Source organism: Lagenorhynchus albirostris, chromosome 9, assembly GCF_949774975.1.
Source record: "Lagenorhynchus albirostris chromosome 9, mLagAlb1.1, whole genome shotgun sequence".
NCBI lineage: Eukaryota > Metazoa > Chordata > Mammalia > Artiodactyla > Delphinidae > Lagenorhynchus > Lagenorhynchus albirostris.
Window position 1 is genome coordinate 9,901,136 of NC_083103.1, and position 69,828 is coordinate 9,970,963.

The window sequence follows — 69,828 nt, forward strand, 5'->3', positions numbered from 1 at the left end:
TTAAGAAAGATAGCAAGTGAATATTAGTATAGATGGTGCATGGATACGGCAGAGCTCACGATGGCAATGAGTGGACAGGTTAAGTCTGGGACAAGTGCGGTGCTGGCAAGTACACAAGTTCTGGGGCAACCCTGATTTACATCCTGTTTTGCTGCTTGCCAGCCGTGTGGCTGACGGCAAGCCTCTCTGAGTTTCAGTTTCCTCGTGTAGAAATGGGATAATGTGATCTCCTCTGAAAGGAGGCTTGTTGTGAGACGACCCAGGGAAAGCCTGGCTTGGGAGGCCACAGTAGAGGATGGACCCCAGCAGCCCTGGCTCCAGGGCCCTCTGGTGCATCTATTTCCTGAAGCATGCTTGGCTTTGAGAGTTCGCTTCTTTTAGCATCTCAGGTCCTCCAGACACCTGGGCAGAGAACCAAGAACTCTCTCCACTTTCCACAGTGAGAAAGACAGATCTTATTCTTTAAAACCCTTCTCCCCAGTCCGAGGGCATCCAGCCACCTGGAAAGAAGGGGACCAATCCTTCAAGCACACTGAACCACTGGAACTAGGGAAGGGGAAAAAAAATCTCAGGACAGCAGGAGACCCAAGAGGCCTCTGAGCCCTGCAGACCCACAGCTCTTGCTGTTGGGAAGGTTTGCTTTGAGCTCTGCAATCAGATTGACACATCAATTTTTTCTTTTTTTTTTTACTCATTTCTTAAATAATTGGGAATGCCTTCTACATGCCAAGTGATGTGCCAGGTACTACGGATCCCAGGTGAACAAAAATAGATCTAGTCCTGTCCTCATGGAACTTGAAGTCTGATGGGGAGACAGGCATTGATCAGAGAGTGATGGATTTAAAATTGAGATGTTAGGGAGGTCTTCTCTGAGGAAGTGGCACCTGAGCAGAGATCTGAAAGAGGATAGGAGTAAGAAGGAAAGGGAGGAAAGAGCACTCTGGGCAGAGGGAACCGTGCAAAGGTCCTGTGGTGGGAGATGTCGTGGAGAGGATCAGAGGCCGAAGGAGCCTAGGAGGAGCTGGAGCACAGAAACTGAGAGTGGGACCAAGATGACGTTTAAGATGTGGGCATCCCTTGAGCTTCCCTGGTGGCGCAGTGGTTGGGAGTCCGCCTGCCGATGCAGGGGACGCGGGTTCGTGCCCCGGTCCGGGAGGATCCCACATGCCGCGGAGCGGCTGGGTCCATAAGCCATGGCCGCTCAGCCTGAGCGTCCGGAGCCTGTGCTCCGCGATGGGAGGGGGGCACGGCAGTGGCAGGCCCGCGTAACGTAAGAAAAAAAGAAGGGAAGAGATAAAAAAAGAAGAAAAAAAATATGTGGGCATCCCAGGCAGGAACCTTAAAGGTAATGTTAAGGGTGTTCATTTTTTTTTTTTCACTGCCATGGGCCCGGGGTCAATCCCTGGTCGGGGAACTAAGATCCTGCAAGGTGTGTGGCACCCAAAAAAAAAAAAAAAAAAGTGTCCATACCCTGGTGTGGGTGAGATCAGTGGAGGGTGTACAGAGAGAAAAAAGGAGGGCTCCTAGGACAGCATCATGAGGAACTTCAAATTTAATGACGGGGGGTGGGGGTGAGGTGGGGGTGAGATGCCTCCAAAGAGGTAGAGGTGTGGCTGAAAAGGCAGAAGGAAACGGAAGGAAATGCTGAATCATGAAAACCAAGGGACGGGGAGGTTTCTATCGTTGGTCAGAGGGAAAAGTAAAGCTTTGAATAATGTCCGCTGGATTTAGTAATATGGAGGTCCTGGTGACCTTAGTGAGAGATGCTTTCATTCAAATAATGAGGTGGAAAGCTAGAGAGGTGAAGATGCGATAAGGAAAGGAGACAAGGAAGTGGTGATGAGTGTAGTCAACCCCTCGGAGAAGCTGACTTGTGAAGAGCAGGAAAGGAAAAGGCTTCATGTGCCAGTGGTCACGCTCACCCAGTCTTTCCCTAGACCTAATTCTTGAGCCTAACTTGTTTTGCTGGTTCCCCTCCTCGGTGTCTATCTTGAGGCACATGTAGAACGATAAATAGGAGGCAGGCCTTTAATCTGATCCTGTGCTGAGACACTTCGTCTAAGGCAAAAGTCTTACTGGGCCTTTGTTGCCCAAAGCATTGCTTATATCTCATCTTTTTCTGTTTAGCGTATAGATTTTTAACCCTGCAAGGCCCAAGACTTCTGGATTCTATTTCCTTTCATTCCTACTTGAACACCAGGTAATTCTTTGCTGAGCTCATCTCGTCCTTCTATATCCTCACCAAATGCAGCCAGTAGTAGCCAACAGGGATGACTGGTTTTCTGCTTTCCGGCCTCTTCCTTGTGGGCTGCCAGCTTGGAAAACACATAGGGTACCTCCCCCGTCAGAGCAGGCATTCGTTTACCCAGTGTTTTGCTAGTGCAGAACACAGAACTCCTGCTTTTCAAGGGTCCTACATCACTTTGATCACTTCTGCCCAAGTGCTAAGCCAATGTCACCACGGGCGAGTAACTCAATTCCTCTGGGCCTGTTTCTTCATTGGCAAAATGAAGATAACAGTACAACTTACTTCATAGGGCTGTCATAGGAACTGAGTGAGTCAATGCAGGTATTGTGTTAGCCCAATGTGTGGTCTAGAAAAAGCACTCGGTACATGTTGGCTGTTCAAATAGTCGAGGAGGAATTACATGTGTTTGTATGAGACTGATACTAAGTTCACAAGAGTCTGATATACTAAGCAGCCTCCTTTTAAAAAGTATTATAGTGAAAAGTTCACCTGCCCAGGGGACAGGATACTCACTCATGCTGGTCGGTTGGTGATTTTTTTTTTTTCTCTATAAGCAAATCTACACTGGAAGCCCAATTACCATCTGTTATCAGTTACCAACAGCTATAATACTGTTGGTGACTGTATGCAGCTATAATGCTGCATAACAAATCACCCCCAAACTTGGTGGCTTAAAATAAGCAGAATTTATTTAGCTTGAGGGTCTTCGGGTTTGCAGTTTGCACTGGGCTTGGCTGGGTAATTCTTCTGGTCTTGACTCGTCTCACTTACCTACCAGCTGACTTTGGCTAAGGGGCAAGGGATGACTTGGACACGAGACTCATCCTCCAGAAAGCTAAGCTGGGCAGGCTTTCAGGTGGTGGCAGAAGAGGCACAGGAGCTCCAGCGCCCAGCTGTGCCAGCGCTTCTCGAGGCCCCGCTGACTTCATGATAACCGACATCCCGTTGGCCGAGCAAGACCCTGGCTGACCCCAGGGTCAGAGGGGAGGGCCCTGCAAAATCACAGCAAAGGGAGCGGCTACAAGGGCTAAGGGTCCGCCAGACCCTCATAAAATTGATCGGTGAGAGTGAATTCAGAACAAGGGAAGCTATTTCTAGGATATTAAAAGTAGGTGTCTCAGCTCCACGGCCTGGTGTGGAGGTGTGCCTGTCACATGAGGCTGGATGTCCCACGGCCCGTGCCCGGTTGAGTCAGTGCCTGAGACACACGGACCGATCATCCCTTCTCTTCTGTTCGCTTACCCCTCCTTCAAAGGTCCTCCAGAGCACGGGCTGTATATCGTTCACCTCTGTCTCCTGGGCCTGGCACTAGGCCTAGCACATGGTGCTAGGGCTGACCACCTCTGCTTGTGAATCAGTGAAATAAAGAGTGAAATTATAGGGACTTCCCTGGCAGTCCGGTGGTTAAAAGTCCGTGCTTCCACTGCAGGGGACATGGGTTCGATCCCTGGTCAGGGAACTAAGATCCCGCACGCTTTATAGCGTGGCCAAAAAAAAACAAAACCTTCTCTGACCCCAGCATCTAGTGAAGACCGTTATAGCGTCACTTTCTAATCAGATTTCTGAGCGTCACTCTTCCTGTTTGGACCAAGCCCACTGCTGTTTCTATTTGCGCAGGAGACACGGCATCTAGTATAACTCTACTAAAACCTTCTCACTGTGCATGACTCTGCTTAGGGGTGGGAGCAAAGAGAGACAGGGGAGCAGGGGAGAGCCTGTGCTCTTAGGAGCAACCAGCAGTGGCTTGTCAGCAAAAGTGCTGGAGCCAGTGGGCGCAATAGAGGTTGGACAACTCAGCTGGGGGCCCTGGAATGGGGTCCGCATAGTCTTCCCGACCAGCCACATGCAGGTCTGAGACAGCCTGTGGCTTGGAAGGAAAAGACGGATAGTGACAGCAAGACCCAGAAAGCTTCCATCCTCATCTCTGCTGCTCAAGGTAAGGATGAAAGCCTTGAAGCAGGGCAGAGATCGAGCTCTGCCCCTGGCCCCCCGAAAATCCAAAGGCAGTCTCTCTGAACTCCAGACCATCACTTGGAGTTGCACCTGTCCTGCTTGGAGGGCTCAGGTGTTCAGGCTGGAACTGCTGAGGCTGTGATATCATCTCTACAAGGGTCAGGACCCGAGGGGGAGGGGGGAGCCTATAAGGAACCGAGAGGGGGTCTCCATGAAGGACTCTGCACAGCAGTCCTCCATGGACCAAGGCAAGATGCAGGTGACGAGTCAGGAGCAGAGGAGTAATGACGACAGTTCCGTGTTTCGAGGTAGCAGACGGGGCCTCGGTGCACAGGCCCTGGAGGCCCACTGCCTGGCTTCCAATTCCAGCTCCCACGCTTCCCGCCTGCGGCTTCCGGCAAGCAGCTTCATCTCACCGGGCCTCACTTTCCTCACCTGGCCGAGGGAATGATAGTTGTGCCTGTCTCATATCCCTGTTGTGAGGCCTGAGTGACGTCATTCGAGGAATGCTCTTAGCGGTGCTGGGCGTGCCTTCGGCCAACACCACCACTAGCCGTGATTACGAGTGTCGCTCAGGTGCCAGATGCCGTGCTGAGCACTTCACACAGGTGACTTATTTAGTCCTTACACCCACACGTGAGGTGGTTCTTTGACTTTCCTTTCTACAGATGAGAGACACAGAAGCGTGGAGGGGTTAAACAAGGTGACCAACCCAACTGACCAATGGGAGAGCCAGGACTCTACCTTAGGCCTGACCCCCAAGCAGCTGCCCTGAACTGCTCTACTCTATTTCTCCAACACGTGTCCCAGGGCATCACCAAATGTGAACATTTCACCAGATACTAACTGAAATCCACTGCGAAACAAAATGTACATCTTAACATCATAATTTGCTTTTTAACTCTACATGCTGTGATGTGTAGTTACGTAAAATGTGTTCAAATTGTCCTTTTAAAGAGAACGTTCTCCTCCTTGGCGGGAATATCTGGATTCAGGCGAGACCTGGGACCTAGCAAAAGACTACCTCTCAGGTTACGAGGAGGTAGATTTCTCCTCTGCACGTCTTCTCCTTGGACGCCTGGTGGTATCTTGGATAGCTTCAACTTTTCCACCATCTGCCCTGAAATGTCTGACTGCTGACAGACGTTTGTTCCTTAAAGGCAAAGGAGCGCTCCACTCCTTGCCTCAGGTCACCTGACTAGGGAAGAGCCTAACGCCGGTCCTCAGTGCCAGAGGGTTCACTGGGAACCCGAACAAGGTGGCTTAACTGGGAGCTGGTCAGCACCCTCAGCTTGTCAGCTGCAGGATGGCAAGTCCTCCATCCTCAGATACGACGGGCTGTACCAATGAGATGCTGTCAGCGCAGGTCTCCCAGCCCTGCTTGCCATTTAAGGCTGCGTGAACTTCCCCATCATGGAAACTTCCTGTCTAGCCACGATAGCAGATGGATGGAAAGATAAAAGTAAGACTCTCTACTCCCCCAGTGGAACCTTTCCCTGGGGATGTTTAAAAATATGAACAAGGTTTGGGTCAGTGCCACCCTCACCGAGCTGAAGAGACCTCCAGACGACGGCCAACACCAGTCAGAGGTGCCTCTGCGATGACCCCGACAGATATGCCCCATCTAAGGCTCAGGGTCGGGCAAAAGGGATTTGGCTTATGGATTCTGAAGACTTAAAATGATTAAGAGAGGAAATGATGGGGAGAGGACAGCTTTTACTGCCCCAGTTTGACGTCTGATGTGGGAGCTTGTGCGACAGGTCTCGTGAGACCACTTCAGATGGGACAGGGCAGGGCCAGACGCCTGGGTGCCCCACAGAGGCTCTGAATGAGGTCAGTGAGCAGTGATGTGTCACAGGGAGAGGAATAAGTCCAGCTTTGTTCATCACAGATCTTGCGGGGCTGCTGGCCCTTGCAATATGTTTATTAATTTTTAAAAAATGTCCTGTGGCTGGCCTAGTTTTACTTAATGCCTAATAAAGGGAAAAACTGTTTACATAGCACCCCTGGTCTGACACTGAGCAGCTGAAGTTAAGCAAGATCCTTCACTTTCAGAGATGACACAAGACAGCAGCCTGGGAAGAAAACATCTCCTTTAGAAGCATGCCATTCCCAGGTCAAAGTGGCAGCAGCTGAACGTTATGTTAAAAAAGACAAAATCAGGGTGAGGAGAGATCAAACCCCAGGGGGATAAAGCCCAGGCTGCATACTTGGCTGCTGGGATCTGTTGCACAAGAGTCCAGGATAGATGCGTAAGTCGCTGCCCAACGCATGTGCACTTCTGACAGTCCAGACATCTCTCTGCATAAACTCTGTTTAACATTCTCCACACAGTACATCAAGTGAGGCCCGAGAGATTGGCCAGAGCCTGTGCTGAGCTCCCAGGGCGATCGATGTCTGCTTCTGCCCGCCATTTCTCACTCCCATTCCTTGCTTAGGTGACAGTGCTACAGATTTTTCCATCGAAGTTCTTGACACCAGAGGGTCTGTTTTCTCTCCAGTCTTTACTGGCTGGTAAGACATCCCATGGTTCCTAACAGGTCTGGTTTTCTACCTGCAGGACTCTGCCTTGCATGAAGATCTGGAGACCTCGCTGACACGGCAGGCCATTTGTGTTAGGACACGGCTCCTAGATCTCAGGCTGAGGCCATGACCTAACGCTGCCACCTAATATCTACCGAGCGCTTACCGCGTGCTGGGGACCACGGAAGAGCTCCGTGTGCTTTATCTCTTCACATCTGATCTTCACAGAAAGTTAGACAGGGAGCATCATCATCCCCACTTTATAGATGAGGAAATCGAGGCTCAAGCCAATTCATTTATCCAGACAGTAAGCAGCAGAGTCAGGATCTGCCTTGTAACCAGTTCCTACCCTCACTTTACGAGAGCTATCGTGGGTGGCTAAGTGCTTACTTTGGGAGGCACCTGGCAGCTTCCTGTTCCCCGTGTCAGCGGTCCCCAACCTTCATGGCACCAGGGACCAGTTTCAGGGAAGACAATTTTTCCACAGACGGTGGGGGGGTGGGGGTGGGGCATGGTTCAGGCGGTAGTGCAAGCGATGCACAGCGGCAGGTGAAGCTTTGCTCACTCGCCCGCCACTCACCTGCTGCTGTGCGGTCCGGTCCCTAACAGGCCGTGGACCCATACCAGTCCATGGCCGGGGGGTTGGGGACCCCTGCCCTATGTGACACAGGTCATGGCTCAGAACCGTCAAGTTTCTCTGCTATAACTTCCCAAAGCGTAGATTTCTACAGTTTCCACCAGTAAGGTAGCACGTTCTGGCAGAAAGTTCATGAGCTTTGGAGACAGACTGAACTGAGCAAGATTCTGGCTTTCTGACTGAGTAGTGACTTAATCTTGGACAAATCACTCTCTCTGAGCCCACTTTCTCATCTACAAAATAGGTGTGACACCACTTGTCTGCAGGAGAGCTGTGAAGCTCTACTGAGATCGTGTAAGTAAATAAAGGCTGGTTCTCTCCTCAGCCAGGGACACTGAGGGGCAGGCAGGACCACGAGGACGCTCCGTGGGGACCGCGAAGCTCAAGAGTGCTGGAAACGTGTGCTTCCTGCCTGCGCGCAGCCCTGTGCTCACCAACCGCCTGCCTAGCGATTCAGGCCTGCCTTCCTCCGATCGCACCTTTGATGGTCCTGGCCCAGTCTGGGTGATGGCCGTTCTGATTGGATTACAGCTCCTAGGGGAAAATTCCTCCAGTGAGACTACCCTCCTGGCAATGTCGAAATCTTCTAGTCCTAGAGCTAAACACTTTCAGCTAATTCATCCTAACATATTATTTCTTATGCGTTATTAGTTTGTCAACTAAAACGATCGTGGAGACTGTAGAAATATAGAAAATGTTTGCTATAGTGCTGCATGAAGCTAAAACCTACGACTGTGACCTTGTAAAGCTCTATAAACGTATGCCTGTGGATTACGTGAGAAGAGACAAAATTAAAATAATTGTGTGAGGGCTGGGGAGTTGTGATTTTCCTTTTTAAAATACTCTTTAATATTCAATTATCGCTCAATTTACAAAGTGAGCATTTTAGAGAAAATCGGGTGAGGATGCGTGCCCACACCATTCCTGCCCACTGCCCTCATCTGCCTGCTGGGCCTTTGAAGGATTCCGCTCAGGGGGCTTGGATCAGTGTCCCTTGGCAGAAAGAACCATCCCAGGTTGGAAGGGGGAATTTCACTGGAACAAAGCCCAGAGAGCTGGCCGCCCCTCTGCACTGAGTTCACTTCTGGCTGAAGCAACGAGCTGGCCCAATCGCTTCCCTACAGTGCCCTCCTGTGGAGCCAGAGAAAAGTTGGGCCCGAACACCGGTAACTTAGACAAACCGCTCTGAGGCTTAGAATGGAACCACAAGGTCTTAGAATGAGATACACTGAACATTTACATGTCCTCAGGAGAGAGGCGGGTCCATCATTGGAGGCAGGACCAATGGTCTGGGTGGGCTGAGTGTCTAAGGAGAAGCAGGACATCAAGGCCAATACCCGTCATAAGCAGTAAGCATCCGCAGACCGAGGCCAGGCAGGCAGTGGCCCTCAGCTCAATGTGGCTTTTCGAAGAGGTATTCGAGATCTGGGGCCCGCAGTCGCTGCTCTCTGTTTTTGTTCTTAGCAAAGTCTCTCAGCAGGGCCATGACTTCGTTTTCAAATATTTCTGGGGCTGGCTTTGCCTCTGCAAGAGAAGGATGGGCAAAAAGAATTACGTTGGTCAGTCAGTTGCCAGGTATAAGGATCTTGAAACTTGAAACTCTGGCCTTGGCCAAAAAGCACAGTGGATACACAGAGCAGCTCCATTCTTCCTCTGAATATACATGGCAGCCTGTACCGTGGGGTGGCAACCTACAGCAGCCAGTATTTGTAAAGAGCTTTACTGGGACAGCTGCTCTCACTTGTTTACGTACTGTCCATGGCTGCTTCTGTGCTACGATGGCAGAGCTGAGTAGTTGCCACAGAGACCATATGACTGCAAGATGATGACATTTACTATCTGGTCTTCCATGAGCAATTCTGCTGACCCCTGGCCTGTCCAACCTTGGCCGTACTGTTTTGCTCTGCATTTGGTACTTCAGTTGTTTTCTGAGTACTGTGTTTTCCCTTCTAGCCTATATATTTCCTGAGGCAAAAATCATTGGATGTAAGTGACAACGACTGATAACTCTAGTAAACTTAAGTATGAAAGAATTTACTGGAAAGCTAATAGAGGCTCCCCAAATTAACATGAACCTGGAGAACCAGATTTGCATGGAGAGGCAACAAAGGCACAGAGAGCAGACAGATGAGGACGCCAGCCTCAGGCCAGCGGAAGAGAGTCTGGCAGGATGCTGCTCACCTCTGGATCTTTCTTTCCAACCGTGAGATGCTCACTTAAGGTTCAAATTACAAGCAAAGCCTCCCACTGGGAAACCTTAGGTAATATGCTTTGGAATTACCCTCCTAGCAAGACTAAGTACAATGCTAGGAGAGGGAATTCCCCCAAACAAAGCTTGATTTCCCCTCACTTGGCACAGAGCCTGGCATCTGTTTTTTTGTGTGTGACGACCAGAATAAGATCAAGGAGGTTTAGGCGCTCCCCAGGATGCTGAAAGTTGGAAAGTACATTATACTCATCCCAACAAGAAAAAGTCAGATCAAGTAGAACTATCACAACTTTCTGAAGTCATCAGAGAGCTGAGGTCACAGGGCACCCAAGAGAATAAAATCTAAGCAAAGAGAGACCCCTCAAAGGAGAAAATGGATATGAACACATGCTCACTTGAGAGAGGGCACAGGAAGACGAGGCACTGGGCACATACAAACAGGTAAGAAGAATTTAGCTAAAATTGTTCATCAGCTGCTGAAAGCCAGGTAGGCTAGCATGAGAGGTACAAAAATCTCTGGGAGCCACAGACACAAGGAGAATTTGCCCCAATGTGCAGGTTCTTCTCAACAATCCCCCACTAAGTATGCGCATGACAAAGACTGTGTCCAGAGCAGGAAGCTGGAGAAAGCCTCCCTCAGTGATACAGGCCAGGAGGAGGGGAGCGGCCAATACTGCCCGCCCACCCACAAAAGCACAATGCCCAGCCTGGCCCTTCCTTTTCCGAAGAACAAAAGCCTCAAGAGGCTGGGAGTGGATCAGCGAATCCTGTCTCCTACAGGGCACATGTGAGGACACATTTGGGCTGGTGGAAGGGTAAAAGAAAAAAAATCCTCTACCCTGATGGGACCAGCAGGATCACTGAGAAAGCTCACCCCCAAGACCCATGGCCACAGGGACCAATGGACCAGGATAACAGAGAATACCCTCCCTTCCCCAAAGCAACAAGCACCAAGTGGAAATCAATAGGTATCTACAGCTGGGAGAGGGCAAGAGCAGCATGGAGAGAGATCTCCTTGAAGCACAGAAATACAGGAGGATGCACATGGTAACAATAGAGGCTGGTGGTGAACTGAAGGGAACCAAAGCAATCACAAAATCCAAAGTAAGCTTAACTCCTAACTAGACTGACTCGATTCCCACTCCGACTGCTCCGCGGAAGGATCATGCCCATTTCTAAGCATAAAGACCATTTCCCTCAGTTTTTACTGTCTCACTCATGATGTCTAACATTTAATCAAATGTGTCTAACATACACACAAAAGAAAAGTGAAAAACAACACACTGTGAAAGGACAAAGCAATCAACAGAAACGGACTCAGGAATGACGTGGATGTTAGAACTATTAGACAGGGGATTTAAATAAAGTAACTATGACTATTATGTTAAAGGTGCTAGTGGAAAAAGTAGGAAAAATGCATGAACTGATAAGGAGCTCCAGCAGAGGTGGAAACTGTGAAAGTCAAATGGAAATGTTAAAAATAAAAATAGAAATATAGTAGCCCACAAGCAGAATGGACTCATCATAATATTTAATGGTCAAGGAAAGAATTAGCGAAGTGGAAGAAAGGTCAATAAATATTATCCAGTACAAATTACTCAAACTAACACATGAAAAGAAAAATAAGAGTAAAAGACACAAAACACAGAATCCAAAAGCTGTGGAACAATATCAGTCTAAACCAAGTGTAACTGGAATCCCAGAAGGGAAAGAGGAAGAAAATGAGGCAGAAGAAACATATGAAGAGATAATGGATGAAAAATTTCCAACAATAACATGAGGTAGGAAACACAGATCCAAATCCGGCTCAATTCCTAACCAGACTGACTCGATCCTGCGTACTAACAGCCTCACAAAAGAAGAGTGCCCATGTAAAGTGCTGAAAGAAATAATTGTGGGGACTTCCCTGCTGGTACAGTGGTTAAGACTCCGAGCTCCCAATGCAGGGGGCTTGGGTTCAATCCCTGGTCAGGGAACTAGATCCCACATGCATGCCACAACTAAGAGTTCGCATGCTGCAACAAATGAGCCGGTGAGCCGCAACTAAGGAGCCCACCTGCCACAAGTGAGACCCAGCACAGCCAACTAAATAAAATAAATAAATAATTTTTTTAAATAAAAGAAATAATTGCGAACCTGTAATTCTATATCCACTGAAAATACCTTCTGAAAACGACAAACAAAAGCTGAGAGAATTCATAATAGCCAACCTACACTACAAGAAATATTAAATGAAGTTCTTCAAGCAGAAGGAATATGATACCAGAGAAACACGGATCTACATAAAGAAATGAAGATCTCCAGAGATGATTAAAATGAAGGTAAATATAATGTACCTTATACATAATATGTGTTATAGGTTACATACATATTTATATATAATGTGTTATAATTTACATATTTATAAAATACAAAATACAATGTATTTTCTCCCTTATTTTAAATTGCTCTAAAGATAACTGTCTAAAGTAAAACAACAGAAATGTAGTGTAGACGTACAACGTAAGTACAAGTAAAAAGTGTGACAACAAAAGCACAAAACATGGAAGAGAGAAATTGCAGTGTACTACTGAAAGTTCTTACATTACACATGACGCAGTATACTATTCCTTTTTTTTTTTAGTATACTATTCTTGAAGGTAGACTATGATTAATTAAAGATTTATACTGTAAATCCTAGGGCAATCACTAAAAAAAATTATAGAGAGATATAAATGATAAACCAATAGCGGAGGGGCTTCCCTGGCGGTCCAGTGGTTAAGATTCCACGCTCCCAATGCAGGGGGCACAGGTTTGATCCCCCCACATGCCACACAGTGCGGCCAAAAAAAAAAAAAAGAAGAGAAAAAAAAAACAATAGCAGAGATAAAATGAAATTTTAAATACCCCCCCCCCCAAAAAAATCCATGGTAACAGAGGGGGAAGAGAACAAAGAACAGACAGCAGAAATAGGAAACAAAAAAAAAGATGGTAGATTTTAGTTCAACCACACTGGTAATTAATTATGTGTAAATGGCCAAAACACACCAATGAAAAGATAAAGACTATAAGATTGGATAAAAAAGAATGATTATATATGCTATCTATAAGAAGCTCAACTTAAAGACAAAGATAAATTAAGAGAATGGTGTGGTAAGCAGCCTTCTAGGCTGGCCCTCAGTATCTCCCACTCCCCTGTGTACAAGCCCTGTATAATCCCCAGGACTGTGAATATGATGGTCTACACACCCATGACTGGGTTATGTTATATGGCACAGTCAGGACAGGAAAATTATCCAGGTGGTTCTGACCTAATCACGTGAGCTCTTTAAAAGCAGAATCTTCCCCAGCTGGTGGCAGAAGGGGACGTCAGAGAGATCTGAAGCATGAGAGGGATTCCACGTGAGGGAGGATCTCCAATGCTGAGACAGAGGGGCCATGTGGCAAGAACCTGAGAGCAGCTTCTAGAAGTTGAAAGACATTAATAGCAAGCAAGACAACCAGGATCTCAGTCCTACGCCTCAGGGAATGAATGCTCCCTGAAACCTGAATGAGCTTCCGGGCAGGAATGTAGAAGAGATGACGTTGATTTCAGGTTGTGAGGTCTCGGCACAGCTTCTGACCTACAGGACTGTGCGCTAATAAATGGTTGTTGCTTAAAGTCACTAAAGTTTGTCGTAACAATAGAAAACTAATATAAATGGACAAATATATACCATGCAAACACTAATCAAAAGAAAGCTGGAGTGTCTACTATCAGACACTTTGGAACTACCAGCAATAAAGACAGACATTATATAATGATAAAGGACTCAATTCATCAAGAAAATCGAACAATCCTAAATATGTCTTCACATAATCACAGAGCTATAAAATATATGAAGCAAAAACTGTGAGAACTGAAAGGAGTAATAGACAAATCCACAATTATAGTTGGGGATTTCAACACTCCTTATTAATTGATAGAGAGTACAGACAAAATCAACCAGAATACACAAGACATGAAGAACGGTATCAGCCAACTTGACCTTGTTGACATTTACAGAAAACTTCATCAACAAGTGCAGAACAACATGTTGTGTTCAAATAAATGCACATGGAACATTTATTAAGATATACACATTTCAGGCTTCCCAGGTGGCGCAGTGGCTGAGAATCCGCCTGCCAATGCAGGGGACACGGGTTCGAGCCCTGGTCCGGGAAGATCCCACATGCCATGAAGCAACTAAGCCCGTGCATCACAACTACTGAGCCTGAGTTCTAGAGCCCATGAGCCACAACTACTGGAGCCCACGTGCCACAACTACTGAAGCCCACACGCCTAGACCCTGTGCTCCGCAACAAGAGAAGCCACGGCAATGAGAAGCCCGCACACCACATTGAAGAGTAGCCCCCACTCGCCACAATTAGAGAAAGCCTGTGCGTAGCAACGAGGACCCAACACAGCCAAAGATAAATAAATATATTAAAAAAAAAAAGATATACACATTTCAGGCCATAAAACAAATTTTAAGAAATTTAAAAGAACTGAAATTATATAGCATACATTCTGTGGCAACAACAGAATCAATAACAGAAAAATACCTGGAAAATCTGGAAATATTTGAAAATTAAACATACTTTTAAATAACTCACAGGTCAAAGAGGAAGTCACAAGGGAAATTAGAAACTATTTTGAGTTGAATGAAAATGAAAACACAACACACCCAAATTTGTATCATAAGGCTAAAGCAGTGCTTGGAAATTTATAGCATCAAATGCTGGTGGTGAAACAGAAAACAAAAAACCCAATTAAAAAAAAAGGCAGGAGGAAGATTTAGGGACACAACACCAAAGAGGTATGAATGGCAAATGACTTGAAAAGACCCTCGGGACTTCCCTGTTGGTCCAGTGGGTAAGACTCCACGCTCCCAGTGCAAGGGGCCCAGGTTTGATCCCTGGTCAGGGAACTAGATCCCACATGCCACAACTAAAAGATTCCACGTGCCGCATCGAAGATCCGGCATGCAGCAACTAAGACCCGGTAGAGCCGAATAAACAAATAAATATTAAAAGAAAAGAGAAGACCCCCAATATCCTTAGTCATTAGGGTTGTGCCAACTATAACTATAGTGACACATCACTACATGCCTCTTAGAATGGCTAAAAACAAAAACAAATTAAACCCTGACAATACCAAGTGTTGGTAAAGATGTGGAACATCTCCTTCTCCCCTCTCACTCCGTCCTGGGCAATCACTGGTCTGTTTTCTGCTATGTAGTTTTGCCTTCTCCAGAATACGATATAAATGGAAATCATACAGTGTAGAGTCTTTGAGTCTGGCCTCTTTTACTTGGCATAGGAGTTGACAAACAATGGCATACTGCCCATTTCTGTATGGCCTGTGAGCTTAGAATGATTTTTTTTTTTTTTTTTTTTTTGCGGTACACGGGCCTCTCACTGTCGTGGCCTCTCCCGCTGCGGAACACAGGCTCCGGACGCGCAGGCTCAGCGGTCATGGCCCACGGGCCCAGCCACTCCGCGGCATGTGGGATCCTCCCGGACCGGGGCACGAACCCGTGTCCCCCGCATCGGCAGGCGGACTCTCAACCACTGCGCCACCAGGGAAGCCCTAAGAATGATTTTTAACCGGTTGAGGGAAAAGACTCAAAAGAATATTTCATGACACATGAAAATTATACGAAATTCAAATATTAATGTCCATCAATAAAGTTTGCTATAATGTTAAACATACATTTACCATATGACCCCGAAACCCTTTTCCTGGGCATTTACCCAAGAAAAACTAAAACCTACATTCACAAAAACCTGTATGCAAAGATTTACAGTTTAGGCTTTATTCATAGTTGCCCAAAACTGGACATATCCTAATGTCCTTCAACTGGTCAGCAGATAAACGAACTGTGGTACATCCACACGTTGCAATTCCACTCAATACAAAAGAATGAACTATTGGGACTTCCCTGGTGGTGCAGTGGTTAAGAATCCGCCCGCCAATGCAGGGAACACAAGTTCGATCCCTGGTCCAGGAAGATCCCACATGCCGCAGAGCAACTAAGCCCGTGCGCCACAACTACTGAGCCTGCGCTCCAGAGCCTACATGCCGCAATTACTGAGCCCGCGAGCCACAACTACTAAAGCACGCATGCCTGGAGCCCGTGCTCCACGACAGAAGAAGCCACTGCAGTAAGAAGCCCATGCACCGCAACAAAGAGTAGCCCCCGCCCGCCACAACTAGAGAAACCCTGAGCGCAGGAATGAAGACCCAACGCAGCCAAAAAAAAAGAATGAACTACTGATACAACAACATGGATGAATATCAAATGCACTATGCTAAGTCAGGGACAAATATTTTCTATAAAGGGCCAGGGCTTTCTATAAAGCCCACTCTGTGGGCTTTCTAATGGTTATATAAGCCTCTAGACCCTGTACTGTCACACTTCACACTTGGAACCTATAGAATAGCTTCTATTTTAAGGTACACATAGTGAGTGGAAACACAAAAACAGGAGATGCAGAGTGACAGAAATGGATGAGATGTCTCCTAATATCTATTCTCCCATTTTTCCTTGATAATAGGATTCCCAATTTAGCTGGGCATGTGGAATAGGCTACATTATTTCTTCCTTATGGCGAGGTGTAGCCATATGACTAAAGTGTGGCAGGTGGAAAATAAGTGGAATTATGGTGTATAATTTCTTGAGAAGGATCCATAAAAAATGGGGTGCACTCTCCTACTCTTTTTCCCTGGCTGAAATATGGACATGACAGATAGAGCCTCAGCAGCCATGCTGGGGCATGAGGCAGCCCTACACAGGCGGAGGGTGAAGGAAAAGCAAGTCAGGAGGAATCTGGCCTTCGTGACTCTGAAACCCCTCTGTGCATTCTGGAGATCTACCTCTGAACTTCTGTTATGAGAAAGAGAAACATAGTTCTGTCTTCTTTAAGCCATTATTGTTTGGGGTATTTTTACTCACAGCCAAAGCTAATCCTAACTATACACAATGAGAATTCATTCCTCACAAAGGTGGTGTCAGAGTGAGACTCCTGAAGACCTCGTGCTATGCAGCCGGAGCTGTCTCATTCCACTCCATTCCGGGCCTGGTTCTCTTCAACCTTCCCTTTGATAAGTTTTGTATGGAGCTTCCCATACAATTCCACTAAATTCCCTTTTTTGCTTAAGTTAGATAGAATAGGTTTCTTTTGCTTGCAAAGAACCTTACCTCATAAAACAAATTTTGCACGCTTTGGAAAAATCTGAAGAGTGTTTGGGTTGAGTGTCTACTACATGATAAAAGAAAAAAAAAAATGCCCAGGATACCATTCCAGACTCAAATCAGCCCAAGTCATCCTATTTTTCACCTTATGTTGCTTATCATGCCTAGTACCTGTAGCCCAGTAGTAAATATCCCAGTCATTACTGGGTTCATTAATCAGGCGATCGTAGAGGTTCAGTTGTTTCTCTGTCATGTGGTGCAGATGTGCCTTAGCGAAGAGGCTAGAAACAAGAAAGAAAAAGAAGTTGAAAAGCCTGCCTCCGGTCCAAGAGAAGTGCTATCCCGACTCCTATCCCCTTACCTGAGAAGGATGCAGTTTTCCAGCATCCCCCTCTTCCTGCTCTCATAGAGCAGCCGGGCCCTTTTGGTTTCTATGGATTCATCAGTTCGCTCCTGCCATGGAGGCAAAGGGATTTCAATCATGTCCTTCTGGGAATCTGTTGGGCTGTCACCTCTGTAGCAGCGTCTGAATGATGTCACTCTGAGTGAAGGAGACACTAGGTGGCGTCTTGACAGAGCAAGCACCTGAAACAAATAAGTCACAAATATCACAGGTTTTTTTTTTTTTTTGGCCTCGACCTGCGGGATCTTAGTTCCCCGACCAGGGATCGAACCTGCGCCCCCTGCAGTGGAAGTGCAGAATCTTAACCACCGGACCACCAGGAAAGTCCCCACAAACATCTTTTTAACAAGGACGACCATCCTTGTCATTCACTCAACACTTACTAGGTGCAAAATGCATTTGATCTCCTTCAGTCCTTAAGAAGTTATGCTGATTTTATAATAACTATAAATGGAGTTTAATCTTTAAAAATTGTGAACTACTACGTTGTACCCCTGAAACTTATAAAATACTGTAAATCAACTATACCGCAATCAAAAAAAAAAGAAGTTATGCTGATACTGTCCCCGCTTTACAGCTTAGGAAGCTGAGGCTCGGAGAGGCTGAATGACTTACCAAGTTCACCCAAACAGTAACTACTGTGAAGACTGGAACCACCCGTGACTGCAAACATGTTCTTAACCAGTGTCTTTCCAGAACCTCTCCAGCAGAAATATTTTCTCTTTCCTTTGCATTCCCTTAAAATTCTTACAATATGGTTTGCATTCTAATCACCTGCCTGTGTTAAAATCTGAGCATACGGTGATGGTATGGCCCCTAATTCCCCAAAGTTTCCCAATCTAGAGAAGGGCAAAAACTATCAAGATGCAACGAGGGCTTCCCTGGTGGCGCAGTGGTTGAGAATCTGCCTGCCAATGCAGGGGACATGGGTTCGAGCACTGGTCTGGGAAGATCCCACATGCCGCGGAGCAACTGGGCCCGTGAGCCACAAGTACTGAGCCTGCGCGTCTGGGGCTTGTGCTCCGCAATAAGAGAGGCTGCGATAGTGAGGCCCACACACCGCGATGAAGAGCGGCCCCCACTTGCCGCAACTAGAGAAAGCCCTCGCACAGAAACAAAGACCCAACACAGCCAAATAAATAAATAAAATAAAAAAATAAATTTATAAAAACAAAAATGTATAAAAAAAGACGCAATGAGAAGGTGGTGATGTCAGCAAGATGGTGGAACAGGAAGTCCCACACTCTCCTTCTCCCACGGAGACACAAACTACCCAACAATACACCGACCAATTCCCTTTATGAGAAATCCAGAAACCAGCTAAGAGGCTCCTGAACCTCAGGTGAGCACAAAGCCAGCTGCACTGCAGCTGGAAGAAAAATTCATGGTACTCATTCAACACAGTCCCTCCCCTATGCCCTGGCTCAGCCCAGTGCAACTGGAGAAAATTCTCAGCTCCTGGCTTCTCCCTGGGAGGGAAAGAAAAGACTGAAACATACACCCAACATGCAGCCTTTCAGGGGGATGCCCGATTGACTAGTTTCTGTCTTGTCTGAATCTAAGTGTGACGGAAAAGATGCCAGGTTGGGGGCTGCTGAGAAATAGGTGAGGGTTTTGACTAGCATACACTCACTCGCCATCGTCCCTACCTGTGGCTTAGCACAAAACAAGCAGAAGAAAACCCCCAATTCCTGACTTCTACCTGGGGAGGAAGAGGTAGAACGTGTGTCCTACGTTCCAGCTTTTCGGGGAGCTGCCTGCAAGAATGGCTTCTGTCTTGCCTGTCTCAGAGCACTGACAGGACCCAGCATACTCTAGATATTTGGGGTCCTCTGAAAACCAAAGAGAGCTGGTCAGCTTGCTGCTGCTTCTGAGGACCTGTGGTACAGCCGACAGAGGCCAATGGAAAGAAAGGAGGAGCATGCATCCAAAACTCCTGCTTTTCAAGGAGCTGCACAAGGGACTGGTTTCCGTCTTGGCCAACCTGCAGCGCTCATGGGACCTGGGATACTCTGAAGCCTGGGGGCTGCTGAGGAGAGCTGGGAGGCTTGCGGCAGCTCCAGAGAACCTGTAGTACCATAAAGAGACACCAGAGGGAGCAAGAGATTATGAGCTCGTGGAAAAAGAAGCCAGCAAATCCCTCTAGTTGGGAATCTACGTGCACAAGTCTAGAGAAGACATTTCTACACAAAAGGTTTGATAGGCCCCCAGATTCTCTACCTGGACCGATTGGCAAAGGTCTTTCCTTGTACAAAGTCAGTCCAAAAAGATTAGGAGAGGTGGTTGTTTTTTCAAATGCATGGATCTAAGCACAAAGTTGCAAGGTGCATGAAGAAATGGCAGAACAAGGCCTAATCAAAGAAATAAAACAAACTTCCAGAAACCAGCCCTGGAAACAGAGGTATACGAATTACCTGACAAATAACTTAAAATAAATGTCATCAAGATATTCAATGAACTGAGGAAAACAATGCAAGAACAAAATGAGAATATCAATGAAGAGAAATATTTAAAAAAAAACAAAAACAAAATTTTGGAGATGAAGAATGACCAAATTGAAAAATTCACTACAGGGGTTAAATAGCATACTTGATCAAGCAGAAGAATCAGTGAACTCAAAGACAGTTTATTTGAAACTACCCGATCAGAGGAAGAAAAAGAATGAAAAAGAGTGAAGTATGCTTAAGGGACTTATAGGACATCATCAAGCAGACCAATATAAATATTATGGGAATCCCAGAAGGAGAAAAAAGAGAGAAAGGGGCAGAAAGCTTATCTGAAGGAATAATGGTCAAAAACTTCCCCAATTTGGGGAAAGAAATGGACATCCAAATTGAAGAAACCCAAAGGAGACAAAGGACACTAGACAGTAACACAAAAGCATTTGAAAGCATAAAGCTCACTGGTAAATGTATATATAGGACAAACACAGGCTACTGTAACACTGTAATGATGGTGGGTAAATCAGGTTTAATTCTGGCTTAGAAGTTAAAAGACAAAGACAAAAAACTATAAAATACGCTAATGGATACACAACAAAAATATGTAGTGTGACATCAATAACATAAGGTGGGAGGAGTAAAAGAGCAGCTTTTGTATGAGACTGAAATTATTATCAGTTTAAAATAGATGATAAAATGTTTTATGTAAGCCCCACAATAACCACAAAGAAAACACCTATACACAATAGAAAATGAGAAAGGAATTGAAGCATGTCTCTATAGAAGAAAATCAATGAAACACAAGGGATGACAGCAAAAGAGTAAAAAGGGACACAAAAGCTACAAGACAGAGAGAAAACAATGAACAAAATGGCAATAGTAAGTCCTTCCCTGTCAGTAATTATTTTAAATGTAAGTGGATTAAACTCACCAATCAAAACACATACAGTGGCTGAACAGATTTTAAAAAACCCACAAGATCCAACTATATGCCTTACAAAAACTCATTTTAGATGTAAGGGAAGGAACATGTAGGCTGAAAGTGAAAGTCTGAAATATATTCCATGCAAAAGGTAACCAAAAGAGAGCAGAGATGGCCCTACTTATATCAGACAAAATAAACTTTAAGTCAAAACTGTCAAAAGAGATTTTAAAAGGACGTAATATAATGATAAAAGGGTCAATTCACGACGAGGATACAACAATTACACATGCAACCAATATCAGAGCATCCAAATATATGAAGCAAATATTGACAGAACTGAAGGGAGAAATAGTAACACAATAATATTTGGAGATTTCAAAAGCCATTTTCAATAATAAATCGAACATCCAGACAGAAGATCAATAAGGAAGTAGAGGACATGAACAACGCTGTAAGCCAAAAGGGCCAAACATACATATACAGAACATTCCACTAAACAGCAGCAGAATACACATTCTTCTCAAGCACACTGAGGACATTCTCCAGGATAGACAGCATGTTAGGTTTCGAAACAAGTCTTAACAAAAAAGATTGAAATCATACAAAGCATCTTTTCTGAACACAACAGAATGAAACTAGAAATCGACAGCAGAAGGAAAACTGGAAAATTCACAAATAAGTGAAAATTAAACAACACACTCTCACTCTTGAACCACCACTGGGTAAAAAGAGAAATCAAAAGGGAATTAGAAAATATCTTCAGACAAAAACACATCACAAAGCTATGAGACTGAGCAAAAGCAGTTCTAAGAGAGAAGTTTACAGTGTTAACAGTCTATATTCAAAAAGAAAAACGATCTTATGAAACTATGTGAAACCATGACAGATACTAAAGACTTAAAAAGAACAGAGAGACTTAAAAAAAGAGAGAAGGGGCGCCCAGAGGCTGTCGGGCCAGCTCCACCTGGGAAATAGGTGAAATCTGAATTGGGTCTCCCACGAAGACTGACGGTTCAACGATATTACGAGACAGACACACAGGCAAGGGTGGATGTAACCTGAATCTCCCTACGTTGCAAGATCGACCTCTCCTTGGGTCTGCCCTTGCCCTGGGCTATCAGGCAGTTGGACGCTTCTCTCGGCCTCCACTTCAGAGGAAGACGAGATACAGTTCTCACCGCGGCCTGCTTAGGACCCTATAACCCCCACTCTCCTCACCCGCGGAAGGGCCGGGAACACAGCAGCCACCGCCATTTTACCCGACCCGCATCAGAAGCCAGAGGCCCGGCCACTTCCGGGAACTTCCGGGCACCAGTCCCGCAGACAGCAGCTCTGAGGACCTGAGCCGGAAGATGCGTCCTCGCGTATGGCGGAAGTGACTGTGCGTGTGACGCCGGCGGCGGGGGACCTGGGGCAGAGAGCGGTTCGCGCGCTTCGGGCCTAGTCCGGACTCGCCGCCGCCGCCGCCATATTCCCGGTAACGGGGGCGCGCGGCCGGGGGCCGGCTGGGCCGGAAGAGGGCTCGGGGACGGCGCTGAGGCGGGGAGGGGGTCGGTTGAGTTTGGGGTACCCGGAGTTGGCGGGCGGCGGGAGGCGCGGGCCTTTGAGGGAGGGGGCCGAGGGCGTCGGGCCGGGTCTGTGGGGAGGGAGCGCGGCGGGCCTAGCTGGGGGCGAGGACTAGGCCTGGGTGGGGAGCGGAGGTGGTTGGAGATCCGAGACCCGCAGGGACTCCAGCCGGGGCCGCTTGGGGCCTCGGCAGGTGCGGCGGGCTGTAGCTGCGGGCTTCGCCGCGATCGTTCTTCGCAGCGCCATCCGAGGGCCCCTAGGAGCAGAGGCCTGCACTTCCTCATCGCGCCCCAGGCAGCTGCGGCGCAGCTCCGGTCGGGCCCGAGGGTGATGGGCAGCGAGCCCCGCGAGCCCCGGTGGCCTGGGAGAGCGAGGGGCGGCGCGAGGCCGGGGGCGGGGCGGAGCGGGTGGGGCAGAGCTCGGGCTGCCGGGATGCTGCGTCTCTGGAGACGGGAGGTTGGCAACCAATGCCCTCATCCCACCCTGGGACCCTTATGCCTCTAACTCTGTTTCTTTCTGGATACTGCAGTGGCATCTTTCTTACCTTGTCCATTTTCCGGGCTCGAGATCTTCCTTCCGGAGCCATGTCAGAAGGAGTGGACTTGATTGATATCTATGCTGACGAGGAGTTCAATCAGGTGAGCGGTCATCGGGAACGTTGGTATTTTCCTGTACCAGCGGAGGAATCACTTGCACCAAACTTGCAGTGGTTCCAGGCTGTGTCAGTCCATGAAGATTTTATAGGCCTAAACACCCCTCTGTCAGATCTAAAATTTTCCCTCTAGCACAGACTTCCAAGATTTCTGACCGTTCTGCTTTATGTTAACTTAAGCTTCCAGGCTTGATTTTAAAAGCTTTGATTTAAGAATAAATAAAAATTAGGTTTAATAGAGTGATGAATCAACCTGTGGAACTTGCTCCCCCAGGAAGCCAAAGTTGGATGTCAGTCTCTTCGAAGACTAACCAAAATTAAAAATCAGAATTAGGTTTGCTATAGTATTCATGAGGATGATGTTGGTACCTGTTCCTTTGAGATTCTCTCAAACTGCCCCTGGAGAAATGCAGTCTCCTCCCCCATAGGGCAGTGAGAGGCACGGTATAAAAGATAGCTTTAACGTTTAATTTCAGCTGCATTCCAGTTGTTTTCTGTCTTCCTTCCTTTCAGAAGTAGCTTGACTCCAGGCTTGAGAAGTAAATTTTATTGATGGATCTCCTTGTTTGGTGGGGGGAGGTAAAGGTGTTGGACAAACCAGTTACGAAGCAGATACAGACCCAGCCACATGCTCTAAGTTGGATTTGTTGGTCTCTATATGATATGTCAAGAAATACGATACAGTAATCTCCTTTGAAACAATAATTTCATATACAGTTCAGTTCTGAGTTCTTGAGGTCAAATCTCAAGAGTGTCCCAAAATCTCTATTTAAAACTTACTAATATCTTGCCTGGATTATTTTCAGCACTGTTCTACTTCAGTAAGCTGGTTCTTCCTGTTGGCATCTTTTAATGGCTACATGTAAGGACCTGGAAAGAGGATAAAAAAACAGGCTAGGGAAGGAAAGTGCTCTGATTGGACCCTGGCTTTGATATGAAGCAACAGAAGAGGTTGATATATGCCATTTCTTTCACTTGACATAAGTTAGTCATTTTCCCATGTCTTCTCAGGCAAACTGAAGTCATGTACATGTGGCTGTTGATTAACTTAAATACATGAAGATTTTTCTTTAAATTTCAAACAAGTCATAATTATTTCTGGATGAGAAAAAAGGTTTAGAATATTTAGTTACAAACCATTGTTTTCCTGAGTTTTTCATATTACTTTGAATCAGACTTACTACTTTTTACTGTTTTTTTAGTACTAGATAGCAAGAAAACAAGGCTCCCTTAGTTGTTTTCAATTATTCATTTTAAAAACTTCTTTTCCCCTAATTTCCTTATCTGTGGGTTGGTAACAGTGCTGCTGATTCACTTTGGGAAATGGGTAGAACAGGGTCCTTGACCACAGGAACATTTGGTCTGAGAAATGAGATTCCATAATTTCTTAAGCAATGCAGCTTGTAGGTCATAGACAAGACATAGGCCTCATCCAGTGGTCACTGCTTTGTCAAGGTAGAAGTCATTGGCCTCAACAATTTGTTCTCTGGTCTCTTTAGTTAAACAGGACTTTTTTATGGGTCTAAGATAGGCCAAAGATGGTGTGTGAAATCAAGTAGACATTTATATCAAATGGACAGTATTTGATACTTAGTAAGTTGAAAAAAGTATAGATTTTGAATATCTTATGGCTGGGGGAAGGTCAGGGGAAGCGTGCTTTTTTCCCCACAAGTAAGTTAATTTTTAGCAAAGCTGGTTTTAGTATGTTCTGGAGGCGCTAAAGAAGTGGTAAAAGCTCTGTTTGGCTAGGATTGTTAGAAGCAAGCTTAGACTGAAGGCAGCAAGTACACATTGTGTTTTAGAAGGTTATAAGAACGTTATTGATTCACCCCAAGCTTACCTGTGCACAAGAACCTTGTCATGTGTACTTTGCTCCCCAGGGAAAATAAGCACTGTTCCTAGATGGAACCCTATCGTGCTGACTCCTGGATCTCTTAAAACATGTGCTACAAAAGCCTCTTTTGCAGAGCTACTTCACTCCTTTTACAGTTGGAATCTTAGGGTTCACAGCTGCTCTCTTAGGCTGGGGAGAACAACTAGAAAAGAGACTGAGAGCTGCCATCCTGCTGAGTGTTTTGTCTCTGTTCTGTTCCTTATGCAAAGATAGGTACTTTACACAATATGCTTAGTTTTCCTCATTTTTATCAACAAGTATTTATTGAGCTACTTCTGTTTGCTAGGCACTGTGTTAGAAGTAGTGAGATAAAAGGAAAAAATGGATTTCTTCTACTCAAAAGAGGTTCTATTCCTGGTGGTTGAGAGCAGTGGACAGTGATGGAAGGAGAGTGTGAGGTGAGAACTGTGGAAATAGTAATTATAAAGCCAAAAACTGAGCTTTGGTTACAGTTAAAAGAAAATTATATCAAATGGGTTGCTTTGAGAAAAATAAATCCTAAGCTTTATTATTCCCCTTAGACATCAGGAAAAGGGCTGGCAGGTAGGAACATTGAGCAGACAGGTGGGGAAGTTCTCATTTAAATTCATAACCATGCAAGTTCTCTTTTGTAAACCAAGAGGCTTCATGAGACAACCACAGTTATTCCCATGCTGTTAAATGCAAAATTGTCCCTGGTATTAATTCAGTATTAAATACATACTTCTTTTTTAATCTCCCTGAAATGAATCCCTCCACATCAATGCCTGTAAAACATTGTATTTTTCACTTAATTTGTAGAATTAGATTTTTCTTTACCTGCATAAAACACCAGCTCATTTGGTAATCTGAAAGACCTCAGGCCCTATCTGTTTTTCTGTCTTAGCAACTGAAGAGTAAAGTGAACTGATGTTGCTAGCAGATTTAAATCCAAACACAACTTGATACATTGTTTCTTCAATAAAATCTTCAACAGAATCCTCAACAGGTCTGCCTGTGCATCAGAAAAGTTCCCACAAACTTCTTTGAACTGAGGCTCTGTGGCACAGAGAGACCATTTGAATCTTGTGACAATTTTGTGTTCATTGAATCCTTTTGTGTTTCTTAAAGTGGTAAGGTAATCCATCCACCAGGGTCTTCCAGGATTGAGTCTGTCATATTCTCTAAGGAACCCTGAAAGAGTAGATTGTTTGCCGAGGCTTACAGTATGGGGGATTTCCCGGTGATATGTTTGATGTCTGAGCTGCCTGAGTCTGCATGTCCTCTACCCAATTATCAGCAATAATTTTTGTATTACAACTTTTAGACACACATCTCTGAATCACAGATACTACACGGAAGGAATTGCAGTTTGGTTCCACTGACCATCCAAGATGGTGTGTTTCCTTATTCCCTTTAAGTTCCATTTCACAATCCTTGATTTATTTAAAAAAAAAAAAAAAGGCACCCTGGTTTGAAGTGTGAAGTAGTGTTGTCTGAGGATTAGAGCATTGGAGAAATTGAGTGGTTTCTAAGTCCTTTCTCTACCTTGAACCACAAGGGCAAATCATACCTAGTACATGAATAAATAAATAAGTGGTTTGGGGCTTCCCTGGTGGCGCAGTGGTTGAGAGTCCGCCTGCTGATGCAGGGGACATGGGTTCGTGCCCTGGTCCGGGAAGATTCCCACATGCCGCGAAGCGGCTGGGCCCGTGAGCCATGGCCGCTGAGCCTGCGCGTCCGGAGCCTGTGCTCCGCAATGGGAGAGGCCACAACAGTGAGAGGCCCGCATACCGCAAAAAACAAACAAACAGAAAAAATAAGTGGTTTGTCTAGAGTTAGGATTGTTTGAGATGTAAGGCTGTGAAATATTTTACACATAAAATGTTGAGTTATTAGCCGTAGCTTTCTTCACCTTTTTAATTTATTATCCACCCTGTGCTCTCCAATGTTAACTTCTCCCCGTTCTTCACATACGCATCCTTTTTTATGCAAGGTCCTTATTTATAGGTTTGACAACCTAAAATAGTTTTCCTGTGCTTATTTGCCTCACTGATTCCTTTTCTTGCTTTTAAGTTGCCCCTAAAAAGTTTACTCCCTTTTGCCATTCTCTTTGCGAGATTTTTACAAGCTTCAAACTCCTCTCCTATGGGGCTTGTTAAGAGTGTTTGTAATACTTGAAGCTATTTACATGCCTCAGGAAGTAGAATCCTTTCCCCCTCAATACCAGAACAATCCAATAGTATTATCATGGTGTGCATGTTCTTCAGATAAACTGAGAAACTAAAAGATTGTTTCCAAAAGTTGCTAATGGTATGTAGGTCTAAGAATGCATTTTGTAGTTAGTCTCTTCTCTAGTCGAAGTTCAGGATCGGCAGTTCTTGTGATGGTATTGAAGGGAGAAAGTTACTGGAGCTTCCTGTCCTGAGTTGCATTAGGGGAAATGATTCTCCTTCAGGCAATTAAACAAGTTACTTAATACAGGTTCTTTTATTCCCTTAGTATAGGCTCTTTCTTTATTCCTGTTTTTAAAAGACAGCAATGACATGAATGAGCTATAGTTTCCCTAAGACACTCCGAACGTCTCCCTGTACTCTCATTTTGGCAGTATCCTCTTTAGCACTGTTTGGATGTTTTAGAATGTTACCTGAAAATATACTTGTCTGATCCTTAAAATAAAAAGATCCTCTCTGAGATAATGACATTGCAAAATCTGAAACATTAAGGTCCCTTAGTAGTAGTTCTTTTGATTTTAGGAATTTTTATATAAGTGTTAGCTTGGGCTGCTGTAACAAAATAGCAAAGACTGGGTGGCTTATAAACAAATGTATTTCTCACAGTTCTAGAGGCTGGAAAACTGAGATCAGGTTCATGTTCTGGTGATCAGCCTCTCTCAGACTGCCAACTTGTATCCTTGCAGACTGCCAACTTGTATCCTCACATCATGCAGAGCATAGCAGAGCAAGCAAGCTCTCTTGATTCTTATAAGGGCACTAATCCCTTTCATGGGCTCTACCCTCAAGACCTCATCTCATCTTAATTACCTCCTGAAGGCCCTACCTCCTAATACCATCACATTGGGGAGTAGGGTTTCAGTGTATGTAGGGGGGAATCAAACATTCAGTCCATAACAGTAATATATCACATAGGCAAAAAGTATATTTTGCCTATCTTGCAGAATTCACGTTCATATTTGAAAGCTTACTATAACACAGCTTATGATATCGGTGCTTGTCCTGTTTCCTGACCTTTATATATATATATATATTTTTTTTTAATTTTTATTTATTTATTTTTGGCTGTATTGGGTCTTTGTTTCTGTGCAAGGGCTTTCTCTAGTTGCGGCAAGTGGGGGCCACTCTTCATCGCGGTGCATGGGCCTCTCACTGTCGCGGCCTCTCGTTGCAGAGCACAGGCTCCGGACGCACAGGCTCAGCGGCCATGGCTCACGGGCCCAGCCGCTCTGCGGCATGTGGGATCTTCCCAGACCAGGGCTCGAACCCGTGTCCCCTGCATTGGCAGGCAGACTCTCAACCACTGCGCCACCAGGGAAGCCCCTGACCTTTATATTTTAGAGAACTTAACTGTTTTTGTGTATCATTGGACATCTCTGGTATTGCTCAAAGATGTCTCATAAATGTCATGGTAATGTATTGGATCTGCATGTCATTTGAGAAATAGAACTTATAATGGAAAATCCCCCCATTATTCACTTCCCTTTTATTTTTTATATTTCTTTGACGGTTAATGGAAAGATGGGATTATGTACTATGAGTTTTAGAGCTTCTCTAAATCATTTGTGTAAGTCAAAGAGTTTAAACCAATAACTCCCATTCTTTTTTGTGTTTTGGTTCCCACTTTAACATGCTTTTCCCCCGATTTACATTTCTAAATAAATATACTCCCTTTCTTTCCTTCCTTCCTTCCTTCCTTCCTTTCTTCCTCCCTCCCTCCCTCCCTCCCTTCCATTTTTGGCTGCATTGGGTCTTTGTTTCTGCACATGGGCTTTCTCTTGTTGCAGGAGCAGAGGCTACTCTTCGTTGCGGTGCGCGGGCTTCTCATTGCGGTGATTTCTCTTGTTGCGGAGCACGGGCTCTAGGCGAGCAGGCTTCAGTAGTTGTGGCTCAAAGGCTCTAGAGCACAGGCTCAGTAGTTGTGGCGCACGGGCTTGCCACCAGGGAAGCCCTACTCTATTTCTTATTAAGTAGAAGAGTAAGTTTTGTGTAACTCTTGATTTTGGAAATAGCATAAGATGTTGAAAACAAATTTTCATTAGTGTATCTTAGATGTGGTCTTGAGAAGCTGGCCACATTGATAGCAGTAGCAGATGCATCTCTGTGCATTCTTAGTTTGCTTGTTTAATCGTCATATACCTTTTGAGTCTCACAGTTGATTAAAGCTAGAAACACTATAGACTGCTAACAGGGTCTTAGGAGAAACACCTACATACATAAGTATAATTAAGTGTTAAAATTGTTTTACATGGGGAAGTTTTTCTTCCTAGTTTCCTAGAGTAGGACAAGGAAGTTTTGTATGTTTTATAAAATATTTGACCGTGGATTGTAAGTAAATTAGAGTAAAATAGAATGGACAAAACGAAAGGTTTTCAAACCCACCTTTGCCAACCCCTCGTCTCTTAGGACCCAGAGTTCAACAATACAGATCAGATTGACCTGTACGATGACGTGTTGACAGCCACCTCACAGCCCTCAGATGACAGAAGCAGCAGCACTGAGCCGCCACCTCCTGTTCGCCAGGAGCCATCTCCCAAGCCCAATAACAAGACCCCTGCAATTCTCTACACCTACAGTGGCCTGCGTAATAGGCGAGCTGCTGTCTATGTGGGCAGTTTCTCCTGGGTGAGCATGGGTAACCAAAAAGGCTTGTGGGTGGGCTGGAGGGAGAGCACTGGGAGGTGATGGCATTTTCAGAAACCACTGTTGCACTGTTTTGTGCTCTGATGGGGTTGGATTTCTTTTTCCTGGGATCAGGTTGGATTGATCTCTGAAAGAGAACTATCCTGAGGACGTACTGGTGCCGAAGAAAGCAATGATTAAGTGGGTAGTTGCTTTTTCTGCCATCTTGTTACCGCCCCTGACCCTGGGGCTTTTATGTCTACCAGGGTCATCTGTGGGATGAGATTTCAGAGTGAACACCTTGAACTCTTGGTGGTCATTAGATGGTCCTATGATAATGATGGGTGAGAGGGAGCAAAGACCTTGATAGCTGTAGTACGCTCGGGGTAGGTGGTGATTGTTGTTCTGCAAAAGTTATTGTGTGACATGTTTGGGGGCTGGTGCTGGGAGGTGGTGTTTTCAAATTAAGAAATGTATATACTGAGGGGAAAGTTGCTGTCAGTGATCAACTCTAGCCTATCAGATCTATAACTAAAAGCTGCTAGTAATCACCGTTTGAGCTGATGACGAGCCAGCCCAAGTGGCAGTCAAAGTTATAATAGGTTTTAATTTTCTTAGTCTCAAAGACGGGGATTGGGGCAGGGGTGGGTGGTTTTGGAATTCTGCATGGGTGAGGACAATAGGAAAAACGTGCTCTAATTGAAATATTGATGGCCTTCTGGGTTTCCTGTGGGAGGTCATGATTGTGACTAGAATCCTAGGTTTGAGGGAAGGGTTTGGGACATTCTGGGGGAGGGGGGTGTAGCTCTTGACATTTCTTCCTTTTCCATTTTGCCGGCCCCAGTGGACCACAGACCAGCAGCTGATCCAGGTTATTCGCTCTGTAGGAGTCTATGATGTGGTGGAGTTGAAATTTGCAGAGAATCGAGCAAATGGCCAGTCCAAAGGGTGAGGTCTGGATTTGAGAAGCCCCTTTTAGTTTGTAGCCATTGGGATGACATATCTGTACTGTTATTTTGGCCCTGTAATTTAATCCCTCCCACCCCTGGCCCAGTTTACTGCTTTGGTTTTAACAAACCACCTTAGAATGGGGACCTAGCTGCAATGTAGGAGAACATCCATCCATTGAGAGGCAAAGAAAGCTGATTTCTAATTTGAAATAAATAGGAAAATTTTAGCATGACACCTGTTTGTTTTTAGTAGTTTTGTGTGTTTAATATTAGAAAGATAAAAAAAAAAAAAGGGACTTCCTTGGCAGTCCAGTGGTTAAGACTTCGCCTTCCAATGCAGGCGGTGTGGGTTCGATCCCTGGTCTGGGAGCTAAGATCCCACATGCCTCAGGGCCAAAAAACCAAAACATGAAACAGAAGCAATATTGTAAAAATTCAATAAAGACTTTAAAAATGGTCCACATCAAAAAAATCTTAAAAAAAAATACTAGCAAGGTATCCTTGGCTTTACCAGTTTTCACTAAAAATGGAAGAGAATTTCTGTGTTCCTGTCTTGGTTGTCTAGTAGATTTCACTCGTTTTTAATTTTTCTTCCTCAAGGTATGCTGAGGTGGTGGTAGCCTCTGAAAACTCTGTCCATAAGTTGTTGGAACTTCTGCCAGGAAAAGTTCTTAATGGAGAAAAAGTGGATGTGAGGCCAGCCACCCGCCAGAACCTGTCACAGTTTGAGGCACAGGCTCGGAAACGTGAGTGCGTCCGAGTCCCAAGAGGGGGTACGTGGAGACCATCTGTATGAAGGGGGGGAAGTTTGTGGGTTTGTTTTCTGTGGTGTAGGCTTGGCCTACGATGTGGAAGAGTTTGAGAGAGGGTGGTGGTGATTATGGGTGACAGCATGGCAGTAGGTAAGCCAAAAAATGAGCCTCATGTGCTAGGAGTCAGGTAGGTTCAGGTTATGGCTCAGTTTTGCCACTAACTCATTATGTGACCTTGGGCAGGTCACTTTACTGCTTAGGGCCTACTTCCCCATTTGAACTAGACACGCGACATATAAAGTTCCTGTCAAGTCTAAATTATGTGTTTCTATCTAAAAAATCAAGTGTATAGCAAATGGGCTTAATTGTAAGACGTGTGTATAAATTATTAAGAAGCAACCACCATAAAATATAAATATGACACGTAAAGATGGCTGTAATCTTGTCGTGAACATACACTGGAAGGGTGTTCTGTAAGGAGTCGACCAAGAGGAGTGCTGGAGAGTAAGAATTTAACAGTGTTTCTCCAGCATTGACCAGGGGGGTTGGGTACCCTTTCTGTTACCTGCGATTTTAGTTTGCTTGGCAAGTGTTTCCCATTAGTAAAGAAAGTTGCATCATGCTACCTTAGCCTGATGATAGTATGCCTTAAGCTCACCTTATTCCCTTTATTCTGACCCTGTGCTCACCAAGACACCTTCTGATACTAATTTGGTTTCCCAACTAGGCTCTCCTACTGGGAAGAGAATGCGCTGACCAGCCGACACAAGTATTCCAGTCTGCTTGGCAGTTATATTTCTCATTGTAAATTAATAAATTGTCATTCTGGTTTATGAATCAGTCTCTTGTGAGTTTGGATAGTGTGAATCAATCTCCTAGGGTCCAGTCATCCCTGGGTGAACTGTTAAAATCAAGTTTCTGAACCTGCGAAACCTGGGGACCAACCTTGGATTGTCCTGACTTCAGAAGGTGCAGCCACCCTGCAAGGCCTTGCCTGAAACAGTCAACTGCCATTACTTTCCTTTTACGGGGTATGGCAAAGTTTTCGTTACCCACTTTCTGTCACTGCTTAGGTCCTGCTCTCAAAATAGTGCCTTGTATTTATTGATTGGGTAGTCCACTGGGACCTTGGATAGGTTGACTGAAGGTGGAAATATGGCCACTCAACTCTTGCATAGGAACAACTATGTTCTTATAACTATATTGAGAGCCTAGATGGAAGTGGTGTGAGCTATTGCTCTGGGTTAGAAGGCACATACTTTTCTTCCTTGATAACCTGAATTTTCAAAGTCCATTGTGTTTCAGAGTCTTTCTATGATTCACGCCTCTTCTAGCTTTCTTAAGATGTATAATTTTACAGCTGCATTGAGCACCTAACAGTCCTGGCACCACCTGGCTGTTTACTCCTTGATGTTAGCTTTCTTTGCTGAAGTGATGGTGCTGACTGAGTGGTGTTTTTCTGCGCTGTCATGTTGATGGACTTGGGCTCTGTTAATTCACTAAGTATAGCTGGTTGACTTAGTCTGCTTAACAGTGGTTGCTACTCTTGGGATTTGTGGCCATAGATACAAAAAGAACCCTTGCTAGTGTGGGAACGGTAGCTGGGAAGGTAGCTAACTTTCAGAGGATTACACTTGCTAATACCTGTTCTTTCTTCAGCTTGAGAGAACTCAGGGAAATAGCACGTTGCCATGTGTGTGAGACATGAAAAGCAAGAGAATGCTGTGGTAGGCACTGGTGATAAACTATGTTAGAGGAACCAAGGTGGTTGCCAAGGGGATTAATTCCACCTTGTGCTTTCATCAGGAGTTAGTGTTTACTAACAAGTTTTTGTTTAAGGAGCACTCTTCTTTCTCTCCACACTTGTCTCCTAATGGCATCTTTCTACCTCCAAGACTCCCAAGACCATGTGATCACATTCTTCTGTTGGATTCCACATTAACCAGGCTTAGAGTAGACTGTTAAATTGGAAAGAGGGAACAGGTTTAACCAAGTGACTTGACGGTGTCAGAGCCATGTTTCCAGCTCTATACAAACATGTTTTGAGCCCCTGTTTTGCACAACACCATACCACCGTTCCACGATGATGTTCCTAGTAGGCTGCCCTGTGGGGTAGAGGGTTTGGGCCATTGAAATGTAGGGGGAGTTTCCCAGGTTTCAGGCATATTTGGTACCAGGGTTTTGCTAGGAGTCCCTGGTGTCAGCTGTGTGCCATCTGCTCATTCTGTGGGCAGATCTTTCCTTGGCTTGTCTCCCGTGTTTTCTCATTTAACCTCCAGTCTTCTACTCTCTGTTCTGTGGCTCTTCCCCGTCCCAGTTACCAGTTTGGGTACTTGGATGGAGGAAGTGTTATCCATCCCCTGCCCTTCCCTCCCTTCCCCCAAATTCCCTGGCCAAAGAGCCATGGCAAAGAGAAAATTTCAAGTATATAGCAGGATAAAGAAGGTTAACTATTACTAGTCTAAGGAAAGAGTCCCTGAACAACTACCAGAGAAAATGGGATTTCGAATCAGCTTGAATCCAGCTGACCAGTGATGAACATACCTCAGCACTGTCATTTTCTCATGGGTTATCAGGGTCCTTCTGCATTTAAAAATAGAAAGCAAATCTAAGGGTAACTTAAATGTGAAGCACTGAGAGTTCTAGATAAAGAGCATTCTTTAACATACAGAATTAGGGTGGCTTTGCTTCCTGGGTTTATGTCTTAACTAGGTTGCCTCTGAGCTTTCTCTCTGAGGCCAAAGAAAAACAGTAGGTGATTTTACCTTCTTTCTCAGCTACCTGTCACCTTCCTTAGTATGGTGTCAGATGACTTGCTGAAGGATGACCTGGTCCCGTGGTTATGTCTAAAGGTTGGACAGTAACAGTGATTCTGTTTTGCTTCATAGGAATACCTCCACGGGCCCACTCCCGAGATTCTAGTGATTCTGCTGATGGACGGGCCACACCCTCTGAGAACCTTGTACCCTCATCTGCCCGTGTGGATAAGCCCCCCAGTGTGCTGCCCTACTTCAATCGCCCTCCTTCAGCCCTTCCCCTGATGGGTCTGCCCCCACCCCCAATTCCACCCCCACCACCTCTCTCCTCAAGCTTTGGGGTCCCTCCTCCTCCTCCTGGCATCCACTACCAGCATCTCATGCCCCCTCCTCCTCGATTACCTCCTCATCTGACTGTACCTCCCCCTGGGGCCATCCCACCTGCCCTTCACCTCAATCCAGCCTTCTTCCCCCCACCAAATGCCACAGTGGGGCCTCCACCAGATACTTACATGAAGGCCTCGGCACCCTATAACCACCATGGCAGGTAAGGACCATCTTGTTCCTTTCAGATCTGAGCCAGGCATAGTGGGGTAGACAGTGTTTTAAGCATTTTGTTCTCCCTGAGGAAGTAAGTGAGCACTGAATTCTTGTATTTTCCCTTGTGGAAACTGTTGTCATAGTATTGAGTCCTGGGAAATAGTTAACTATTAGAGAATGTTTTTGTTTGGTATTTTGTTTGCGTCTTACCTCTCAACCCAAACCATGTCCTTCGTATCCCTTTTTAAGGCAGTTGATTAAATGGAGTGCTATAAGTCACTGTTAGGAATGCTATGAGTGTCGAGCACTGTTGAGTCATGCCAGAATTACAAAAGTATATGACATAAATCCTGTCTTTGAAGAGAACATGAACATATAAAACATGTGAACAGGCTGAGAACCATTTAAGACATTATACAGGAGAGCACAGTTAAATAGCATAGTACTCTAGAGTATGGTAAAGTTAACAAGGGGTGTGGGCAGTCAGGAGTGGTATTATTTCTGTGTGCAGCCGAGATTCGGGCCCTCCGCCCTCTACAGTGAGTGAAGCAGAATTTGAAGAGATCATGAAGCGGAACAGAGCAATTTCCAGCAGTGCCATTTCCAAAGCTGTATCTGGAGCCAGTGCAGGTAACTCATCCTTACCGTTGCTGCCTTCTCCTTACCTTTAGTTTTTCCATTGTTTTGTCATTTCCATTGGCAAGAAATTCAACAAGATAAAGTTGGAGCACTAGTAGATTCGCAAGAGTGGCACATTTTGAAAAGCAATATGGTAACCTGGTTTCCTGGCTTTTGGGGAGCTCCACTGGTGCTGTTTGTTTAGCCTGTGTCTAGACCTGCCCCATGAAAACCAACTTAGTGCCTAGAATATAAATAACTAATGCTCATTGTGGTGTTTGTTATAGAATGAACTTCCTGCCTCACGGAGATCTTGATCTCAGTGGTTGATCAGTGGATCTTGTGTCTATGTAATGAGTCCAATGCCAAGTGTAGACCTTGGGTTTTTAGAACTGATGATGATGGTGGATATGGAATCTGATTACATTTGGGGATCGAGGCAGAGCTGGTGGCCTCCATGTAACCTATCCTAGAAAGAGACAAGTCTGTTGGGTGTCAATCTTAAGGCATAATATACCCTTACAACTAACTTTTGCCTTGCTGTCAGTATTAAGTGGGCAGAACCAGAAGCCATGTCTTTGAGAGCCAGGGGAACATAACCTTTGGTTCCTAAGAGAAGAGAATATAGGAAGTTTCCGGGTTCTGGTCCAAGTTTTGCATTATAGCACTAATCATATTCACTTTCTTCCTGTGAGTTTCCTACATGAATGTAAATATAGATTGTCAGATCTCCTAAGAAATAAGTTAACTCTGTTATCATCCATTTTCCATAATTTCTCATCTTTGACTACAAAATTTGAATGCAGAGTGGACTAAAGACAGAAAGTATGTATATTTTCTCTCTCTCTTTTTTTCACCAGAAACCTTCATGACATCTGAGTAAATCTCTTTAAATTAGAAAATAATCTATGCTCATTGTAGCAAGTCAGATATACAGAGTATAAAGAAAAACAGTCATTGTTCTTCACCAGTTCCTTCACACTGAGATGATCAATGACTGAACCTCTGTCTCCTCCCTTTGCTTTGTTCTCATTCCAGTCATTCAAACCACAAATATTTATTGAATTCCTACAAAATAGGCAAAAATTCCCTACTCTGGTAGAGCCAAAATCCTGGTGTTCTTAGATCTCCACAGAATTGCAGGTCCTTCACAGTCTCTGTTCTGTTCTTCACTGCCTCGCACAGGGGGAGCTGCTAGTCCACTGTCACTGGACCCCTGCCTGGTTTCATGCTTTCCTTGTATTATCTTGTCCTTAACGCTAAGAAAGCTTTAGTTTGCAAAAGCATTGTTCAAGTACCCACCCTGACCACTCTCCTTGAGTCCAAACATTGCTCAGATGTGAGGAATGAAGGAGCTAGTTCTTGATGGCAGCATAATTAAAAATATGTGTGTGCATATATAAATGCACACACAACATACATGTCTTAGATATGTTACTTGTATGTATATATGTATTTGGTTATAGATTTAAAATAATTCAGACAGAAATATGCAGTGTTAATAAATGAAAGGCTTCTGTACAAGGACCATCAATAAGACCACCTTGTACAATTTAGTGTCTATCCGTCAGATTTTTTTTCTGTGCATGTAGCAAAATATATATGTAATTTTGATGGAATATTGTTTCACAGCTTTTTAAAAATACATTCTGGACATCTGTTAAATCAACTAATACCTAACGTTTATTGAGCCCTTACTGTGTGCCTGGCACTGTGCTAAGTGCTTTACATGGATTGCTTTGTTTACATACAGATTTACCTCATGCTTTTTAATGACTATGTAGTATTCTGTAGAACCAATGTTCCATAATTTATATAGCCAGACCCTACTGAAGGAACCTTAAGTTGTTTTTGATTCTTTAATACAACAAACAACGCTGAAACAAACATTGTTTAAATTATATACTTGTGAACAGAAGTAGAAAATTTTTAGATGTGCTGGGTCAAAAAGTATGCACATTGTTTATTTTAATGGATGCTGTCTGATAACCCTCAGACAATGACGTGCCGGATTATACATTCACTAGCAGTGTCTGAGAGCATCTGTCTGATTCCAGACCACTAGAATATAGGTGCCATACAGTTTTATACCTGCCACTTCTGCCTCATCCATTTTACTGTGGTTCTGTGGGACAGCTTTTTACTCTTGGTTTGTGTCCTCCTGAGTTCTCCTTTTCATCAGTTAGTTTACTGCCTCTGCTCATCCTTGGCCTTTCCCATCCATCCCCTGTCAGGGGATTACAGCGACGCGATTGAGACGCTGCTCACAGCCATTGCTGTTATCAAACAGTCCCGGGTCGCCAATGATGAGCGTTGCCGTGTCCTCATCTCCTCCCTTAAGGACTGTCTTCATGGCATTGAAGCCAAGTCTTACAGTGTGGGTGCCAGCGGGAGCTCATCCAGGTGAGTTGATGGTCGCTTCAGCAGCCTGCCAGCCCCGAGCAGCACTCTTCCAGGGACTGGCAGGGGGAGGAAAGGAGCCCAGGGTATCTGGCAAGGACCTAGTTGAAAGAGCAGACCTAGCCCTCATGTCTTTAAGGGAAAAAAATTAATCAAACGTTTACATTAATAAATGTTGTAATGTCTGAAATCTGTGTGTGGTGAGGCAGTGGGCTTATTTAGGAGGAAAGACTGACGTAGTTCAGAACATGGGCTTTGGAGCCACACATTCTTGAATTTGAATCTCAGTCCTGCTCCTAACTACCTGCATGACCTTGAATATGGAAGTTACTCAACTTTCCAAGCCTCATTTTTCTTATTTTTAAAAAGGGGACAATGGTAGTACTTATCTTACAGACCTGTTGTAAAGATTAGGTGAGATAATGCATGTAAAGCTCTTAGCACTGTGCCTGATACGTTAGTAAGATCTCAACAAGTTTGTTATTAATTTTCCAAAAAAGACTAGGGGCCATGATAGAGTAACAGAAGAGTGGTTTAGGCAAATAGTAGAAGATACCAAAACACAATATTCTTAGAAAGAATGGGGTAAGCCCTCTGAGTGAGGCTGAAAAGTATCCTTCTAATAGGAAAAGACATCGGTCCCGAGAGAGGTCACCAAGCCGGTCCCGGGAAAGCAGCAGGAGGCACCGGGACCTGCTTCATAATGAAGATCGGCATGATGATTATTTCCAAGAAAGGAACCGAGAGCACGAGAGACACCGGGATAGAGAACGGGACCGGCACCACTGAGAAAGGTGGGATGAAGCCTCATTGCTGGCTGGTTGATGATCTCTTATGAAAGAAAAATTATTGATAGTAAAGATTTCTCTCTCTCCTTTTAAAACAAGAAAAGGGTATGGGAAGACTTCCTATTTAGGTAACCAAAAATTCAGGAGGGCAGGTTTTCTGCTTGTTTGTGAGGAGTCGCACCCTGAAATGGACCTGAGATTAAGCTATTTTTGCTTGTTTTTTGACTGCTTTCACCTGGTATCTGAGACAACACGGCATAATGGCTAAGAACACAGTGTCTGCAGGTAGATGCCAGGTTATGAATTCCAGCTCCTCCAGCCATATTACTTTCTGTTCCTCAGTTTCCTCATTTGTAAGTGGAGATAATAAAAGCGACTGTCTCATTGGATTGCTGAGTATTCAGTGAGCTAATCCATATAGAGCATTTAGCACTCATAGTACCTGTCACATAGTAAATTCTCAATAAATGATAGCTGTTGTTATTATCATTGTTATGTTTTATTTGTTTATTATTTATTTACTTTCTTTTTGGTTGCGCCATGTGGCCTGCGGGATCTTAGTTCCCTGACCAAGGATCGAACCCGTGCCCCGTGCATTGGGAGCACGGAGTCTTAACCACTGGACCGCCAGGGAAGTCCCTCATTGTTATACTTTAACCCCACCAAACTTTCAAATGAAAAAATCAGGAAAATTGACCAAGACAGAAAAAAGTAAGACCATTGCCTACTTGTAAGTTTTCAAGGTGCAACATTAATGATTTTTAAGAATTAATATGTATTAAAAAGATTTTGAAAATCAGGATACTTTAGTCAGGAGAAAGCTGATCTGAAAAAAATTATCTTTAAAGCTTTAGAGACTGGAGGATATTTCAATGGCAGGATATAATTGTTTTGGAAAAACTTACAGTGATTTTTTTTTTTTTTTAATAAAGCAAAACAAAGGCAGGAGAGTTAGGGGTGGGGAACTACATTAACTCAAGTAACTGAAAAGTTGAGTTAGGCTTGGCTGGTTCAGGGGCTTCAGCTCTGTTATTTTCATTCTCATGCTCCAGGTTACATCCCACCAGCTTGGCAATCCCAACTGAAAACAAGCTTCCAACAAAGACTGTTTCTAGTATATAAGCAAGCAAGAGCAGTTGTTGACTCTGTTTCTTTGGAGATCTGTAAAAGTAGTCGAGACTCTGGCGGGGATGGTACGTTTGTGGTTCCTGAAGGCTATTGCATGACCCAGGTGACTTTGGGGTCTCTTCTCAATTTTGTGGCTTCACATCAAGTACATTAGGATAATGTCCTTGGTGTTTGGCTGATTTGGTTGGTCTGAAGTAATGGTAATTGTGGAAGGTGAGTAGGAATAGTTCTGCTTGGTATCTTTGGGGTGGATAGATGGATGACTGGATGCAGAAAGGAAAAGAAACCCTCCCCCCTTCTTGTGAGTGCCTGTAGTTCACAAGCGGTAGCTGGACTGTAAACTGTTGCCTAGTGACAACCTACTAAACAAGTAAGAAAGGAGTCTTGTTATGTTTGGCTACTGCCCTCTACTTTGTTGTTTCTGCCATTAACTTAAGCGGAGTTTTAAACAGCGTTGGCCTAATTGAGTCTCAGGCAGTGGGCGGGAGGGTGGGTAGAGTGGGTCTGTGATCGATCTCATCCCTCCTGTAGCAGTAGCAGCATTTCCCTTGTTTGAGCTAGCACAGTTGCTAGTGTTGCTTGTAGATTCAGTATCAGTCACCACCCTCCCCAGTCCTGCAGCCCACTGTGTGTGTCCTTTGGAGCTGACTAGGATAAGAGTGACGAAGGAGGTAGTACTTGGTCTGTGCAAAGCATGAATTATAGTCTCTGGGGCCACGTAGGTTAGTAGTCGGAACGTGTAACTGCATGTCACTGTTCTTGGCGGCTTTGCTCCTGACAGCCTTTTGATAGAAAAATTGTGAGATCCTCTGATCATTAGAACTTCGGGGATTGAACACCTGAACCTGAGACTTCAGCTGTCATCTTGCTTCATTTTTTTTCCACCTGTAAAGTGGGACTTTTCTTCCATTATGAGGATGATTCAATTTGAAAAACTGAAAAATCCTATAACCCAGTAGTTCCCAGAAAACAGTCATTTGGCTGGTGCAGGCCTATGACAAATGAGGAAAATTAACTCTTGAGGCAGGTTTTCCAGTTCCCCACTTTTCCTAGTCACCCCTTTAGGTACGTTGGTTATTCCTTCTGGTTAATTAGTCCAAAAGAACTGAATTTGACCCCCCAAAAATGTCCATTTCTCACATTCTCATCCTGGGATTCTTAACTTCATCTGCAGGTACCAAGTTGTGACTTAGGAGATGTCATGTTGAGGAGATGGTGCCTGGGCCTCGTTTACCTTGATAACTTTGCAAGCTCTGAGTACAATACCTTTTAGTTAGAAAATACTAGTATTTATACTATACGGAGAGCTGTTCCCTGAGAGCAAAGGGTATATTCCATCTAGGGGCAGCAAAAAACAGCAGGCTTTTTTGTCCATCCTTCCTCAGGATGGGCACGACCTCTGGGACCTGAAGTCTGATTGACCCACTTTGTCCTCTGTCTGCATTCAAACATTACCACCAAAATGGAGCTATAACCTCTAAGAAATGGGTGCTGTTCAGTTGACCCTTGAGCAGTGTAGGGGTTAGGGGAGCTGACCTCTGCGTAGTCAAAAATTCGAGTATAACTTTATAGTCAGCCCTCCATTTCTGCAGTTCTCCATCCACAGATTCAACCAACCTCAGATTCTGTTGTAGTACGTATTTATTGAAAAAAAATCAGCATGTAAGTGAACCAGCGCAGTTCAAACCTGTATTTTTCAAGGGTCAACTGTAGTTTACTTCTGATGCATTAGTTATCCTCTGAGTCTTGTTTTGTAGCAACAGTTCCCAAATTACATCACTTTTGTGGTATACGTGTGTACGCTTTGGAGTTTGAGGATATTCTTAGGTTGTCTGTGGCTTCAAGTTTTTGTAGTTGTTGGCTGTTGTCTCATTATTTTAGGACATTATCCTGCTTGAAATATAGTAATTCTCACCTCATTGCTATCCTCCTGGTCCAGTGAAAACTGAGCATTCTGTTCAATTTTGATCTAATGCAAAGATTCGGAAACCCAAATGGTATGAAATTGAGGAGTCACTGAGGGCTTTAGTTTCCTCTTACAGAAAATGAGAAAGATACCTGCCTGCATAGATGCTTAGAGAAACCAGAGGCCATGACAGATTCTGAGGACCCCAGGGTGAAATGGTGCCATTTCAGAGTGTAGAAGGATCAGGCAGCTTATGGATGTAGTTTTTCTTGCAGAGCTCCTCCCGGTTACAGAAGTGCATACATTAAAGGTGAGCATTTATGTATAGGCCATGTGGCCAGTTTGGGTGTTAGTAGAAATCCTAAGCCTGAATTCAATTCCCCCTTTTCCTTTTCGCTGTCAGTTCTATTTTGTGTGGTAAGATTGACGAGGCCACCCCCTGCAGATGGATGTTACAACGTTGGAAAGAGGGCTGAGTGTACTGGGGACCTTAAGTTAGGTCGAGATGTGACAAGTGGCTTAACAGTCCTTCACTGCTCAGCAGAAGTTCTTAACCATGCTTTTAGTTTTCTTGGATGGTGACTGCTGATTATCTTCTTTGACCTCCGTGCTCTGCTTTCTGCTCTGGCCTGACCACATCACTCCTGCTTGGTGTTAGTATGCTTCTTGGCCCCTCACCCACACCTGTCATCTGGGGAGGACTAGAATCTCTTGAGTGGTGGTACTTGGAACATCTCTGGCTCTATGTGTATGTGTATGCTTCTTTAAAAGAAGGAAAAAAGTTTAGTTTTCTTGTGTAAGTACATGCTCCCTGCAAGGGCCTCTTGGGTATTTGGGGGTTAATGGATTTGGTTATGTACACACTTGTTTTCTTACCATTGTACTTCCCATTTCCAGATTTTTCCCCTTCCCCTTAAGGTAAGCTATGACTTGCTCAGAATAGATTTTCTGAAACAGTATTTAAACTCACCATGCTCCCTTAGAGCAACTTTTCTTGAAATGTAGTAGTTTCCAGCCAAAGTCTCCTTTTCAGTCAAACTGCTTTGATGCCTCATTTCATTGTCTATGTTTTGCCCCCTAACCTTAAAGTAAAATGTCACTCCTCTTTCCTCTGTTCTCCTCCAACCATTCCCTCACTACTCACAGTGCCAAACACTCCCAGACAGTTCTGCTGTCTTTTACTTTCCCAGGCTTGCATTCTCTCTGTCTGCATCCCCTACTTCATACGTTTTAACTTTTGAAAATGCCAGTATAATTTATATAAGCCCCTGTTAATCGGAAAGTAACCTCTAACTTGTATTTTCTTTCTTCTCTTCTGATGTTCTCATTGCAGGAGTCTGGTTGGAAGCAAATGTTTTTTTAATGGACTTGCATCTCCTCACCTTGATCAGGACTAAAGGACGGAGGCCGCTCCACCCCTTCCCCTTTCTCCAAGCCCCTAACCCCTTCCAGACACCCACAGGGAATACCCTCTGCCCTGCAAGATTGAAGATTGCCTGGCAGCCCTCCCAGTCCCACTCCTGTTTGCCAGGGTAAAGAACCTAAAGACTTCATGTGGTTGGGAGGGTGGCAGACAGGAAGAAACCATGTCCAGGTCCCTGGTCTCCATAGAGAACGGTGCTTTGTCCAAGGAAACGTATGAGTTTCTGATTCTCCAGGAGCAGTTCAGTGGTGAGGTTGATGGGAAGACATCCTTCCCAAAGGAAACGGATCCTCCCTGTGGGATCTAGGAGAGTGACTGGGTGTGCCAAAATATGCCCAGGGTCCTGCCCTCAGCACTAGGTTTGATGGGGCGAAGAGGGTCCAAACCCCTTGCTAACATACCACTTCTTTAACTCCTTTACCTGCCCAGCCCTTTGAGGAGGGACCATGAGAACAGAAATTACTTTATGGAAAGCTTCTCCTGTTCTTGCTTTTCCCTCTTACTCATTGACGGTTTGTTTCCCTGACCTCCCAGGGGGCTAAAACCCTTTTAACTCCCTGCTGCCCAGCCTGCTCAGTGGACTTGCCCCTCCTAAGCAGAGAAGGCCCATGAGGTTGCTTTCTGCTGGGGAGCCTGGCAGAGCCAGTTACCACCCTCTACTGCTTCTTGCTTGGTTCGGTTGCCTCTTGCAATAACCAGCTCCACTAGATGTTCCCTTTCCCTGGGGCTTTTCCATTTCACATGTGGAGCCCTTCCCCCAAGAAGGCTGCTTCCTTGTTTTAGAGGAAGGTACTGCCATTGGGAGTCGGGGACATCGGACCTCAGCAGTGAAGAACCCTTGTGAAATACTAGGAGTGGGGAAGGAGGCAAGTTGGGCGGGATATGGCCTACTTCCATAGGCTTTTCTTTTTTCAGGTTTGATGTGAGCATGGGCTTGCATCCTCCAGGTACATACTTTTACTTATTGTGGGATAACCCGGCACTAGTAGGTAAAGTCACAAATTTGGTATTTTTTCACCTTTTGAATTTTGACTTAATAGCTCCCCTCGCTCTGCCTGGAGGTACTTGCTGCCTCTGATAAGGAGCAAGGAAGAAGTGGAGCCTGACTTTAATGAGCTCAGCTCAGAATTCTAAGGACCACCACTCTGGGGGCCATATTCTACACAGGCAAATGGAATTGCTTTTCCCATAACATCCAAATTGTGAGGCGGCTGCTGCTGAAAGAAGCAGCAGCAACAGGGTCCTGCGGTACCCACGGGGCGACAGATGCTACTTCTGCACGCGTCTGTAGGGCACGCGACATCGAACAGGAAACGTGGCACGTGGGATGTAGGGTCGCTGGAGACCCTTCTGGCTCAGAGGGGAGAGACTGAGCTGGACCGAAGCCTTCCTCTGTTCCTTGCACGTTTCTGACATAGCCCTCGCTCAGTCACTGAGGGAGTCCCCCAGGGTTGGAGAGGCACATTCCCTTGGGACAGAGGCTACAGGTTTGTAGCTTTTTTCCCCCTGTCCCCCAACCCCATCCCCACCTCCACTTCAGAATATGGCACCCTGCCCAGCCGGCCAAGCGTTAAGTGATGTGCTTATCCTCAAGAGCAGCTCCGGGTGTCTTTTTAATGTAGAGAAAACCAAGTAAGGTGACAGTTTAAGGAGAAAAAAATATATAGAATACCAGAAAAGCCGTTTACCCGGAGAATTTTTTTCTCCCCATTTTTGTTTTGTTTTTACTTGGTGACACAATTTTTAGTTTTATTTCCTGATAGCAAAAGGAAAAAAACCCAACCCTCAAAAAGGCCAAGGCCCCGTCCCCCTGTTGTTGGTGATTTGTTTGTCTTTCTGATAGGTTGAAAATTGTGTAATAAACTTGATGACACTGTCAATCTTTTATACTGCATTGTATTTTTTTCCTTTTGTAACAAAATATTTTTAAATAATAAATGGGGTGTGAGCTGTTTCACGGATTCTGCATTGAATAGATTTGTTGAGGTGTCTGGGACACGGGTGTGGGCTGATGTAGAGGCTTTGGGAGGGGAGTGAATCCCTGAGTTCTCAGCTGGAATTGCACGGTGGGCGTGTGTAGTGCGTGTGGTACACCTCCTAGGAGACCTCGTGCGAACCTTTGGAGGTGCCCCTTGAGGTTTAGCTTTTTTCCTTAGCCATCCAAACAGACTAGTTAATTCCAAGTCATCTTTTATCCTTCAAGGTTCCTAAGATTTATTCTCAGAATAAATGTCCTACCTTGTACAGTTCAGTTCCGATGTCATCAAGTTCATAAAGGGAAGAGTCCTCTGCTAGGCGTTAGAAGATATGCTGGCTAGTGCCTCCTTCACATCTAAATCTGTCTAACCACGGACGAGCAGCACAACCTCAGTCTCTTTCGTTTGTAAGATGAAAATGATAGCTGTTCTGCCTTCCACATTGGGAGGTCTGAAGAATCATAACAAATGTGAACGTGTTACGTAGACTTCGGTGCTATCTAAATATAAGGGAAGTACAGATTAGAAAGCTTAGCAAAGTGCTGCGGGGTAATCCTTGGGATTCCTGAAAGGCTTTTTAAAAAGTTGGGCAAACAAGAGGAGAGTTAGCATAATAAAAAGATGAACCAGCAACTAGATGACATATAATGTGTTGCTGAGGCCAGTAAAGGCAAGAGCAGTATAAAAGCAAGAAACCCTTAGTAGAAGGGAAATTCCTTGAGGGTCTATGATGTTATAAAACTTGAAGGAAAAAAAATAGTTGGAATGCCTCTCAGAACTTAAACCAGGGTTCTCAAGTTGAGTTCCACGGTTGCCTGCATTTCAGTTACGCGCCATGCTTGCTAAAATGCCTTCCTGGCTGCATCAGTCTCTGAAGTCTAGAAATCTACTTTTTATGCTCCAGATGACTTACATAAACTAAAGCATGAGGACTGCTACTTTAGAGAAGCAAGTACGTTCTTCAGTTTCTCCTAGGGATTACCATGGCAGTATAGGAAGGGAATGAATGACCTTTGGGTCACCTCTGTGTTCCTGAGTGCTTCCTGAAATGAGCCAGACCTCAGCCCCTAGAGACCACCACTGCAGTCACCTGACTAGGCATGTCAGGTGTGACATGTCAGTTCTAGGCATGAGTGTGGATATCCTAGCAGGCCTCTGCCAGCTCTTGTGACCAGGGCCTGCTTCTCGGCCCAGTCCTCTCACTGTCCCAGAATGTTAGTCCTTCAGGTGTGTATGGGGTATAGTGGCTTCCCTTGACACTACAGTGAGTACAGCCTCTGACACGTTAACCCTGAAAGACTAGCTGTGCTGATTCCCATCCTCCACTGCCTCAGTTTCTGTTGTATGATGTTCTACTCTGGTGTGACTAACTGCATCCACACAGCTCGCCCCAACAAGCATCAAGAAGAATGAGCATTTATGGGACGTCCCTGGCGGTCCAGTGGTTAAGACTCCGCGCTTCCACTGCAGGGGGCACGGGTTCAATCCCCGGTCAGGAACCAAGATCCTGCAAGCTGCACGGCGCGGCCAAAAAAATAATAAAAATAAGAAGAATGAGCATCTATGGAGCCACGCCTGGGAAACACAACACGCTAAGCTTCCAGATACCCATGAAGAAAATGTGAAGACTTCCTGTTCTAAGCCCCATTTTCAATCATTCATTCTTATACTCACGTGGTACCTGTTCAGGAATGGAATTTACTTGATCCAGATTGAGACACGTAAGACAAAGTTTCTAACAAATTAGTAACCAGTTGTATGATGCTTGGCTATGTTACTTCCTCATCTCTAAACCTGCCAAGCTGGGGATGAGATTAAGTTGATCTCTAAAGCCCCTTTGAATTATAAGCCACCTCTAAACTTTCAACTGAGCCTCCCATTCATTTTTCTGTGTTGCTGGGAGGGGGACCTTAACCAGTGAAACTCTAAATGGAATAGAGAGGCCATGGGGAATGAGTTCTCCAGTTTGATGCCAGAGATTTCTTCAAAGCAGGGCTAGACAAACAAGCAGTGTGAGAAGCAGCAGAAAATTAAGGTATTAGTGGGATATGTGATTGAAATGTCAGGGAAGTTTCTATTGGGTTTTTTGTTACTGTTTCATGCTTAATCAGACCTATTAATAGTCTTTGGATGGACCCCAAAGACAGCTCTTAGGCAAGGACACGGAGGGTTAGGAAATAAGAAAAAGCATCAGTGCTTTGGAAAGTGGAGACCTACATAGGGTGAGAATGAGCCTCATCACAGGAAATAAGCAGTTAAAAACCAGCATGACATTCTTAAAGGCCAATTACTTTTTACTCTGAAGAAAAGCAGATATTCTAGGGTTCACCTGATAGCAGATGGGCCACATGGCTCAGGGTTTCCTAAAGTGGCTTCTGTGATGGCTTCTTGGGGCTGAAGAAATGGCTGCTATCATGCAAGATGAGAAATAGTTTTAAAGACGGTTACTTGGAGAAGGGAATGATTCACTCATTTAGGGCAACACGCCTCCAGCTTAAAGAATAAAAATAGGGACTTCCCTGGTGGCGCAGTGGTTGGGAGTCCGCCTGCCGATGCAGGGGACGTGGGTTCGTGCCCCGGTCTGGGAGGATCCCACATGCCGCGGAGCGGCTGGGCCCGTGAGCCATGGCCGCTGAGCCTGCGCGTCCGGACCCTGTGCTCCGCAACGGGAGAGGCCACAACGGTGAGAGGCCCGCGTACCGCAAAAAAATAAATAAATAAATAAAAGTATGTGTTCCTTTTATATTAACTTGAAATTTTAAAACAAATGGCCAAAAAATATTGGTAAGTTTAGAATATGTTTCTTCCAATTACTCATGCCTCACCCTGGAAAGATGACAATTATCTGTAAGAGGAATGAGAGACAAGATGCTGGCTTTGGGGCAGAGGTGAAGAATGTGAGCAGGCAGGATGACAGATCTGAAGAAGACACAGAAGCTGGCAGGGCCTTTAGGGATTAATTGAGGCTGGAGCTGTGGGAAGAAACTCAGTGGGACACCTTCATCACTGCCTCTGTGTCCACACTGAACCACCAAGCGCAGCGGAGAACAAACCGCTGGGATAGTCTCTACCTTCTCTTAAAGTGGAAGAAATTCTAGGGACGGGTGCCGTGAGGAAAAGGCTACTACAACTTCCGCCACAGAAAATACATCTTTATTATAAAATAATGTTTTGTTTCATGATGAGAGTAGAAAAATAACACTATGAGCTCCAGAGAAAGTTCTGGAGCTCAGTCTCTGAGAAATGGGATGAGCGGCTTTTGCATCACTCTGGGAGCACACCCTCCTGAGGTGCCCCGTGCTCCTGCAGGACGTGGGGCGCAGCACACACAGGGAGTGTGCAGCTCAGGTCCTGCTGGAAGCCCAAGGAGCCTACACGGTCCACACAAGATGCTCTGGCCACGATGATCAAAGAGGAAAACTTGAGGTCAGAAGGGAATTAATTGGTTCTGAGAAGGGCCAGGATGGCGACAGCCTTGCCCCTCCCTATACTGGAGTGTAGAAGAGTCTCTTGAACGGATGATCCTGGTTTAGAAGATGGTGCCCAGTGGGCTTATGCTTGGTTTGTTCCCCAAGGTGTCTGTGCTGAGGAAAAGCTGCAACCTTGCCCAGGACAACTTGACCCACCATTTCTCACTCGTATGGCTAAAGTACCAGAGGTATGTGTGGTCTCAGCCTGTGAGGGCTGCTGGCTGAAATTTTTGTACTTCAAATCCTGTCCATACTGATGGCAGAAAGAAAGAAAGAAACAAAATGTTAAAAGACCAGTGAATAAGAGCAGCTGGCTGGAACTGTTCTATATCCCAAGGCTCTTGGCCCCAAAGAACAAGGAGAATGTCTACCCTAAGTGGGAAAGGCAGTCCCACAGACAACCCTATTTGCCCTTAAAAATCTTCTAGACCCCTCAGGCTTTAGACAAACAATGAATCCCCCCCTGGGATGGGAATCCAACCCTCAGGTGGTAGGAAACGGTCCCTCGGCAGCAGTACCTGGAGAAGGCAGCCAGGGTGAGCACCTCAAGCAGCAGCTCTGAGCCACAGAAGAAGAGCAAGATGCCGTTCATGATGGCTTCCAGGCGGAGCACGTAGGTCTGCAGCAGCAGGTAATAGGAGGCCATCATGGCAGATGGGAAGGTCAAGGCCATGCTAATACCAAGCGGCATCTTTCGTTGGCAGAGGTTTCCCTTTGTACCTGTCAGACACAGCCCATGGAATCACCTCCAAGTGGCCTGCCTTCCCTGGCCTCAGAGGAAAGGCGGGCGGGATGGGATGGACTGGCAAGCAGAGGAAAATGCTCCTGAATGGGGATGTGCAGGTTTATAAATGCGGTCCCACCGTGTTAAAAACTAGAGGCTTGGGCTTCCCTGGTGGCGCAGTGGTTGAGAGTCCGCCTGCCGATGCAGGGCACACGGGTTCGTGCCCCGGTCCGGGAGGATCCCACGTGCCGCAGAGCGGCTGGGCCCGTGAACCATGGCCGCTGAGCCTGCGCGTCCGGAGCCTGTGCTCCGCAACGCAACGGGAGAGGCCACAACAGTGAGAGGCCTGCGTACCGCAAAACAAACAAACAACAACAAAAAAAAGTAGAGGCTTTGGAGCCGCTATAGGATTGCAGTCATTCACCGAAAGGTCCTGCTTCCATTCTGGCTCCCAGTCAAGGGACAATGGGCTCTTTATTTGAGGAAAAATTTTGTAAATCATAAAAATAATATATAATCATTGAAAACTTTTCAGTTAATATAGAAAATACAGAGTTCCCTGGCAGTCCAGTGGTTAAGACTCCAGGCTTCCACTGCAGGGAGCATGGGTTTGATCCCTGGTTGGGGAACTAAGATCCCACATGCCGTACGGGGCAGCCAAAAAATAGAAAAAAATATATAAAAAATAATTTTAGAAAATATAGAAACTAAAAGACCACATGACTCAGCCCTTAGAGATAGCCATTATTACAGAATGATGTATACGGTTTCAGACTTTTTTATGTGTATGGTCACATATTACTATTTATTATTCTAAAAATAGAATCATACTCTGCATACTGTTTTGCAACTTATTTAACCACTTAACATAGTTAGACATCTTTCCACACATAACTACCTTACCCTTTTTTAATGGCTATGAACAATTTCACTGAACCAATGCCATAACTTATTTAACTAATCCTGTACTGATAGAAGTTTAGGTTGTTTCTAATATTTTGATGTTAAAAAATACATGGCAGGGGCTTCCCTGGTGGCACAGTGGTTAAGAATCCACCGGCCAATGCAGGGGACACAGGTTCGAGCCCTGGTCTGGGAAGATCCCACATGCCGTGGAGCAACTAAGCCCGTGCACCACAACTACTGAGCCTGTGCTCTAGAGCCCGTGAACCACGACTACTGAGGTCATGTGTCACAACTACTGAAGCCCGCGCACCTAGAGCCTGTGCTCTGCAACAAGAGAAGCCACCACAATGAGAAGCCCGCGCACCACAACGCCGAGTAGCCCCCGCTCACCACAACTCGAGAAGGCCCGCGCGCAGCGACGAAGACCCAACACAGCCAAAAATAAATAAAATTTAAAAAATAATTTATAAAAAAACTATACATGGCAATAAACGTTCTCATACAGATATCTTAGCATATCTGTAGAAGTATCTGTCTTTTTCAACCATTTTGGAAGGGAAATTGTTAGGTCTAAGAATACGAATTTTACCTGGTAAAACTATTAGCAAAAAGGTTGTACTAATTTATATTCCCAGAGGGTGTGGGAATATAAATACCCACAAGAGTGTGAGACCACAGAGACCTGTTCCTCACAGCCATTCGAATGCTGGGAATTTGGAAACCTTTTTAATCTGATGGGTGAAAATGTTACCTTGTTTTTTCAATTTGCTTCTTGTTAGTGAGTCTGGGCATTTTATCATGTGTATTGGTCCTTGTAATTATTCTTATGTGAATTGCCCATTAGTGTCCCTTGCTAATTTTTTCTTTTTTTTGCTAGTGATAATTTTTTTTTAATTTTTATTGGAGTATAGTTACTTTATAATGTTGTGTTAGTTTCTACTGCACAGCAAAGTGAATCAGCTGTATGTATACATATATCGCCTCTTTTTTGGATCTTCTTCCCATTTAGGTCACCACAGAGCATTGAGTAGAGTTCCCTGTGCTATACAGTAGGTTCTCATTAGTTATCTATTTTATACATAGTATCAATAGTGTATATATGTCAATCCCCTTGCTAATTTTTAAAACTAGGTTTTTTTCTTAGCACTTTATGTGAGCCTTCTTTATCCTTTGTTATATGTGTTGAAACTATTTTTTTCCCCTCAGTGTGTGTTTTAACACTGTTTTCAAGGATGAGATATTCTAACTAATAAGGGCTTGCTCTGTATTTCTGGGGATATAAAACTTGTCCTAGAGAAATCCTTATTCAGAGAAGTGGAGGGGATCTTAGTGCTGACCTGTGCAGGCGTCTACTGCCCTGGATAGGTGTCTACTGCCCTGGACATGGAGGTACAACTGAATCTATTCTCCCAAGCAAACCAGTGAGAGGAACCAGGAACTCTTGTATTAGTTAGACAACTGGGAAGGAATTATCTAATATCTCATGTCACCACCTACTTCTGGCCCTGCAGAGCAACAGACAAATAAATCCTGACCCAAAATATGAAGCAGCTTGAAACTTCAGAGAGGGGGTAACGGGATATACCACCAGATCCAATCTCTTATGGTGAGCCTAGGTTATGTATTGAATCTTTTCCTTGTTAATCAGGTTACAGATACCAGCTCGTCTCATAAGGAATGGAAATATTCTCTGGACAACACTCACCAAAAAACAGTCGAATTACTTCAATTCCAAGATAAAGGAAGAGCATCGCCACATCCAGTACTAGATTGGCTGTTGGATATGGTAGCAGGAGACCTGCCAATACAAAAGTCAGAGCTTGCAAACAACATAGAACAGGACACACAAGAACTCCCACACACCTGGGAATAAAGACAACACGAGTCTTATCAGCGTTCCATGAACTACTTAGTGAGATGTGGGCAGGATCTGTTAACCTGCTGCAGGATCTGTTAACTCCTGGTGCGGCTACGTCTGTTAGAGGCAGGCTCGTTATTACGGGGTTTTACTCCTAACTCGGAGAGTCTATGGGGACTCTGCTCTCCACAGTAATCAGACGTACATGGGTACACAGGCTGCTGAAATGAAGGTCACCAATGGGCTTAAAGTGGAGTTCAGCAAAGAGGTGATGGGGGAGAGTCAGAATGGAGAAGTCCACATTTCCCAAACTCAAGAAAATCTTGCCAAGGGGCTTCTTACTAAATCATTCTCAAGGAAGTCACCTGATGAAGAGACTTCCGCCGTGCAACGAAGAGGAGCCCCAGGGGGCAGAAAAGAATGAAAAACAAGAAGGCTTTGGGTGGCAGCTGGCACTGGGCTGAAGTGGGGAAGGGATGTTGGGGCAAGGGGAGTCAAAACCCCAGGCCTTACCTTTATACAGAAATACGAAGAGTTCCAGCAGGAAACAGGTAGCATAATACCACCCGTTCAGAAAGAACAGGATTTCCAAGGGGGTGGAGGACAACCGTTTACCTGAAAATATGAAAACAGAGAAAAGAGATGGGCTGGAGGGCAGCTCAGCCTCAGTTATTTCGATGGTTCTGTGTCTAACTTGTAGGAAACACGAGGCCGCAGCTAGTGGAAAGGGCCACGTGGGGGCACTTCTGATTGCTGACGAGGAGTACGTGTGTATATACGGTGTGGAGGGGGGTTTCCTTCAATCCCCTTCTTTCCGGAATACCGTCAAACTCGACTCCTTCGGCTTTGGGGCTGAAAGTCAAAGCGTCTCTAAGATCTAACCTCGTCACTATTTGGGAAGGGAAATTGGGGCTCAGAGACCAGCACTGGCCTGTTTGAAATCACGCTGCAAATGTGCAACTGACCTGTCCTAGAATAGGCCCAGCCAAGGATTTGGGGGTATCTGAGACCCGCACCTCGAGACCTTCGGGCACTCAGGGTGGGTGAGTCCGCCAAACCCTGCTTTGGACAAGTGAGGAGTGATGTCCCTAACACCCGAGAAGGAAGGGTTTAGGTCGAGCACTGGGAGAGAAGGTTGGGGGGGGGTACTGAGGAGAGCGGGACCAGCGACTCACAGACCTCCGGAATCTCACCTCGCGACGCCATCTTCAGTCCCCATGGAAACTGCATACGCGGCTACGGCTACTCCTGGAGCAGCGAGGCGTTGCCGGAAGCTGGGGACGGAGCGGCCCTCTCTTCTGGCCTCTCTACCCGCCTACCTCACTCTATGGTTACGTGGTGCCTGGGATGTCTCGGTGCAGTCCGCGCGTGCCAGCAAATTGCTTTCGCTGGGGTTTAGGCTGCCGAGCTGAGAGAGAACAGTGGCCGCCCACCGAGCAGTTGTCCTCAGGACCCCGGGAGCGGGAGCGGCTCTTGGGCTTCGCCATACCAGGTTTACAATGAGTCGTCTGAGTGTAGCCAGTAGTGGTAATGTGACCGCAGGATTGGCAAATAGGCCCCGGCCCCAAGATTCTCTTTACTAACAACGATCTGAAAATGAGAAACGGTGTGCACGACAGTGCCATGCAAATGCACGGTGGGGTTTGGGGTCTTTTGTCTAGCAAGCAGCCTTTTTTGGGGGGGAAAGGGTAGTAGGGGGTTTTGTGCCTCTGATTTACGAACCAGGTAGTTAGAAGACACCAGAATTAATCGGAACTAGAGGCTCCTTTCAAGGAGCATAAGTGAGACGGGAAGATGAAACATGATCACCAGGTGACCCAAGACGTGTATGGGAGTTGAGAAGACAAAGTACTCGCGGTGGGAATTGAGAAAAGTTTACAAGAGATGGTCTGTAAACTGGGCCTTGAAGCCTGCTTATGCTGTGGAGCAGTAAGTGTGTTACCATTATCAGAGGAGTAGAAAAAAGGGTTTTGTTTTTGTTTCTGTTTTGGCGGTACGCGGGCCTCTCACCGTTGTGGCCTCTCCCGTTGCTGAGCACAGGCTCCGGACGCGCAGGCTCAGCGGCCATGGTTCACGGGCCCAGCCGCTCTGCGGCATGCAGGATCCTCCTGGACCGGGGCACGAACTCGTGTCCCCTGCATCGGCAGGCGGATTCTCAACCACTGCGCCACCAGGGAAGCCCAAAAGAAGGGTTTTGAAGTGGACTCAGGTTAACTTGACTGTTAGTCACTGTCAGTAAGGGTAGGACAGGAAACATGGCACAGTCAAACCAGGTAATTTGAGTAGAGTGACTAATTTTTTTTAAACTAAATTTGTTTTTTTATTTTTGGCTGTGTTGGGTCTTCATTGCTGTGCTCAGGCGTGCAGGGGCTACTCATTGTCGTGGCTTCTCTTGTGGAGCATGGGTTCTAGGCGCACAGGCTTTAGTAGTCGTGGCACGTGGGCTCAGTAGTTGTGGCTTGCAGGCTCTAGAAGGCAGGCTCAGTAGTTGTGGTGCACAGGCTTAGTTGCTCCACAGCATGTGGGATCTTCCCGGGCCAGGGCTTGAATCCGTGTCCTTTGCTTTGGCAGGCAGATTCTTAACCACTGCACCACCAGGGAAGCCCCGACTAATTCCCCCGCACCCCCCCCAACCCCGACTAATTTTTTTTTTAAGTGTACAATTCAGTGGCATTAATTACATTCACAGTGTTGGGTAACCATCACCATCATTTACAAAGCCTTTTCATCATCCCAAACAGAAACTCTGTAACCGTTAAGCACCCACTCCCCCCAGCCCCTGCTAACATTTAATCTACTTTTTATGTCTATGAATTTGCCTATTTATATTTTAAATAAGTGGAATCATACAGTACTTGTCCTTTTGTGTCTGGCGTAATTCCATTTAGCGTGTTTTCAAGATTCATTCATGTTGTAGCATATATCAGAACTTCATTCCTTTTTATGGCTGAATAATATTCGTGTGTGTGTGTGTGTGTGTGTGTGTGTACACCACATTTTGTTTATCCATCTGTTGAGGAGTGGACACGGATTTCCGTCTTTGGGCTAGAAAAATGTTGCAGTGAACATCATTATAGAAGTATCTGTGGAAGCCTCTGTTTTCAGTTCCTTTGAATATATATCTAGGAGTGGAATTAGAGTTTTTTGGTAATTGTATGTTTAACTTTTTGAGGAACCATCAAACTATTTTCCACGGTGTCTGTAACCATTTTAGATTCTACCAGCACTGTACAAGGGTCCCAATTTCTCTGCGTCCTCATCAACACCTTTTATTTTCAGTTTTTAAAATGGTTATTATCACTATCCTAGTAGGTGTGAAGTGATATCTCACTGTGGTTTGGACCTGGGATCCTTTGCTGCAGTGCTTGCACCTGGACAAACATCTCCCAGAGCAAAAGAATACAAAGAAACTATAAGGGACTGAAAATAACTGCATGCATGCATGGTTTGGACAAATTATGACCAATAAGATACAAAAAGGCCAAAACCCAACTGCTGCTTTTGGTGGGGGGGGGCAGAAGCAGGGTACTGCGCATGATCGCGCATGATCTCTGCACACAGCACCACCGAGGGCGTGGGCAGACCACCAAAGCCACCCCTCCGGCCTGACCCACCCCTACCCTCACCCTATTTAAGGACCCAGCTCACTCCCGCCCCCTCTTTGGGAAGTGAGCAAGGGCACCTTTTTCTTGTTCTCACTCCCTCATGCTGCAGCATGAGTTCCAGTAAAGCTTTGCCTAAATTCCTCATCTGGCCTCTTACCAATTTCTGTTGATTAAGGAGTTCAAGGACTCAAGTTGGTAACAGCTGCACCAATTTACATTGCCACCAACAGTGCAGGAGGGTTCCCTTTTCTCCACATCCTCAACATCGCTCGTTATTTGTTGTCTTTTTTTTTTTTTTTGGCAGCATCAGGTCTTTGTTGCAGGATCTTTGTTGCGGCATGCAGGATCTTCCAGTTGCAGCACACGGGCTTAGTTGCCCCGCGGGCTTAGTAGCCCCGTGGCATGTGGGATCTTAGTTCCCTGACCAGGGATCGAACCTGCACCTCCTGCATTGGAATGCAGATTCTTAACCACTGGACCAGCAGGGAAGTCCCTGTTGTCCTTTTGATAATAGCCATTCTGACAGTTGTGAGGTGACATCTCATTGTGGTTTTGATTTGCATTCTGAGTGACTAACCTTTCAGACAGTGCTGTACTCATAGCTAGTTGGGGTGGAGGCGTGGGTCAGTAATTGTTTTTTCTGGGCTGAAAGGAGAAGCAGCAGAAGCAATTCCCTGAAACTGGAGAGAGTAATATTCAGGGAGAAGTCCCACCAAGAGCTGTGAAAGTCTGAAAAACTGGTGAATTTATATCTGAGCTCTTCCCCTTCCCTCTCCTCTGCGCTCTGATCTCCGCTTGTGCCTCCCCTTGGAACTGAACTGCAAGCCTGGGGTCTTTCTTTAGTGTCAGCGGAGCAAGGCACACAGCAAGGCTGGGAGGGGTGGAAAGGGCTCTGGAGCCAGCACATCTGCCTCCACTGCCTGCTAGACAGGAGTTAGGCAAGTTCCTTCTGTGAACCTCAGATGTCCAACTCTAAAAGGAAGGCGGGCCAGCTGTTTGTTTTTGTAAGTAAAGTTTTTTGGGGGAACACAGGCACACCCACAGATTTACATTTTGTATACAGCTGCATTCATGCTACAGGCTTTCATGCTAAGTTAAATAGTTGCAACAGAGACTATATGGCCCATGGGCTTAAATACTTACGATCTGGCCCTTTAAGAAAAACTTTGCTGACCCCTGTCATAGAGGATGGCAAGGATTAACATGCCACAACTCCACAGGTGCTACAAGTAGGCAATAAGATTGAACTACTCATAGCACAGCAAACAGCAGGAGCATCATCATGGCAGCCTGTTTCCCCAGTACCCAAGTCCTACGAATGACACAGTGAGCCCCAATGGTGGTGCGTGCAGTGGGTTATGCCGCATCTGAGGAGCCCAGGGCCAAGGGCTCAGAACCTTTTTTAGCAAGCAGCAAATAAGCTAGGCTCCCCCTACTCTGGGGGAGGGAACAATTACACTGTAGTCACACTGTGGTGGCCTTGGCCTACCTACTTGCCTATGTGCTCAGTGTCAGGAGACAGGCCTTTCGTTTTGGAGTTTTCAGCAAAAACAACGTGCAGATCATTGTTGCTTTTGTTGTGGCCATCCATTTACAAGGCTTGGTGTCAGTCTATCTCTTGTAAAAATAAAATACAGTGTGTGTGTGAAAAAAAAAAAAGACCCAGGAACTAGGAGAAGGAAAATGTTTATGATGCTTCTATTAAAAAAAAAAAAAAGTGACCCAGCAATCCCACTACTGGGCATATACCCTGAGAAAACCAAAATTCAAGAAGAGTCATGTACCAAAATGTTCATTGCAGCTCTGTTTACAATAGCCCGGAGATGGAAACAACCTAAGTGCCCATCATCGGATGAATGGATAAAGAAGATGTGGCACATATATACAATGGAATATTACTCAGCCATAAAAAGAAACGAAATTGAGCTATTTGTAATGAGGTGGATGGACATAGAGTCTGTCATACAGAGTGAAGTAAGTCAGAAAGAGAAAGACAAATACCGTATGCTAACACATATATATGGAATTTAAGGAAAAAAATGTCATGAAGAACCTAGGGGTAAGACAGGAATAAAGACACAGACCTACTGGAGAACGGACTTGAGGATATGGGGAGGGGGAAGGGTGAGCTGTGACAAAGCGAGAGAGAGGCATGGACATATATACACTACCAAACGTAAGGTAGATGGCTAGTGGGAAGCAGCCGCGTAGCACAGGGATATCAGCTCGGTGCTTTGTGACCACCTGGAGGGGTGGGATAGGGAGGGTGGGAGGGAGGGAGACGCAAGAGGGAAGCGATATGGGAACATATGTATAACTGATTCACTTTGTTATAAAGCAGAAACTAACACACACCATTGTAAAGCAATTATACCCCAATAAAGATGTTAAAAAAAAAAGTTTTCTTTTGACTTATTAGTAAACTATAGAGAAAGTTGAAAAAATAAAAAAATAAAATAAAATGGATAACCAACAAGGACGTACTGTATAGCACAGGGAACTCTGTTCAATGTTATGTAACAACCTAAATGGGAAAAGAATTTGAAAAAGAATAGCTCCATGTATATGTATAACTGAATCACTTTACTGTACACCGGAAACTAATGCAACATTGTTAATCACCTATACTCCAATATAAAATAAAAAGTTAAAAACAAAAAAAACAACATGCAGGGGCTTCCCTGGTGGTGCAGTGGTTAAGAATCTGCCTGCCAATGCAGGGGACACGGGTTTGAGCCCTGGTCCAGGAAGATTCCACATGCCGTGGAGCATCTAAGCCCATGCGCCACAACTACTGAGCCTGTGCTCTAGAGCCCACAAGCCACAACTACCGAGCCCATGTGCTACAACTACTGAAGGCCGCATGCCTAGAGCCCGTGCTCCACAACAAGAGAAGCCACTGCAATGAGAAGCCCGCGCACCACAATGAAGAGTAGCCCCCACTCGCCGCAACTAGAGAAAGCCCACATGCAGCAACGAAGACCCAACGCAGCCAAAAATAAATAAATAAAATAAATAAATTTTTTTAAAAACCCAAAACGTGTGCACCAAGGCAGGCTGCCTCTCCCAACATCCAGTGAGTGCCCTTGGTAAATCAATGATTTCTAGTAGGCTTTTGTGATTCTTTTGGGTTTTAATGTACATAATATCACATTATCAGAAAGTATAGTTTTACTTCTTCCTTTTCAATCCCTGTACCTTCAATTTCTTTTTATTACCTTATTGCACTGGCCAGGACCTTCAGTATAATTTTTTTTTCAGTATAATTTTGAATAGAAGTGGTGATAATGGATATTCTTGTCTTACTCCTAACATCAGGGGAAAGTATTTATTTATTTAATAAATTTATTTTAGTTTTGGCTGCGTTGGGTCTTTGTGATCATATGCTTTGCTCCCTTTATTCTGTTAATGTTATGAATTACATTGATTTGCAAAGGTATAATCAACCTTACCTTCCTGGAAAAAACCAATATTGTTGTGATATTGAACAGAAAAGAGTTGACATAGCAGGCCTGAGACTGCTATCCTTAGAAAGTCCTACTTGCAAGGTTGGCCTTTGCCTGGTGTCTGGGAACTTGTATTTCAGAAGGGTTTCCACCAATCCAAAGTGGCTCACTGTCTCTAAAATGTTAGTACAAACTATGTGGTTTATGCTGAACACCTGCTTCCTTCTGAAGTCTGGAATTTTGGTACATGCTAACCATTCTTAGTTTGCAGAGAATTTTTATCATGAATGAGTGTTGAATTTTGTCACAGATACAGCTAATTAATGGTCAAATGTCTTTTCCCCTTTATTCTACTGATTTGGTGAATTTCACTCATTGATTTTTAGGTTTTTTTTTTTTTTTTTTTTTTGCTGCGCCATGCAGCTTGGGGGATCTTAGTTCCCCGACCAGGGATGGAACCTGTGCCCCCTGCGGTGGAAGCAGAGTCTTAACCATTGGACCGCCAGGGAAGTCCCTGATTTTTAGATGTTAAACCAACCTTACATTCCTGGGATAAACTCCACTTGGTCACTCTAGCTGAAGATTAATCAACTAACTTTTCAAAGAATTAACTTTTAGTTTCGTATATTTTTCTCTATTATTTACCCATGTTTTTTTTTTTCTGGTTCTACATTTAGCCTTCTTTCTTTCTACTTACTTTGGGCTTAATTTGCTCTTTTTCTAGTTTAATGTGAAAACTTAGACTGTTGGTTTTAGATCTTTCTTCTTTTCTACTGAAAGCTGCATCATATGCATTTAAAATGTATTTTCATCACGATGTAGTTCAAAGTACTTCCTAATTTCTCTTATGGTTTCTTCTTTGATCGATGGTTATTTACAAGCGTATTATTTAACTTGTAAGTATGTAATGGTTTCCTAGTGTGGCAGTTACCAACGTATTGCTCCTCAGCTCCGAATAAACACTTCCGCACCTATTCTGTGCTAATGGACTAGACTGGAAGCGTTTCTCCGTTACAGCGAGCACAATGTTAGGCTCTGTCAGTAAGGGCACTGGACGAACACTGCAGGAAGAAAGGGGCTTTTCTTCCTGGTTCCAGCGTGCTGTGTTTTGATTTTTCTTGCTCCTGCTGCACAGTCTATCAGAGGTGCCTGTGTGTGGGGACTTCCACTGGTGCTCTGCCCCAGCTGCATGTCAAGGGGTTGTGGGGCTTACTGGTCTCTTAGGTGATCACCTTGCCTCTGCCTCACACCTGCAGCAGCATCCTGATCCCCTATGTACCCCTGCCCACCAGCTGCACCCCAAAGGGTTGTTTCCCAGGGATTTTCTGGTGTGGACACCACACTCTCCAGGCTCCGCCTCTGCGGCAGTGCCCCAGTTCCTCTGTAACCCGCCCACCAGCCTTGGGTCACTTCATAAAAGTGAAGTTTCCTGGGGTCCTCCCAACAGAGACATGCTGTGCTCCTCAGGGCATTCTGCACAGCATTGCATCTGATCAAGATCCTCATTTCACAGCAAAGGAAGTGTGGCAATGGGCTTATACCTCACCTGGAATAAGGTGGTTTAATTGAAAAGTAGAGTCGTTTACTGAAGGCTCAGTCATGGTACCAGTTGGGAGACAACACCCTGAAAGGATGGGGCTTCTAATTTACAGAATGAAGTATGTCTTCGAATCAGAGACTATTATATGGTGCTGTCAACCCCCTGGCCAGCACACATGGGTCCAGGAATCAAGGGGTGGGAGAGGAATGACTCCTCTCACTATTATACCTAATAACGCACCCACAGAGTTTTTGCCTCTTATCCTGAGAAATTTGAGCCTGCTGATTTGGAGATCTTAGTTCCCAAGTGAGTAATACTCCATAAGGGGACACAACAATGGTACCACTGAATTGGAAAATGAGATTGCTACCTGGCCAATTTGGGGTCCTTATGCCACTAAACCAATGCACCCCCCCAAAAAGGGGAGGAGGTTCCAACCGACTGGTTGGAATGACTGATCTGAGTCCCAAGGGGAAATTGGGCTGCTGCTACACAATGGAGGCAAGGAGGACTGTCTGGAACCCAGAGGATTCTCTGGGGCACCTATTAGTAAATCCATGGCCGCCCCCAGAAGTAGGACTCAGATCACTTAGGAATGGGGGTTTGGGTCGCTTTACCAGTTAAAGATCCCGGAGCAGCAGCAGAAGGTCTAGCTGAGGGCAAAGGAAATATGGAATGGGCAACTGAAGAAGAAAGCCATGGATATTAACTATGACCTTGTGAACGGTTAAAAAAATGACCAATTACAAAAACGAGGGCTGTGGTAGCTTTGTGTATGTTTCTTTGCTTCTTGTATGCATGTGTTTATTTGTATATACTGACCATTTCTCCTTTTTACCTCTCTATTTACAATTTGTTGGAGGTCAACTTTGTAATTTTTTAAAATAAATTTATTTATATTTTACTTATGTATATTTGGCTGCGTTGGGTCTTCATTGCTGCATGTAGGCTTTCTCTAGTTGCGGCGAGCGGGGGCTGCTCTTCGTTGCGGTGTGCAGGCTTCTCATTGCAGTGGCTTCTCTTGTTGTGGAGCACAGGCTCTAGGCACACGGGCTTCAGTAGTTGTGGCACACGGGCTCAGCAGTTGTGGCATATGGGCTCAATAGTTGTGGCTCACGGGCTCTAGAGTGCAGGCTCAGTAGGTGTGGCGCATGGGCTTAGTTGCTCTGTGGCATGTGGGATCTTCCCAGACCAGGGCTCGACCCCGTGTCCCCTGCATTGGCCGGCGGATTCTTAACCACTGCGCTACCAAGGAAGCCCCAACTTTATAATTTAATCTTTAGGTAATAGAACATTTAGTGGGACCACGATAAAGTTTGTGGAGTAATTAATACAGTAATTAATACAGAAGTTCAAATATGTGTAGAATGGTGCATGAAAAAAGATGGACATTAGTTCCACATTCACCTGCAGAACCTGTCCTGCGATAGCGGTACTGGAATCAGCATTTCTCCCTTACAGTGAGCACTCTCTATCAGTAGAGGGTGCTGGAGGGATATTGAAGGAACGAAAGGGCTTGTCTTCCTGGCTCCAGCGAGCTCTGGTGTGCTTTTCCTTGCTCACGCGCTGTGGTCTATTAGGGGTGCAAGTGCACTGTGTAAGGGGACATCTAGAATATCGGGTGGTGCTCTCCTCCAGCCACATGCCAAGAGAGGCGCTCCCTCAGCAACCTCGCAAACCTGGTCCACACCCGGTGACCACTTTGCTGTGGCCCTCCTGTCAAGGATACTGCATGTTCCAGGCCTTGCACCCGTGGCAACTCCCTAACTCTGTGCACTTGCCCCCTCAGCCTTATCTATGCCCTGGATTGTTCTTCCCAAAGCCCTCCAGGCATGGACAGCGTGTATGCACAGCGGTGCCCCAGTTCCATGTGTCTGCTCGCCAACCTTGGCTTTTCTCCCCAGAGGGTAGATTCTCATGGTCCTCCATGCCCTGCGTGGACATCATACACTCCAGGCCTTGCGCACACAGGGCACTCCAACTCTTTTGGTGCACCTGCCCAACAGCCTTGGCTCATCTGTGCCCTGGAGGGTTGTCTCCTGGGATCCTCCCTATGTGGAAACTGTGTGCTCTGGGCTTGGTGCCTGTAGGTTGTGTCCCTACGCTTGCCTGTGTCCTCGAGGGTTGTTTCTTGCCTGGCAACTGTGAACCAGCTCTGGCCTGGGCAAACCAGTGAACCTGTCCACCACCCAGTAGGCTGCCATGAGGTCTGAACCCCAGCCTTGGGGGTGGGGGACCTATGGTTTGTCCTCAGCCCTCAGGAACCCTTTTAGAGTTCTCTTTACATCTTTATAGTTCTCCTCTTATAATTTAATGATTCTATATATTAACCCTGCCATGTTTAAATTACTGGGTGGTTCTATCTCCTGATTGGACTTCGACTGAACCACCGAGCTATCTTATTGTTACTAATTTCTAACTCAATTCCATTATTGTCAAAGAACATACTCTTTATCCTTTTAACTTATTCCTTTAAATGTACTGAGAATTGTTTCATGGCTCAGCATGCGGCTTATACCGAATATTCTGTGTACTTGAAAAAAAATTTGCATCTTATATTCATATGTATTATAAAAAAATTAATAGGAAAAACATTTAAAAATAGTCTTTATATTTACTCAGATACTATTTCTGATGTGCTCCATCTCTTTCTGAGGATCTGAGTTTCCCTCTGTTATCACTCCCCTTCAAGCCAAATAACCCCTTTAACATTTCTTACAGCGTAGGATTGTTGGCAATGAATTCTCTTAGTTTTATCTAAAAACGTCTTTATTTCAACTTCTTTCTTGAAGTATATTTTTGGTAAATTTAGATTTCTGAGTTGACCTTCGTTTTCTTGTAGCATTTTAGAGATGTTGTTACACTGTCCTCTGGCCTCTGATTTCCGGTGAGAAGGCAGCTGTTAATGGTTGTTCCTCTGTATGTGGTGTGTTGATTTTCTCTTGCTTTCAAGATTTGCTCTTCATCTTTAGCTTTCAGTAATTTTGAGGATCACGTTCCTAGATGTGGCCTTTCGGTGTTATTCAAGGTGGCTTTGTGGAGTATCTAAAATCTGTAAATTTCTTTCATCAAATTTGGGAAAGTTTTGACTGTTCTTTAAATATTTTTTTCTGCTCTCTTCCTAGGACTCCAATCACATATCTGTCAGACTGTTTGACCTTATCTAACTGGTCTGTGAGTCTTTTTTAAAAATCCTTTTTTCCTTTGTCCTACAGCATGGGTAATTTCTATTCGTTTATCTTCTAGTTCATTGACCCATTCTGTAATCACCTCTTTTGCTGTTAAATCCATCCATTTAATTTAAAAATTTTCAGTTACTGTGACTTTTATTTCCGGCGTTTCTATCTTTCAAGTCATTTGTTTCTATGCTCAGGTAGGTAGCTTGCCTATCTTCTTACTCACTGAGAACATACTTTCATTGCTGCTTTAATAACCTGGTATGTTAATTCCAGTATCTGGATCACCTCAGTGTTGGTGTCAGTTTTCAATGTTAAACTGTGGAGACTCTGGTTTCTATTATTTGTCTCCAAAGAGTGATGGTTCTTTTATTAGGCAATTAGCTTGGGTGGGTATACAGTGCAAATCACACTTACGGGGTGGCAGCTCCAATCTTAGTTTAGATGTTCAGTCTTTAGCTGAGCTGCCTTGAGTCTGATTGGCTCATTTGTGGTCCAGAGTTTGGGCAGAGATGTGGGCAGACAGAACTTGGGGACTCCCCTCTCTCTGGCTCTTCCCTTCTGAGACTCCCATCTTTCCCTCCAGGGGCTTCAGCTGCCCTGGCTCAGTACTCGAACTGTGATTTTCCACCAGCCTATTGTACCTACCACTTTGTCAGCTGCTAAGTTACAAGCAGCAAAAACAGGGAGCTTTCTCTGCACAATCCTCTTCTGAGTGTGAACTCCCCACCAAACTTTCTGCTTCCCTTCATTCTCCAGTGTCTGTAGTAGCTGTTTTTCGTATTATGTCCAGGTTTTACAGTTGTTGTTTGTGGAGGGGTCATTCCCAAGCATCTCAGCCATTAATAGAAGTCCCTAGGTGTAGTTTAAATATTTAATCTATTTCCTTCATATTTCCCTCTATTCCTTGAGCATATCAATCATAGTTTAAACTCCTTGTCAACTTTCTCCAATATTTGGCTCACCTGTTTCTATTTTCTACTTTTGCTATGGTTTTAAATAATATCTCTTGACTTGCTAGTAGATCCAGAAATTGTGTATAAAAAAATTAGAGCATCTCTAGATGTTTTTTCTTCCACTCTTTCCTCTGCTACGCAAATGGAATGGGGGCCGATCACCTTAACCCACGCAGGGACTACATGGTCTGTGGCTACATTGTGAGTATGATAAGCCTCAGTCTACCTGTTTCACCTTGCTCCTAGTAAGGAGCCCCCCTGAGCCTGCAACTGAAAGCCCTGTGTGTTCACCAGTCCCCTCCCCCGGTGGGTTCTGAATTCTAATCATCAGCACAATAAGTGTGCCAAAAATTCGATTCTGCTTTTCAGAGGTTTGAGGCTTAGCTTTCCATAGCCTCTGGCCCTACACAGCTTCAGAATTTGTTAAGTATCTTGAACAGAAAATGTGTTGTTTTTAAGGCTCTTCCAGTCCCCAGCTTTGCTCCTCCAGTGTCACGAGAGCACTAAGCTCAGCTGGCTTCTCTGGTCCCCGGCTGCAACCCTCTTGTCTGGGCCATGCTTGGATTCTCAGCCTCTTGCTCAAACCCCGAGTCAGCAAATGCTCCCACAGGAAAATGTGCTGCAAACTTTCAGCTCACGTCTCTATGATTCGCTCTACTTCAAAAATTTAGGGCCTTTAATCCTCTTTCCTTCAGGAATTCTCTAAGGCCTTTTATAAAGACAATTTTTATATTTTATATGGTTTTTCTAGTTCTCGAGTAGAGCATTGGGCAGCCAGAAGCAACTCCATGCTACTAGAAGTCTCTAAGCACTTTTAAAGTGTTTATTTTCTTCCTCTGATCTTTGAAAACTGACTGTCTCCAAGCAGTCAATTTATATCACAACTTAAAAATATACTCCTACTGCTAAGTGAAAAAAAAAGCAAACTATGTTATGGCTTATTCCCCATAATCACAACTGTGTATAGAATATGAATACATACTGTCCAAGATTTGAAATAAATAACTGGGGTTGGATATGGCAAGTTTTTCCTTTTGTAAAAATGTTTCTGAAATGTTCTGTTGTCTGTAAGAGGTATGTTAAGTAAATGTAGATTGTCAAGGAGGGGAGGGAGAAGGAACTCGGTGGTTGAGATATAGCCGTGGGAAGAATAACTGCATAAAACTTTTTATAACTTGAATTTTGTATCACATGAATGTATTAACTATTAAGGAAAAGAAAGAAAGGAAGAGAGGGAGGGAGGAGAGAGGAAGGAAGGAACACCACCCCTGCCCCGAGACTCCTGGGGCCACAAAGTTCCATTTATACCGTGAGTGAGGAAACAGGCACTTGCTTGTACTCACTAGCTGCAGACTACAGAGGACGGCCTAGCCCAGATTCCTTCTGGGACACAGAAAATTGCCTTTCAGGGATTGTGATGAACAAAGGGGATTATAATATTCCTATTAAGAGCTTTTATGAAAATATTTTAAAAATTGGGCTATTGTCATTTTTTTGTACAGATGAAGGTATAGTTAAGTATAGACAGTAGCTTTGTTAGGACTTTTTAGATCGCTTCTTCCAATTATAGGATATGGGATCTTAGGTATTTTCTTTGAACACTGTACCTTTTTAAAAAAATATCTGATAAATCTGGACAGCATGGCTGATTAACTAGTCTCTCTTTCCCCAGAACTTCATTCCAGCCTTCTAAACCAGGGGTCAGCATACTATGGCCTGGGGGCAAATCTAGCCTGTTTTATATGGTCCTCAAGTTAAGATTAAATTTACATTTTCACATGGTTGAAAAAAAAACCAAAAGAAAAATATTTTGTGACATAGGTCATTCATTTATGTATCATCTCTGGCTGCTTTCATGCTACAAGATGTCGGAGTTGAGTAATTGCAACAGAGGCCACACAGCCCTCAAAATCTAAAATATTTACTATTTGGCCTTTACAGAAAGTTTGCTAACTCCTGGCCTAGAGCATCTCCAAATAATGAGTTTCACAGAGCAACTTTCTGGGGGGGGTAGACTGACTGAGTTAATGGCCCTCTCTGTATCCATGTCCTTTTTTTTTTGTATCCACGTCTTTTGCCAGGAAACTGTAGCACTTTCCCAGACACTGGGCTCAGTCACATGACTTGCTTTGACCTATGGGAGTCTGGAGACACAATACAAGTAGAGGCTTGAAATGGGATTGCACCCTAGGGCTTGTTCTCCTGCTCCCCTGCCACTGTCTATAAACAGACCCAGGCAAGTCTGCTGGAGGATAAGTCATGTGAAGCAGAGTCAGTCCAGCTGAGGCCAGCCTAAGTTAGCCAAGAATCAAGGATCTCAAGATCATCACACCTGCCTGGCTGACCCACAGCTGACCACAGACACATGTGCAAGCCCAGCAAAAATTACCCAAACCCAGACAGATCGGCTGAACCCCAAGACTCAAGAGCCATGGAACTGTTTATTGTTACATGCCACTGAAGGTTGGTGCTGGGTCTGTTACACAACATTATTCTGGCAGTAGAAAACTGATACTATGGGCACACAAACTTTTCTTTTGCCAAAAGAGTCTAGGGAAACTTTTTACTCTTCTGAAGGCAATTTAGGGCTCCGACGGGGGAGAGACTGAATAAAACACAGAAGTCTGGAACTCCAGGGATGGGGGTGGGGCATCAAATTACATCCCGAATTTCATCTTGTCCTCACAGTGGGATTCAGTAAATATCTGTATTTGCTCTGTGGCTCCATCTGCCACTGGAACAAGTAGATGCTAAGGCTAGGACTTGGCATGTCTCTTAACCACGAAGAGATCTAGCGAGGCAGAGACGCCATCATTTATGGTAAAGAATTTACTTCCTATTTATAAAATGTAGAAAAAGTACCTTGCGTATAAAATCTAAATGTCTGAGGTGTGATCAGTCAGGAGCCCAGAAAAGTCACTTTGCATCCTTCAGTCATCAGTGTGTAGTGCAAACGGAACAGGGGCTGGGAGTTCCTCCTGTACTGGGCTCAGTGGAAAGCTTCCCCAGGATAAAGCCACAGAGCCCTCTGTGAGGAAGAGGGGTAGAGAACAGGAAAGGAAAGGGGGCAGAACTGCGGCAGGAGGCCGGGAAGGGATGATGTACGGGAGTCTGTATTAGGGAACACTTTCATTTGCTAGAGGGAGGAGCTTCCTTCTCAACTGCTGAACACAACTGGCCTGGGCCTGTCCTAGAAATGTCAAGCTGCTTCCTAGTGCACAGGGCTGACCATCCCCTCTGCAGAGCCCCAAATGTGACTTCTGTCAGGAAGGAAAGGCATCCATCAGTGTGACAAGAAGCGGTCACCTTCGGACTTGCATGAACTCCTTGCGCAGCCATAAGGAGTCCTGATAGAAGCGAGGATCACCCAGTCTCACAGCTGTCTGTTTGTAGAAGTAACAGTATAACACTGCCGCTGTGGATAATAAACAGAAAAGAAGCCTCAGGGATGCTCCTGAGTATTTGTTTCAGGGTAAGAACATAACCGGACGAGGCTGAGGGGCCCTGCCTCATGATTTCCCAGTGACTCCCAGGAAGGGCAGAGGGCAGTGGTCTCTCCTGCTCTTGGTGTGGCTGTCCCACTCATCCCACACTGCTTGTGATGGGCTGGGAAGCCAGGATCAAGGCCCTGGCTGCCAGAGCCACGGGGGGACCAAAGTGAGGCCTGAGGATGCTCTGGTCCTTACCTAGTCTCTGGAATACAAATAACGTTTGAAGTCCATCTGTCCAGACAAAGCGGTTGGAGTTTTTCCAGCGTAAGTTCTGAAGGAGATATGAGCACACAGAGAAATGTGAACGGCTAGATGAGGCCCTCACATCTCCAACTTGGTTAGCTGCAGAGATGCCACCTGGTTTAATAGCAGGCTAATGCACCCCCATTCTTTCTTTCCACAAGCCCGAGGAGTGCTTTTCAAAGGAACCTCAAGTTCCCTTTTTTTTTTTTTGCTACAGAGGGAAAATTCTTGTAACTCTGAGGGAGGAAGTTTGAACTAAGCCATTTATTCCATTTCATCCCGTAGCCTTTGCCGAGGAGAAATGATACACATCATCTCAGGAGTTCAGCATGGTCACTGTCTTGCCTTGGAAATCTCAGGCTCAGTTCCTGTCAGATAAAGGCTTGGTACACTCAGGGTTTAATCAGATTAACAGCTTCACAGTACAAAGCCAGGACTATTTTGGCTCCAGGAACCAGAGCAGAGACAATCCTCTCCGGGAAGCACCTTGAGATTTCGGCACTGCTCTGCTTCTTCCCTGTGAGCTCTAGTTCTCTCTGTGGAATCACAAGGGCAACCTAACGGGACGTTTGGTCTGAGAAGGCACCTTTAGTAAAGAAATGACTAGAGAACCCTGAGGTTTTAATATGTTCCATAAAATGAGTACATGAGAAGCACATGAAATACCCAAAGGGATGGAAGAATTTGTGAAGCAGAAGAAATCTGAGGGAATTCCCTGGCGGTCCAATGGTTAGGACTCCGTGCTTCCACTGCAGGGGGCAGGGGTTCAATCCCTGCTCAGGGAACTAAGATCCCACCAAGCCATGCCATGTGGCCAAAACAACAACAACAAAAAAACAAATCTGAAACCATGAAAACTAGATCTGCTCTGAGGCCTATGTTAGAACCAAAGGGAGGCATCTTGGGGGTCGGTTTTCCTAGTGTAAGTGATGGGGATGCGTCAGAGGGCATGCAGCACTGAAGGGCCAGCGGCACGCCTGCCTATTTCCCACGGGACACTGATGCCTAAGAATATGCTGTACCAACACTCACCTGCCCAAACAGCTAACGATGAAACAGATTCAACTTCCTGTTTTAGCCTTGGCAGGCCTTTTGGGGCAAAAGTGAATTGAATGTTCCAGAAGTGTCCCTGGACTCTTGGATAAGGCTGTTCTTCAACATATAAGGTTAGATAAAAGTGCCTTATGAAATTCTCATGTGTCCAGCTTCAGGCTGGACCACATTCATTTCATCTGTTTCTTATCAAGGACTCTGTGAGATATAAACATCCAGAGATTCTGGGTTCCCACAGAAAAACATTCCTAGCCCTTTAAGGATTCAGAGCCTCACTCTTACCATGACCCAGACATGAAGGGAGATGCTGAGGGTGAAGTACACAGCTGTCAGGATGATGGTCCCTTTGAACTTATGGAAGAGGAGGTTGACGAGGCCAGCCTGGAAGACGAAGGTGTTGAAGAACATGAGGAAAATGATGATGATGTTGAAGAGGACTGCAATATCCTGGATGCTGCAGACACAGAAAACAAAAGGACGGCCAAATGGAGGCCTGGGGAGGACCCAAGAGCCAGCCCTGAGTCCTAAGGGACACCATGGAGTCTGTCCTTCCTTGTTATATATAGTCCTCTGAAACCCCCCCAGAGGTAGTTTGGGTTTTGGACCCCAAATGACACGAAGCTAAAACTACCCGCTGGCCCCATCAGTTGAGTGGCAGTCTA

General features: G+C 45.1%; 4 protein-coding genes across 20 annotated transcripts in view; 1 reads left to right on the top strand and 3 right to left on the bottom strand.

Moving 5' to 3' along the window:
* Positions 1-8,407: 8,407 nt before the first annotated feature.
* On the bottom strand, positions 8,408-22,364 carry SDHAF2 (succinate dehydrogenase complex assembly factor 2). Its single transcript, XM_060159018.1, has 4 exons — positions 21,754-22,364; positions 17,128-17,351; positions 16,938-17,047; positions 8,408-8,885 (listed from the first exon to the last, which is right to left on the bottom strand). Exons 1-4 carry the CDS (start codon positions 21,787-21,789, stop codon positions 8,755-8,757), a joined length of 501 nt encoding a protein of 166 aa, XP_060015001.1. The 5' UTR covers positions 21,790-22,364; the 3' UTR covers positions 8,408-8,754.
* Positions 21,880-44,676, top strand: CPSF7 (cleavage and polyadenylation specific factor 7). Of its 9 annotated transcripts, none has more exons than XR_009542348.1 (11): positions 21,880-22,012; positions 22,631-22,739; positions 29,246-29,464; positions 30,306-30,409; positions 31,012-31,184; positions 34,052-34,466; positions 34,971-35,089; positions 37,312-37,480; positions 38,104-38,271; positions 38,827-38,995; positions 42,633-44,676. XR_009542348.1 is itself a non-coding variant. In XM_060159012.1 (11 exons), exons 2-9 carry the CDS (start codon positions 22,686-22,688, stop codon positions 38,264-38,266), a joined length of 1,416 nt encoding a protein of 471 aa, XP_060014995.1. In that variant the 5' UTR covers positions 21,880-22,012; positions 22,631-22,685; the 3' UTR covers positions 38,267-38,271; positions 41,575-41,609; positions 41,703-44,676. The 9 variants fall into 9 exon arrangements, 7 of the variants coding, with proteins under 7 accessions (XP_060014995.1, XP_060014996.1, XP_060014993.1 ...); XR_009542347.1 differs by lacking the exon at positions 38,827-38,995 and adding an exon at positions 41,575-42,217; XM_060159012.1 differs by lacking the exon at positions 38,827-38,995 and adding an exon at positions 41,575-41,609 and having other exon boundaries at positions 41,703-44,676.
* A 3,162-nt stretch (positions 44,677-47,838) lies between these two features.
* TMEM216 (transmembrane protein 216) lies at positions 47,839-52,930 on the bottom strand. 2 transcript variants are annotated; one of them, XM_060157659.1, is made up of 5 exons: positions 52,836-52,930; positions 52,170-52,271; positions 51,504-51,596; positions 48,687-48,888; positions 47,839-48,421 (listed from the first exon to the last, which is right to left on the bottom strand). In XM_060157659.1, exons 3-5 carry the CDS (start codon positions 51,547-51,549, stop codon positions 48,406-48,408), a joined length of 264 nt encoding a protein of 87 aa, XP_060013642.1. In that variant the 5' UTR covers positions 51,550-51,596; positions 52,170-52,271; positions 52,836-52,930; the 3' UTR covers positions 47,839-48,405. The 2 variants fall into 2 exon arrangements, with proteins under 2 accessions (XP_060013642.1, XP_060013641.1); XM_060157658.1 differs by having other exon boundaries at positions 52,850-52,867.
* A 10,347-nt stretch (positions 52,931-63,277) lies between these two features.
* Positions 63,278-69,828, bottom strand: part of TMEM138 (transmembrane protein 138) — a 9,742-nt gene continuing 3,191 nt past the window's right edge. For 4 of the 8 annotated variants that reach the window (XM_060159038.1, XM_060159040.1, XM_060159041.1 and 1 more), the window contains exons 3-6: positions 69,449-69,659; positions 68,066-68,141; positions 67,686-67,794; positions 65,502-66,523 (exon numbers count right to left, since the gene is read on the bottom strand). In XM_060159038.1, coding sequence (XP_060015021.1) covers positions 66,514-66,523; positions 67,686-67,794; positions 68,066-68,141; positions 69,449-69,659 — 406 coding nt within the window. In that variant the 3' untranslated portion in view covers positions 65,502-66,513. Of the gene's footprint in view, positions 63,300-65,501; positions 66,524-66,788; positions 67,795-68,065; positions 68,142-69,448; positions 69,660-69,828 lie in introns of those variants that run through there. The other 4 variants (XM_060159035.1, XM_060159043.1, XM_060159036.1 and 1 more) reach the window with 3 other exon arrangements.

Excerpts from the sequence above, each read along its gene's own strand:
- SDHAF2 (XM_060159018.1), bottom strand. The coding sequence starts at position 21,789 with ATGGCGGTGGCTGCTGTGTTCCCGGCCCTTCCGCGG. Across the intron at positions 17,352-21,753 it reads TGTTCCCGGCCCTTCCGCGG|GTGCTTGCTCTGTCAAGACG; the intron begins GTGAGGAGAGTG and ends TATTTGTTTCAG. Across the intron at positions 17,048-17,127 it reads GAAAACTGCATCCTTCTCAG|CCTCTTCGCTAAGGCACATC; the intron begins GTAAGGGGATAG and ends TCTTGTTTCTAG.
- CPSF7 (XM_060159010.1), top strand. The coding sequence starts at position 22,686 with ATGTCAGAAGGAGTGGACTTGATTGATATCTATGCTGACGAGGAGTTC. Across the intron at positions 31,185-34,051 it reads CGTCCGAGTCCCAAGAGGGG|GAATACCTCCACGGGCCCAC; the intron begins GTACGTGGAGAC and ends TTTGCTTCATAG. Across the intron at positions 34,467-34,970 it reads CCCTATAACCACCATGGCAG|CCGAGATTCGGGCCCTCCGC; the intron begins GTAAGGACCATC and ends TTCTGTGTGCAG.
- TMEM216 (XM_060157658.1), bottom strand. Across the intron at positions 51,597-52,169 it reads CTTCGTATTTCTGTATAAAG|GTCTCCTGCTACCATATCCA; the intron begins GTAAGGCCTGGG and ends TTGTATTGGCAG. Across the intron at positions 48,889-51,503 it reads AGTAATTCGACTGTTTTTTG|GTACAAAGGGAAACCTCTGC; the intron begins GTGAGTGTTGTC and ends TGTGTCTGACAG.